Source organism: Telopea speciosissima, chromosome 6, assembly GCF_018873765.1.
Source record: "Telopea speciosissima isolate NSW1024214 ecotype Mountain lineage chromosome 6, Tspe_v1, whole genome shotgun sequence".
NCBI lineage: Eukaryota > Viridiplantae > Streptophyta > Magnoliopsida > Proteales > Proteaceae > Telopea > Telopea speciosissima.
In genome coordinates this window covers 9,677,348-9,749,436 of record NC_057921.1, presented here as the reverse complement: position 1 = coordinate 9,749,436, position 72,089 = coordinate 9,677,348, and positions in this window count along the sequence as shown.

Sequence of the window (72,089 nt, the reverse complement as noted above, 5' to 3'; positions counted from 1 at the left end):
TTCAAGAAACTCCAACCGTCTGTGTTTTCCAAGATAACTTCCGAGGCAATGTAGCCGGAACGGTGGATTAGTGCCCTAGAGAAGGCATTCGAAGTACTTGAGTGCACGGACGCACAAAAGCTGATATGTGCGGGTTATCAGTTACAGAATGAAGACGAAGCTTGGTGGAAGGCTACTAGGCCCAATTTGGAAGCCACTCACTTGAATCCCACGTGGGAGCACTTTGAAGAAGTTTTCTTCAAGAACTACTTCCTAGAGAGTTTTAGGGACAGGAAAGAAGCTGATCTCACCACACTGGTGCAAGGGACCAAGTCAGTGTTGGATTACCAACAGCGGTTTGAAGACTTGTTCCATTTGGCTCCAGAGCACCTGAAAGGGGAAGTTAGTAAGGCAAAGAAGTTTGAGACAGGACTCAAGACTGAGATTGGATCAGTATTGTCAATCATGGACATCCGAGACTATGCTCAGATGGTCGACAAGGCAAAGACGATGGAAGATAGATTTAAGGAGAAAGAGAAAGAGGAGGCTACGACGTCGCCCGGGTTGAATAAAAGGCCAAATAATTTTCAAACTTTTAGGTGGCCAAATAAAGCATATCGAGGAACAAGTTCAAGCTCTAATCCGACTCCATATCGTAGGCCAAACATGGATCAGAACCCCTTTCGCCCCACTTTCAATCGACCTGCTCAACCAGCTACGAGTCAAGCAACAACAGCAGATTCTCCAGCCCGACCAGCAACAAGTCAAGTGAGCCAAGCCTCAACACCTGTTGTTCCACCCTATAAGTGTTACCTGTGCAACAAGGAAAGGCACATGGCTAAGGAATGTAGATCACGGGGGTATGGCAACAACTCTCCGAATTAGCCCTACGCTAGACCTTTTCAGCCACGGGACAATCAGACGTGAGGAAAGGTGTTCGCGATGATGAATGAAGAAGCTGAGGCAAACCCCAATATATTGACAGGTAAGATTGCTGAACACTACTAAATTATAGGGAATAATTGGTTTACCTCATGTAACCTAAATTATATACAAACCCTAGGTACCCTGAGTGTCTCAACCATACCTGCACGAGTATTATTCGACTCGGGCGCATCCCACTCTTTTGTTTCTACCACTTTTGCGAGTAGGATGAAAGATCAATCGAGAGACATCGGGCACGAGTTAGTAGTCAACATATCGACGGGTGGTGTCTTTAGTTTGATGGATGTATACGACCCTTGCCAGATTAAGATTTGTGGGAAGAATCTAACCGCACGGTTGATAAAGTTTCATATGAAGGATTTTGATGTAATACTAGGCATGGATTGGTTGTCCACCTATGGTGCAAACGTCATGTGTGCGGAGAAGAAGATAGTGCTTAAATTGGAAGATGGGTCAGTATTCACCTATCAAAGTGAACCAAGAAGGAATCCCAGGAAGATAACCTTATCTGCCCTCCAGGTGTGAAAGTTGCTAGACAAAGGATGCCAAGGCTTTTTGGCCACTGTGATAGCCACAGAGGCGATGATAAAACCCTTGGAGGAACTTGATGTTGTCAGAGAATTTCTTGATGTTTTCCCTGAAGATCTGACACAGGTACCCCCTGATCGCGACATCGAGTTTGCGATTGATCTAGTTTCTAATGCAGCAACAGTATCCAAGGCACCTTATCGGATGGTGCCAATCGAACTGAAGGAATTATAGGTTCAACTTCAAGACCTATTGAAGAAGGGATTTATACGGCCTAGTGTATCACCCTGGGCAGCACCCGTACTGTTCATGAAAAAAGAAGGATGGTAGCATGCGACTGTGTATCGACTATCGTGAGTTAAATAAGTTAACCATTAAGAATCGATATCTGTTGCCACGCATCGATGACCTATTTGATCAACAACAAGGAGCAAGAGTTTTCTCCAAAATCGATTTTAGGTCGAGATACCATCAATTGAAGATCAAGAGCGGTGATATTCACAAAACAGTTCTGAACTCGATACGGACACTAAGAATTCCTGGTTTTGTTGTTCGGATTAACCAATGCCCTAGCAGCATTCATGGACATGATGAACAGGGTATTCCATGATGTGTTGGATAAATTCGTCATTGTGTTTATTAATGACATTTTGGTGTACTCCAAGAGTGAAGAAGAACACGCTCGATACCTTACTTTTGTGTTGCAGCGGTTGCGGGAACACCAACTTTATGCCAAGTTTAGTAAATGTGAATTTTGGCTTCATCAAATTGGATTCTTGGGACACATCATCACCGAGAATGGCATCAAAGTAGACCCGGGAAAGGTGAAAGTAGTTCTCGAGTGGGAGACTCCGATTAGTGCCACTGAGATCCGAAGTTTCTTAGGATTGGCCGGATATTACCGACTGTTTATTGAAAATTTCTCACGAATTTCGACACCCATGACAAAACTTACAAAGAAGGGAGCCAAATTTGAATGGAATGAAGCATGCGAGAAAAGTTTTCAGGAATTGAGAAACCGATTGGTAACAACTCCAGTCTTGACCATTTCGGATGCCACCAGAGGAATAGTGGTATACACTGACGCATCCAGGACAGGATTGGGAGGCATCCTAATGCAGAAGGGTAAAGTAGTCGCCTATGCCTCCAGACAATTGAAGGAACACGAAAAGAACTACCCCACTCATGATTTAGAATTGGCAGTGGTAGTCTTCGCGTTAAAGATATGGTGGGATTACCTATATGGTGAGAAGAGTGAAATCTTTGGCGGTCACAAAAATTTGAAGTATTTCTTCACCCAGAAGGAGCTGAATATGAGATAGAGGCAGTGGTTAGAACTGGTGAAAGATTATGACTGTGAAATCCAGTACCACCTTGGTAAGGCCAACGTTGTTGCTGATGCGTTAAGCAGAAAATCTCAGATAGCATCTCTCGCTTCCTTGGTTATAAGCGGACAGTTATATGAAGATTCTCAGAAGCTTGATCTAGAACTCGTGATCGAAGGAACAACTATACAATTAGCAGCTATGGATCTACAGCCGTCAATACGAGAAGAGGTAATTGCGAATCAACCATTGGACCCTGAGCTGGCCAAGATTATTTGGAAAGTGCTACAAGGAGTCCATAAGGACCCAGATTTTTCATTGGCTCAAGATGGCGCACTGAAGTTATGAGATAGATTGTGCGTGTTTGATGATTATGATGTCCAAGACCGAATCCTTAAAGAGGCACACAACTCACCCTATACAATTCACCCCGGATGTACGAAGTTGTACAAGGATTTGAAGAAGTATTACTGGTGGATAGGAATGAAAGAGACCATAGCAATATACGTGTCCAAGTGTCTCACTTGTCAACAGATAAAAGCAGAGAGACACCGACCATATGGATTATTACAGCCACTTCCTATACCTGAATGGAAGTGGGAAAGGATCACTATGGATTTTATGACAAATCTACCTAACACCCGGAAGGGCATGAACGCGATTTGGGAGATCATAGACGGATAGACAAAGGCAGCTCACTTTATAGCAATGAAGATAAGTTACTTAATGGAGAAGCTTGCCCAATTATATATAGAGAATATAGTCCGCTTACACGACATGCCTGTCAGTATTGTGTCTAACAGAGACCCTCGATTTACCTCAAGGTTTCGGAGAAGTTTGCAGAAGGCATTAGGATCTCAACTGAACCTTAGTATAGCTTTCCATCCGTAGATGGACGGACAGTCAGAAAGAACTATTCAGACTCTGGAGGATATGCTCCGAGCCTGTGTGTTGGAAATGAACAATAGTTGGGATGCTCACATACCTCTGGTGGAATTTGCATACAATAATAGTTATCACTCCACCATTGGCATGGCACCATTCGAAGCACTCTATGGCCAAAAATGCCAGACTCCGTTATATTGGGATGAAGTTGGCGAACGAAATTATCTCAGGCCATGACACAAGCAACTTGTGACAAGGTGGATGCCATAAGGGAGAAGATCAAGACAGCCCAGTCAAGACAGAAAAGTTATGCGGATAATCAAAGACATTGAATTTGAAGTCGGGGACAAAGTATTCCTCCGAGTGTCTCCTATAAAGGGAATGCTACGTTTCAATAAGAAAGGCAAGTTGAGCCCAAGATTCATCGGTCCTTATGAAATTCTTAATAAGGTGGGACCCGTAGCATACCGACTGGCATTACCACCATCTTTGTTGGGTGTCCACGATGTTTTCCATGTGTCGATGCTAAGAAAGTACATCAACAATCCGACACATGTACTATCAACTGAACCTGAACAATTAGACATGAATATGGCCTACGAAGAATACCCCAAGAAGATATTGGACAGAAAGGAGCACAATCTCCATAACCGCACGATCGCCTTTGTACAAGTTCAATGGGGAAATAACCCGATTGAAGAAGCTTCATGGGAATGTGAGGAAGAAATGAAGGAAAAGTATCCTCAACTCTTTGAAGTGTAAGGTAAGAAAATTTTGAGGATGAAATTTTAGTAAGGTGGGGAGAAATGTCAAACCCTACCCCTGACTGACTGGAATCTTGACTAAAGGACAGGAACTCCAGACATGGTCTCCAAGAACACTGTGGAGTATCACTCCAGTAATTGAAATTGATGAAGAAACCCTGTGTGGATCCTCCTACATACCTGTCAGAAGATGGATCACTGACCCTTGCAGCTGCACAGCTCATAGCATAATGTACTGCCTGGACTCCAGGTAATCTCTCTCGTCTTCACAACTGTGGGACCCACCTCTAGGAATATATGTAAAAGACCCTAAATGACATGTGGGGACAAGGCCCTGACCATGGGTCAAACTACTATGCAAGCCCACAGAGTTTCAGACTTGCTGAAATCTCTGGGCGATGCAGACATCACCCAAATACATCGCCCAAAGTGCAAAATAGCATAATTAATTGATTTTAAATTATGGGGACCACCCATATTGGACATGGGCACCCTCCATAGGCTGAGGGGGGTCTGAGGGACCACCTCATACCCCTGGACCACAGTGGACCCAACCAGTGTGCTTAGAATGGATGAGAATGCAGTCAAAAATGCATTTTTAAAAGGGGCCTTAACAGCCAAATAGGCCTTAGTATGAGCTGGGCCTATAAATAGGTGTACCATAGGCTCATTTAGAGCTCTTCGTACTATTCAAACCATGGGAGAGAAAAGAAGAAAGAAAAGAGAGAAAAGAGAGGAAGAAGAAGAAGAAGAAGAAGAAAGAGAAGAAGGAAGAAGGGGAGGCAGCCTTGCATCCAAGGACAAATTTTGAGCCTTCTCAGACCTGTGCAGGTATAAATAACACTGCTCACACCTGTTGCTACCACTGATTCATATGTTTTGTTAAGTTTTCTGCTCTCTGGTAGCCCCGAACAGCTGAGAATTGTCAAATATTGTACCAGATCTGCCATGCAAGTATGATGCATGGAAGATCTGGAAATTTTATAAGATTTTACAGGGCTATTTTGCTAATCTTGGGACCGAAACCTGGCTGTGCATGGCTGCACTGCCCAGTTGCACTGAGAACAGGTTGTTTGGAGCCCTGAATGCAAGCCCTGGCTTTATGGGACCAAACCCTATGTGAGGGCAGACTTGAATCAATGTATTTCACCTATAATCAGCCTTGCATATGGCTGAAACCAAGTCTGGGATGTTGGAAAAATTGTGGTTACTATTTACTGGACTGTCTGGGTAGCCTCTGGCAGCCAAGTGGTGGATCCAGTTGAAAATCCACTTGGACCAGAGTGAAGATCACCCCAGGGGGTACCTAATACCTTAACATGCATGGGGAGAAGGTTTGCTCACTGCCCATGGCAAGCAACCTAGGAAACTCAGCCAGATTTTGTTTCTGAAATCTCTGGGCGATGTACTGGGCAATGGAGACAACGCCCAGAGACATTGCCCAGTGAATGGAAACTGACAGATTTGCTGACCTGCCTTGGGAGACCTCACCCATTGGCCATGTAACTGTATGGGAAGGTGGAAAGTGACCTAAATACCCTTTCTCATGTCTGTTTATAGGAATAAATGCTTGGGAACCCAAGTGGGTCCGCAGGGCATGGAAACCCTACCTATGATTGGTCCTACAGTACTGCCAAGTTGGGGACAGCACTATAAGCCTAATGTGACCTAGGGTCAGGTACTAATACTATAAATGACCATTTTACCCCTAGGCCACCATCTCTGGATGATGCACCGGGACATAGGCCTAAGGCCCAGTGCAAGGCCCAGAGAACTCCAAGTGAAGACAAATTACACACCGAGTCAACCTAATGAGCTTAGATCAACCCTAGGACCTCCAAAAACAGTTGGAATATTAAAATGACAATTTTTGATTTATATCAAGGATTTGATCCCGCGCTCGAGGCCTACAGCTAGACTGCGGCCGGAACTGAATTTGCAACTGAGTTCTTAGAACCAGACCCAGGTGAGTGAAGTATTATCATATATGCATGTGTAACTATAATGCTATGCCGGCAATTAAATTCTTGAATTATAAATGCTGTGTTATTTAATTCTGTTCAATTACTCAAATTACTACACAATGATTGTCTTTTGATCAACACTGTGATTCTTATCTGATGATTGTGAATGTTAGACTAGATGCCGTAGTCGGCTTGGAAATGAGGCCGGTGGTAGCCCGTAGTAGGGGATAAAGTTGACATCGCCTGACTCATACGATGCCATGTAGACATGGGGCTAGAGTTTCATCACCCGTGCTACGCGCCCTTGCCAACAGGGGTTCAGGTGTTGGACAACTGTGAGGACTACCGTAAAACCTTAGAGGCGTTTACGCCGGGAAGCCTCAGCACAGCTGGGATGCCCCAGGGTAAATTTGTTAGGAAGCCTCGGGCTAAAAGCTTGGGAAGCACCGAAAGGTGAATTTTTTGTGGAATGCCACATATGATAATTATGCACCGGTTTGGGTGATTTGATATTGAGTCGGTTACCTTATAGGAGTTAATCTAGAGGATCGGTCGGGCTGACCTGGGTAGGGAGATGCTGGAGCCGATTGATCTTCTCCGACAACTCAATGGGTGTATCGCAGGAAGGGGTAACCAAGCCAGCACCAGGGATACATGTATTGGAAATTGTAGTAGCACTAACCTGACTTAGTTGTATTATTAGGTGGCTAATAATTAAACTAGACTTGCATATCATGTAGGATCATGTGGATTATGGTTGCATGTGCATTCATGATGATATGTTTCGCTCACGAGCTCAGTGGGGCTCACACTTTGTTATATTTGTATTTCTTTAGATGATTCTGCAGGTGGATGCCGCTGTGGCATGGAGGCTCATTTCGAGGAGGAGAGCCCTGGTTATTATGATGATATTGGTGTGGACCCCGACGGAGGTCGTGCCGATGATGCGTGCATTCTCAGTGGTCATTGATGAGGACCGTTGAAGAGAGCACTTGATGCTTTTTGTCTTGGGGACTTACTTTTGTTTTTGTTAGGATTTTATCCCCGTCTTGCCTGTGGTGCAGTTTTAGTTTCCTTTTCTTTTTGGGGTTGAGTTATCTCACCCTGTGTATATATATATGTATGTATTTCTTTCTTTTAGCTTTTGTCAGCTTTGTTTCTCTTTGTGGGTTGTATCTGGGTGGGAATGTTTCAGAACACTTTGTATATGTATATATCACCTTCATTCCCGTATCGCTACGCTTTCTCTTTGTTTATTATAATTGTAGTTTATCTGCAGCACTCTGATCTTGCTTATGGTAAAGTGATGAATGTGGGACCATGAATGTAATAACTGCTTCTTGATCCGTGGGATTTGGCGGATTTTCGTTACGCAATTCGGGTCACCTACCTAATCCTCCCAGGGGGTGGTTTGGGGTGTGACACCATGGCCTTCTGAAAACTACTCCAGAACCTCGAAGTAAATCTGGGATCGCTATCGGAGATGATGCTTACATGGACTCTGTGCAAATGAACCACATTGTCAATGAACAAGCGGGCCAGCTTGTGCATCGGGTATGTAACCTTCATGGGAATGAAGTGAGCTATCTTCGTCAACCGGTCTATAATGACACATATAGCATCAACACCCCTAGGTGTGCGGCTCAACCCAGTGACGAAGTCCATGGTAATATGCTCCCATTTCCACTCCAGAATTGGCAAAGACTGTAGTAGGCCATGAGGTCCCTGCCTATCTGCTTTCACCTATTGGCAAGTTAGACACCTTGCCACGTGTTTCGCCAGATCCTTCTTCATTCCACTCCACCAATAGTGCACTTTTAGGTCTTTGTACATCTTCGTACTATCGGGATGGATCGAACATGAGAATACCATCCTCGGTCAGCGTAAAGTCAAACTTTCGTTGTGTGTTCTCTTGAATAGCTTCAATGATCTCCTGTACAATTTCATTGAAAGATTGAGCCATTTTGATCCTTCGCATAAGGGAAGGTTGCATTGTTAGGGCTGCCAGAGATGTAGTAGTATCCCCAATTAGTAACTCCAAGTCCAACCTTCTGATTTCTTCAATAAGCTCCTCACTAATAATCAACGATGCAAGTGACGAAGACTGCGACTTCTGACTCAATGCGTCTACCACAATGTTGGCTTTACCAGGATGGTAATGGATAGAGCAATCATAATCTTTCATCAATTCCAACCATCCCCTCTGCCTCATATTGAGCTCCTTCTGTGTGAAGAAGTACTTGAGACTCTTATGGTCATTATATGTCTCGCTCTTTTCTCCATAGAGGTAATGCCGCCAGATTTTCATAGCAAAGACTACAGCTGCTAGCTCCAGATCGTGAGTTGGGTAGTTCTTTTCATAATCCTTCAACTGTCGAGAAGCATATTGTTACACCCACGCCCAAAATATACCCCTACATCTGGGGGCAACTTAGACCTTGCCCACAGGGTAATGCCTAGGTGGCAATGGTCAACATTAATGACCTTGAACTTAAAATATTATTATATCTACCCCCTTGAAGTCCTGGAAATGTGGGTCAAAGCCCCGCAATTTTTCTTGAAGTTTGATCCCTGATAGCAACACCGGAGTCATGACCAGACTCACTCGAACTGAATCCGCTCGAGCATCTGCCCGTGCTTTTACTTGCCCTTTTGGATTATTTTCCTATGGGACTTACGTCCCCGTGTCCCGAATACCATAATTAAAACCTCATACCATATGGACCCTCACCCTTACCATTGATTGGTTAAGTGGGCCATGAAAGTGGGCCCACAAAGCCTAACTTAAAGGAATGAAGGGTTTCATACCCTAAACCTAAACCAAACAGACCCTGATTAACTAAATGGACCTAAGGGTCTATGACTTGGACCAAACATGCCCTAAGACCCAACTAAAATCCATTTAGACCCAAAAGACTAATTGTGTTTGGGGGGAAACCTAACCAAGGAGAAGAGATAAGAGAAGAAGGAGAAGGAGGAAGGAAGAAGAAGAAGTAGAAGTAGGAGAGGAATCAGAGGGGAAGGGAAGAGGATGGAAGCCATGCCAAGATGGCTAGCTGCCCCACATCTCCTTCTCTTGCTGACCGAACAAAGGGAGAAGAAGAAGGTGAAGGAGAAGAGATGGAAAGGAAGGGAGGAGGTCAAGTAGGCTCACCTACCCTTGTCCTTGCTGCCTCCATTGAAGGTAAGACCTCAAACCCTTGGCATTTCTCTTTCCATTTTCATATTGATAGAATTCCTTGAGCTTGAGCTAACCTAGGGTTCCATTTGGGACTCAAGGTGGAGCTTGATCCTTGGTTGGGAGCCCTAATAATGTTGACCAAACCCCATTTAAGACCTATAGGTGCTGCAATTACAGCCATTGTTGGTGAACCCTTGGTGTGAACCTTTAGACCCAACCCTTTGACCAAATTGAGACCAAACCCTTGATGGATCTTGGATCCATGAGGTGAGCCTAGGTTCTAGTGACCCTAGGGAGGCTTAGATACCCTTCTATGACCCTGAGAGCTTGGGGTGCTCAAAGCTTTCAAGCTGGAAAAGAAGCCCTTTGAAATCTCGAAAGAGAATGTCGATGGACGTACAACCGGATCCACCAATCGTGGTACCGTCCGTGAGTCCGCCCAGTGTAACCCTTGTGAATTGGCCTGGACGGATGAAGGAACAGATTCAAGTCTGTTGCATCCGCCCGAGGGCAGTTCACTCTCAGGCTTGTCTCAGGGATCGATCGGATGCAGGGGCGGACTAAGGAAGCACATCCGCCTATGGGTCCGCTCGCTCTCGGGTGTGTCTCAGAACTTGAACGGATGCACGACTGGATCCAAGTGAGAAGTTCCATCTGTGGGTCCGCTCGCTCTATTTTTACCTTTTTTCCTGAACGGAGTCAGGGACGGACTCACCTCTGCTGAAACCGTCCGTAAGTCCGCTCGTGCTGTCTGGGTTGAACCTTGATTTTAACCTTGGGGGCCTAGCATGGGACCCTCCTATACATGTTTTAATGATTTATTTTGTATGTCTAGGCTGGTACACCGGTGAGATTCATGTCAACCATGCCGGATGACACCCGATGTTTGGTGAGTGGGTTCTGGGTGACTTGGTTGGGTTTGAATATATATATTTTGTAATCTTAAGCATGCTATTATATAATTGTAAGCAATGTGTGCATTTCATTGTTATTCAATTTTGAACTGTTATGAATGTGATAGTATTCTCACCATTGTATCGGGCTACGATGCCGGTGTATCGGTACCAGAACCCCAATTTATTTACTTATAAAATCTGATATATGCCATCCTGATCTGTATGTGCTATGTCGTGCTGGTACCCGGGTACTAGATGGAATGGGACGTTTATACACTCGAAATACCACTCGGGATGATAGGACTTGCATATAGTATATCTGCGGTTAGGATGCTTGTTCCCTTATGCTACGACCCTTGCCAACAGGGGTTTATTTGTTAGATAGTCTGAGTACTTGATGTCTGTGGAGGCCGGAGAGACCAGGTCAGGGGTAGTGATGGCTATCGGGGTCTGCCACTGGGTGGTCATGATGGCTTCTACCGACGTAGGTCCCCTCGTGATAATTGAGGTTTCACTGGGGTGATAGGATAAGTGACCCTCAGTGTCTCCCGAGCTATCACAGTAGCATACACTTGACCGATAGAATTATGTGCTAGGTGGAAAATGAATCTAACATTAGCATGCATCATTCTACTTGATATTGATTGTATGATGTATGTGCACTCCCCTTTGCTCCCTCACTAGCTGATGTAGCTAACTCCATTGTGCAACCCCTTTTTAGTTGATATGCAGGAGGTACTACTCTTGATGAGCACTATTAGATGCGAATCAAGTGAAGCAGGAGGCTGTAGCTTAGATGTAGATGTACACCTAAGAGTGGTGCCCTTGGGTCAATTATTTATTATTTAATTTCTGTATTCATTCCACAATCATGTATAAACTGCATGTTTACTTATAAGGAGAGATTGAATGGTTACAATTATGAACAATATACTATATATTATCATTAGAGAACCAATGCTCTATAATTTCACATAATTTAATTAAATTTTCGCTTCTGCTAACTCTGTAATTGGAACGCTTTATTCCATTTTGGTACGTTCCTTTCTACTATCATAATGTGATGATAGGGTGGACTGTGGCTCGGGACACTGTATCTGTGATCCTAGTAGGTATTGGGATGATGTGTCTCAGTCACCCCCTATTGTGGCAAGATATCTTACATCGGGATGGGGACGTGACAAAGTGGTATCAGAGCAATGATGCTCTGCACCGACCACAGTCCGGCGTAACCTCTTGATTTACTCTCCACAAATTAGGTTCTAAATTAAAAATCCCAAGAACATAAATGGTTGTATATGGACCTAGGAGAAGACTGATTGGAATGAAAACAAGAACCTAGATGATAATAGGCAACATGGAAATTAGTACTTGACACGTAGGCTGTTGAATATATCTATGTAATTGTTTGTTGGGTGTTAACTAGGTAAAGGTTAGTTAAGTATATATGATTATCCCTGATACATAATGAATCAAACATAACCAACCCACAATTATCAACCATGATCCAAAAGAGGGAGTTAAACAAAGTAAATATCTATATATATATTAAAAGCTAAATACAAATTTAACCATAATTGTCCCAATTCCTGCTTGGGCATGACTGTGCCCTTTCCAATTCAAAAACATAAGATTTCACCCATTTCAGTTCAAAACACCTGATTCTAAACATCCAAGATCAAAATATATAAGCCCACCATAATCAAAAGTTCTCGAAAGTTCCCAAACTGCTGATCAAAAGGAAAGAAAAGAGAAAGTGTAAGGAAAACTAAAAGAAAAGCATAATAACAGAGTTCCACAAATATCCATCATAGGACTAAGAGACCAAAAGAACTGATTAAAACAACTTCAAATTTGCTGGAAGAAAGAACTGGGCTAGCCATCTGCACCACTGCTACCACCGCGACCTAGGAAAGCATTAATATCATCCACTCCTCGCTCTATACCCTCTAAACGTCGAGCCTAGTCGGAGAGTTACTTCTTGACATCATCAAAGCCATCCGCCATCCTCAGGTTCATTCTCCTGATAGCCATCAAGATATCACTACCTCCCCCTAGTGCACCTGAAGCTCCTACTGCAGATGGTCCAAAACCCATGAACTCGAGGTCATCATCACTATCATCCTCATCATCCCTGGCCCTTCTGCCATCTCCATACTTGACCTGCTCCCCTGCACTATCATAATCATAATACAGATTCATTTTCTGCAGTGCATTGAACCCAATAGGTCCCTCAGTGATTGACTTCCTGGGCTCACGGTCCAAATCAATCCCAAAGAATAAGAAAATTCTAGTGAGCAGCCGACCATTGGGTAAGATATTGTTGTGGGCAGGATTCATTACTGCTCGAGCCATATGCTGCATGACTATGTGAGGCAAACAAATATGTTGGCCAGTGTACAAAGAATGAGCTAGAACTGTAGACATCAAGGGAGGCAGTGTGTTGTGTGCCTTAGAAGGAGCCAGATTGATCTTGGCAATGAAGATGAGAACTCACTGAGAAGGAGGGAACTTGGAAAGATCAACATTCTCCTCGAACTTGTCATTTGTGAGAACCTTGAATAACTTCCTACTCTCATCTGGGTACAGGCATTTGTCTAGGTGACTGCCTGGAGGATAGTATACCCTCCCACCTTCTGAAGAAACACCGAGAAGAATCCCCAACTCCACTGCAGTGAAACTAATGACAACTCCCTTCACAAAGGAAGTTAGCTTGTACTCATCATCCTCCTCCTCAACCAGTACTAGGTTAGAGTAAAATTCCCTGACCAAGGTGGGATAGTAGAACTCTAGCTGGACCAACATGCCATTCCAATTCAATCGATCAAATCTGGCACCTACCTTGTATGCCAAAAGTTCCTCCACTGTCACGTCTCTCTCTACTAGAATCTTTCTGTTGTAGAAGTACTCTCTAAAGATCCCCTCAGTCTTTTTTTATGTGAACCGATTCACATTATAGGCAGTGGGGATGGAAGGCAAAATAGATAGGTCCCTCTTTCTCTTGGGAGTCATGGCAAGTTACCTACACACAAGGCACCATCCAAAGAAGGACAACAAATGTGAGCCAAATTGGGATAGTGAGTCATGATTGGCAAATGAAATTATAGAAGTGAAATACCTAAATGATGTGGAAATTACTATATGAAAGGAGTGATAAATGAGAAATAGAACATGGACACCACTGGGAATATGTATAAGGTGAAGGAAAAGAGACAAGATCAGTTCACACATGAAGTCTACATGAGATCCCTAGTGCTTGAATGTGAAAAATGAGACCAATATAAATGATATAGGAGCCCTTGGCCACCATACATCCCAGTCAATACCCCAACAAGAGACAAGAACTAATTTATTTAAGGAAGAGGGGATAAATACCAAGAATTTTGCAAATAATTCCATAAATAGGAGATGCATTTGAGGATCCATCAAGGGAATCAATTAATTGAAGAATAGAGGATAGATTCCAAGAATTTTGTCAACCAGCACATAAACAAGAGAATATGGTTGAAGATAAGACAATGAGATAATTTTTATGAGATTCTATGGCATACAAAGAATTAAACTTGAACTTGAAGAGTTTTCCCAAAATAGTGAGATTTGAGGAATCACCCAACCAAAGACCTAGAAAATAATTTATAAAATTCAACTAGGCATGACAAACATAGCAACAATCTCTAAAATGCTTGTAAAGACTTTTAAGATTAGTAAAAGATGCAATAATCAAGCAAGGATCCAACCATATAGTGCCATTGATCAATTAGGGCTTGATTCAACCCAAAAACCTTAGCCTAAACCGATTTTGGCATGAACTTGGTATACATGACCATGGAAGTGCAAACAAAAATCAAACATGATCACAAACATGGGATATCCATATCAGATCCAACGAGAAAAGGAAGTAAAGGAATATGAAGAGACATAAGCCACAACTTCACAAATGAAGAGAAGAAACAATAAAAGAGAAAAGAGAAGAGAAATCTTACCTTTAGAGTGTGAGAGTTGATCTTAAGGTTTGAGATTGCAAGAAAATCCACTCAAAGAAGTGCTAGGAAGCCCAAACGAAAAACCCTGTACAGCCTTTCTCCCCTACGGTCGTGTCCCTTTCCTTGGAGCCAAAATGAGTTTTAAAACTCGTGGCTCTATTTTGTTAAAATTCCACGAATGGACGAACGAACGGATCCACTTATCATGATTCTGCTCGTTAATCCGCTCCGCACAAAACTTGAAATTCGCCATTTTAAAACTATGCGGATCAATGAACGGATCCACATCTATGAGTCCATCCGTAGATCTGCTCGATTCAAATCCTCTCTGCCATTTGACCTTCTGAGAACGGACAAACGAACGGATTCGTGTTCCGCATCCGCCCGTTAGTCTGCTCTCCCTATCTTCGCAGTGGAGCCACGAATGGACCTAGAGTACTGATACCGCTCGAGAGTCCGCTCGAATTCTTTTAGGATTATGAGCCCATATTTTTGAGACCTTTTGACCACATCCCTATATGATGATTTTGTGCCTATACCCTAGATTGGACACCCATCTTGCTTGGCCCATGCCTAGTTATTGCTTGCCTTGAATGTGAACTATGGTGTCTACATTCTTAGGCCTATATCAGCCGGGCCAGCCAATAACAAATGGTAGACATCAGTGTACGCTGTGACTCCCCTCCTACGTGAAAGAAGGAGAGTTACCTTTGAGGATGAAGATCCTTAGACCCTGTTAATGAGCGAACCGGAAGTGAGTATAGGACCAAACCTATGTGGTGTAGAAACCCTTATACGGGTACATAGGATCCCACTCTTAGCCAGGCCAAAGAAGGAAAACACTAGGCTGGTTTGGAATAACTTAGCTCGGGAAATCAATCGAGACCACGTGTACTTGGAAGTCAAATATAACACCTCAAGCTAGAGATGACTCTATTTGTACTTTATTTGGTTCATCCAAACCTTATTTAGACTCATAGAGGGAGTCCTACACCATGACTAGACTTCCGAAAAGATTTAGCAAACCGTACCTAAGGACTCCTTGTTCCTATGGATTGACCTAGATTACATATATGTTCATAGGGATATGAATGTAATTATTGGACCTATGCCTAAGTATTGGTGTGATAATATATATATATATCTTAGGACCCTAGACTTGTGTGACTAGAGTGATTCTCTGGCACTATACAAGTATGACCCTGCCTTGACCTTACTAGGTTAGTTAGTTTGAGCCCAGACCCTTGGTCATGTTGATCATGGGATTATGGTTAATAAATTTAATAATGACCAGGTAGGTTAGTTAATGGAACCTGCTAAAATGAATTGACTTGGACTAAAACTATTAGGAGGTTGTTGGTTCTCGAAAGAGGACTGATACGGACTGTCGTTGTGGGATAACGGTATAGTAGGTTTAAAGGTTGTGAAAGCTGAAACTGAAGGATGTAACAAGACCTTCTCCAAAGACAGATATGAATGGAGTAATGGGTCCCCAAATGCGTTCCCTCCGTACTGGGAGTGAATAATAGAGATTCCATCAATATTCCAAATCATTCTAAAGTTGGGATAGGTAATGAGATAACCAGATGTGAAAGCATTTAGAATGTGAACCCTATGCTGGGGATTGGACAGGTTAAGTCCTATGACCCAAGAATGACCAGATTAGTGAAGGCCAGAATGGTATCATCTCATCTAGAAGACCTAGGGAACTTTCTATTCCTGGTGGCTTAGTTTAGTGTCTAAGGCCTTATGTTACCTCTGGAATGTTGTAACCACTGACCCTTAACCCAATGGAGCCTAGGGTTATTGTGAACCACACCCTCTGTGGTAATGAGACCCTATGAGGAAAGAAAATTGTAGAACTTGACCTGTTGTGTCAAATAGGCACTGCTTTGTCCGGACCCGACATTTGACTTAGTCTAAGTAGTGGGTAATTGGGGGTATTGTTATTCAACATTCCTCACCCTTGAGACCCTAGCTGCCTCAAATTTCGAGGATGAAATTTTTAATAAGGTTGGGGGGATGTTACACCCGAGCCCAAAATATACCCCTATATCCTGGGACAACTTAGACCTTGCCCATAGGGTAATGCCTAGGTGGCAATGGTCAACATTAATGACCTTGAACTTAAAATATTATTATATCTACCCCCTTGAAGTCCTAGAAGTATGGGTCAAAGCCCCGTAATTTTTCTTGAAGTTTGGGCCCTGACAGCAGCACCGGGGTCACGAACGGACTCACTCGAACTAAACCCGCTCGAGGATCCGCCCGTGCTGTTACCTGCCCTTTTGGATTATTTTCCTATGGGACCCACGTCCCTGTGTCCCGGATACCATAGTTAGATCCTCGGACCATATGGACCCTCACCCTTACCATTGATTGGTTAAGTGGGCCATGAAAGTGGGCCCACAAAGCCTAACTTAAAGGAATGATGGGTTTCATACCCTAAACCTAAACCAAATAGACCCTAATTAACTAAATGGACCTAAGGGTCTATGACTTGGACCAAACATGCTCAAAGACCCAACTAAAACCCATTTAGACCCAAAAGACTAATTGTGTTTGGGGGGAAACCTAACCAAACAAGACCTAAGGTCCCTTCTACCCTTTAAAGGATAAGAGAATCCTTATTCTCTTATCTCTTCCCCTCCCAATAAAACCGTGGAGGAGAAGAGACAAGAGAAGAAGGAGAAGGAGGAAGAAAGAAGAAGAAGTAGAAGTAGGAGAGAAATGAGAGGGGAAGGGAAGAAGATGGAAGCCATGCCAAGATGGCTGGCTACCCCACATCTCCTTCTCTTGTTGACCGGACAAAGGGAGAAGAAGAAGGTGAAGGAGAAGAGATGGAAAGGAAGGGAGGAGGTTAAGAAGGCTCACATAGCCTTGTCCTTGATGCCTCCATTGAAGGTAAGACCTTAAACCCTTGGCATTTCTCTTTCCATTTTCATTTTGATAGAATTCCTTGAGCTTGAGCTAACCTAGGGTTCCATTTGGGACTTAAGGTGGAGCTCGATCCTTGGTTGGGAGTCCTAATAATGCTGACCAAACCCCATCTAAGACCTATAAGTGCTGTAATTGCAGCCATTGTTGGTGAACCCTTGGTGTGAACCTGTAGACCCAACCCTTGGACCAAATTGAGACCAAACCCTTGTTGGATCTTGGATCCATGAGGTGAGCCTAGGTTCTAGTGACCCTAGGGAGGCTTAGACACCATTCCATGACCCTGAGAGCTTGGGGTGCTCCAAGCTTCAAGCTGGAGAAGAAACCCTTTAAAATCTTGAAAGAGATTGCCGACGGACGCATGACCAGATCCACTAATCGTGGTACCGTCCGCGAGTCCGCCCAGTGTAAGCCCTGTGAATTGGCTTGGACGGATGAAGGAACGGACTCGAGTCTGTTGCATCCACCCAAGGGCAGTTCACTCTCAAGCTTGTCTTAGGGATCGACTGGACTAAGGAAGCACATCCACCCGTGGATCCGCTCGCTCTCAGGTGTGTCTCAGAACTTGAACGGATGCACGATCAAATCCAAGTGAGAAGTTCTATCCGTGGGTCCGCTTGCTCTGTTTTTACCTTTTTTCCTTAATAGAGTCAGGGACGGACTCACCTCTGCTGAAACCGTCCATGAGTCTGCTCGTGCTGTCTGGGTTGAAACTTGATTTTAACCTTGGGGGCCTAGCATGGGACCCTCCTATACGTGTTTGAATGATTTCTTTTGTATCTCTAGGTTGGTGCACCGGTGAGATTCATGTCAACCACGCCGGATGACACCTGATGTTTGGTGAGTGGGTTCTGGATGACTTGGTTGGGTTTGAATATATATATTCAATTGTGAACTATTATGAATGTGATAGTATTCTCACCATTGTATTGGGCTAAGGTGTTGGGTGTGCCGGTACCGGAACCCCAATTTATTTACTTATGAAATCTAATATATGCCATCCTAATCTGTATGTGTCGTGCCATGCTGGTACCTGGGTACTAGATGGAATGGGATGTTGATGCACCTGGAATACCTCTTGGGATGATAGGATTTGCATATAGTATATCTGCGGTTAGGATGCTTGTTCCCTTATGCTACGACCCTTGCCGATAAGGGTTTATGTGTTGGATAGTCTGAGCACCTGATGTCTGTGGAGGTGGGAGAGGCCAAGTCAGGGGTAGTGATGGCTATCGAGGTTTACCATTGGGTGGTTATGATGGCTTCTACCGGCATAGGTCCCCTCATGATAATTGAGGTTTCACTGCGGTGATAAGATTGATATACAGGAGGTACTACTCTTGATGAGCACCATTAGATGTTAATCAAGTGGAGCCAGAGGCTGTAGCTTGGATGTAGATGTACACCCAAGAATGGTGCCCTTGGGGTAATTATTTATTATTTAATTTTTATATTCATTCCACAATCATGTATAAACTGTATGTTTACTTATAAGGAGAGATTGAATGGTTACAATTATGAATAGTGTACTATGTGTTATCATTAGAGAACCGATGCTCTATAATTTCACATAATTTAATTATATTTTTGATTCCGCTAACTGTGTAATTGGAACGCTTTATTCCATTTTAGTACATTCCTTTTTGTTATCATAATGTGATGACAGGGTGGAGTGTGGCTTGGGACACTGTATCTGTAATCCTAGTAGGTATTGGACTGATGTGTGTTGTCCCAGTCACCCCCTATTGTGGCAAGATATCTTACATCAAGATGGGGGCGTGACACATATGCCACCACCTTCCTGTCTTGCATTAATACACAACCCAAGCCCAATTTAGATGCGTCATTGTAAATCACCATCCCTCCAGTGCCCTTTGGAATGGTAAGCACTGGAGTGGAAGCCAACCTATGCTTCAACTCTTGGAAGCTCTTCTCACAATCATAGGTCCACTCAAACTTCACCCCCTTACGGGTCAGTCAAGTCATCAGAGCCAAAAGTCTCAAGAAGTTCTCGATGAACCTCCTGTAGTAGCCAGCCAGGCTCAAGAAGCTTTGGATGTTTGCAGCACTCTTCAGAACCTCCCAGTCCACCACTGCCTTCACCTTCCCAGGGTCAACCTCTATACCCTTGGCTGAGACGATGTGCCCTAAGAATGCCACTTGATGTCGCCAGAATTAACATTTTCTGAACTTGGTGTACAACTATTTCTCCCTCAATTGCTGCAGTACCAACAGAAGGTGATTGGCATACTCCACTTAGTTCTTCGAATATATCAAGATGTCGTCGATGAAGACAATAACTAAGAATTCCCGATTCATGGAATACCCGATTCATCAACTCCATGAATGCATCTGGCACATTGGTCAATCCAAAGGACATGACTAAGAATTCGTAGTGACCGTAGCGATATCTAAAGGCTGTCTTGCTAATGTCACCCTCTCTAATTTTCAATTGGTGGTAGCCCAATCTGAGATCGATCTTCGAAAATACCTTAGCACCCTGTAACTAATCGAATAAGCCATCGATCTTGAGTAAAGGGTACCGATTCTTAATTGTCAGCTTATTGAGCTCACGGTAGTCGATGCACATCCTCATGCTACCGTCCTTCTTCACAAACAAGACTAGTGCTCCCCAGGGAGATACATTGGGTCTTATAAACCCCTTCTTCAATAGGTCCTAGAGCTGCTCTTATAACTCCTTCAATTTGATGCCTTTGACATAGGGGCCGCACTAGGAATCAAGTCAATCACGAATTTGGACTCACGATCCGGTGGCAACCGTGTCAACTCTTTCAGAAAGACATCTGGGAATTCCCTAACCACATTAATTTCTTCAAGTGGTCGGACCTTCGTCTCAACATCCAACACCGATGCTAGATAGCATTGACACCCTTCACCCTTTGCTCATCAGCTTCTGGACCTGTAGCATGGAGATGATAAGTTTCTTGGGTTTCTTTCTCTCGCATCCCTTGAATTCAAACTATACACCCCTCTTTGGTTTAAATAGTATCTTCCTCTCAGCGCATATTAGGTTAGCTCCATGCTTGGATAACCAATCCATGCCCAGAATCACATCAAAGTCTCTCATATTTAACTCTATTAACTATACTATCATCCCTCTTTCGTTTGCTCGCACTTAATAAGGTTCATATATTAAATCAAGCTCTCCTACGCCGCCCGTGGGTGTACTAACTATCAAGCCTTGAGTCATTTTCCTGAGTTCGATGGTTATCTTCCTAGCAAATGAGGGTGATATAAACGAGTGCGAAGCTTCAGAATCAAATAATGCATAGGCAGGCTATGAACATACGAAAACCACTCCTGACATGCATCAACACATACCAATTATACTAACAAAATTCTCACATGAATGCATTAGTTTTTGGGTTAGGTATAATACCTGTGATGACACTAGGATCTGCTTGAGCCTCCTCATTGGTAATTGAATAAACACGGCTCTGTGGTTGGTTACCTGGTGGAGGAGGAAGAGGGCGACCGGCTAGCCGCGGTTGAGGTGCTCTGGGAGGTAAGGTAGCTGGAGGACCTCCCTGCCTAGAGTGTGGGCACTCCTTAGCCATTCTTCAGACAATGTTCTATCCCTTGACCACCCTCCAAAATAAGACTGACCTTCCTTACAGACGGATGCTTATGACCATCTTCGAGCACTTTCATCTGAATTTTGAGGGTGAGGACAAATCAGTTTTTGCCAAGGGCCCTTTTGATCATTGTTGCATTGGTCGGATGAGTGTTAAGGCTGATACCTACAGTAATGGGGATTCCATTCCTCCAGTGCGCGGTTATGGCACTGGGGTCCCTTATCGCCATGGTGCTTATGGGGCTTCCTCTTCTGCTGTCCCACCACCACCTACTGGAAGAGACACCGACAGGCTCCTAGCTACTATTGGACAGTTAGGTGTCAACATGAACCAAGGGTTTTTCGACACACGAGGATAGTTTGCCATATACGATAGCCGCTTCAAAAGGATGGAGAAGGACATTCATGATATCAATACCCATTTGGACAATGAGGGCAATGATGAGGAGGATGACGGGGACAACAATGATGCGATGGAAGGCTAGGCACCACAACATCGTTTACCATCTTTCTTTTATATAAGTACTTTTGTTATCCTAGTGTTGCTTTGTCCCCTGGTCTGTATAAGAACTTGAAGTGTATTTAATGCTGAAATTTTGGGTTTGGATTATCCTTTCCTTTTTTTGTAATTGCCCCGTAGGGTGGCCAATGTATTTATCAGTTGGAATTATTAATAAAACTTTATTGTCTCGTCACCATGTATTGTCCTCCTATTATGTACTATTGTTATCGGCTTTCACACCTAGCCAATCCCCTACCTAAGTTTGTACACACATCAGTTTATTATCTTTGAAGCTTTTATTTTAGAATCCTAATTGTGTAAAGTAAATTGGTATTCCGCAAGACTATGATTCAAAATGCTGAGCATCCCGCTTTGATACCATGCTGTCATGCCCCCATCCTAATTAAGGATAAAATAATACATTATTGAGGGGTATGACTGGGACAACACATGGCATCTCATAAAACCTCCAGAATCTTGATGCAGTGGCTTTAAATCACAATTAAAACTAATAAAATTATCACAATAATATCAGAGTGCGGAGAAAGGAAATGTTACATTCCCAATAAAAGTCAAAGTTTGCTCAAGAGTATAAATAGCAGTTACATCATGTTCAATCAACTAAGTGATACAAATATAAAGTTATAACCGTTCGACTGGACTGACCATGACGGAACTACTCAAAATATAATTGTATAACAGTAAATGTTTATATAATGGTATGGAACCCAAAATATCAAAAAGGGATACAATCCCAATAATCACGGTGCCCCAAAGGCACAGTCATCACAAGTAGATCCGTCTTCGTGATCCTCAGTCACGAACTCGAAATCCTCGACACCAATACTGTCGTACTCTGAGGAATGAACCTCGAGGTTCGCTAGGTATCCATCATCTGCATCAACAGCTAAAATTGTTTACACAAGGGGGTAAGCTCCACTGATCCCAGTGAGGGGATGGGGATGCACATACAACAATCCACATAGTCCATGATGCATGAAATTATTAATTTATTTTTCCACCTAACACATAGTCTAAGTCAGTGGATATATGCTACTACAACAACTCAAGAAACATTGCAGGTCACTTATCTTATCACCATGATGCAACCTCAATTATTACCTTGGGGCCCGCATCGATAGAAGTCCCAGACCACCCAGAGGTAGACCCCGATGACCAATGGTCGCCCTACCCTAGCATTCTCACCTCCTCAAGCAATATAGGGGCCCTGGTCATCCAACACCTAAACCTCTGTTGGCAAGGGTCGTAGCATAGGGAACAAAAGTCCTAACCACAGATATACTACATGAGATCCTATTGTGTCGAGAGGTAATCTGGGTGTATCAACATCCCATTCCATCTAACCCCCGGTTACCAGCATAACACAGCGCATACAGGTCAAAATGATGCATAATAACCATTTCATTCCATGGGGCTCCGGTACCGACATATCCGGCACCATAGCCCGACAAGTTCAATAAACATAATTTAATAACAAAATCATCTCAACAATAGAATCAAGTAATAAATATGCAAGGATGCAATATGCTTGATAAGTGGTGCAATTATATATGATAGTATAAATGTATATAAAAAAACCTAAGAATCAACCCAAACCCACTTACCGATTAGTTGATCTCTTGAAGTTCATGCCTGTGGTTTAGTTCCAGTATGAATTACGCCATACGCTTACTAGTGCCTAGGGAGGTGTACAAGAGTGTTGGAAGTGTTAGGTAAGGTCCCAAGTGGGGCTACATAGGTTGCCCAAAGCAACAATCTAAAAGACTAGGGTGGGATTAATGAGCGGGGCCAACAACATTCTTGAACCAATCCATGAGTCCGATCAAACCAGCAAGGCCAATCGTCCAAAAGGGAGGGCCGGATTCACAAGTGGGGCCAACAACATTCGTGCACCCGTCCATGAGTCCAACCAAGGTTAAGCTCGGGTTCTTGAGGGCTTCACCCCAAAAACTCAAACCACATGTATTCTTAAACCATAGGAGTTTAGGGAGAGTGTCTTACGGTCCATTAGGGCCCAAACATCATAGCCAAATTACGGTAATTGGGGATTTCAAGAGGAGTTGAATCTATAACCAAAACTGGGTTTGGATGGCTAGAACCTTTCAAACCTACAACGGGTTTAATGGAGTCTCTTAGGGTTCACATAACAACATTAACCCATACTTGAGCTACAATAAGAGCTCATGATTAACCTTAGGTTCTAAATGGAACCCTAGGTCAAACCCAATTCAAGAAGGGTTCCAATCCAACCTAGGTATAGATGTGAGAGAGAGAGAGAGAGAGAGAGATCTTACCTAGATCAACAGTGGGGTGTAAGTGGTACCCCCCCCCCCAATGGTAAGCCTCCACCTCCTCTCCTTCTTTCTCTCCTTCCTTGCTTCTTTTCTCTCCACAATTGGTTGGTAGAGAAATAAATGAGCCAATAAATGGCTCTCAAGCTCCATTTATAGCAAGTGGGGACTTAGGGCTTCATTGGTTTAGGTCTTAACCTTAAAATCACATTTTAACTCAAGTTGGGCCTTGTGGGCCCACCTATATGGTCCAATTAGGTAAGGGATAGATGGGGTGGGGTCCACCATACCCGGGGATACATCTGTGATGTACGAGGTACAGGGGTATGTGGGTCCCACACAAAACTAACATAAAAGGGTTGGATAGCAGGGTCGGATTCATGAGTGGGTCCAACAGCATTCTTGAACCCGTCCATGAGTCCGACCAAGGTTATATGCCCCACATCATTTCTATTGGGTCCGGGCCTTGGCCCATACCACGGAGGCCTTAATTGGGATGTGTGCAAGTGATTATTAGGGTAAGAACCCTACCTCGTTGTTGGTCTCGATCTACGTCGAGGCTTAACTCCCGGATTTCAAATAGTAGTCTCTTCTCGATGCACACTTCACAGAGACACCACTTATTGATGGTGCAGTGTACAGGTTGCTCCTAGCGAGCCTCTTCACTATCAGGGCTGGTACAAGGAGGGTAATCATAGAAGTCACCATCCACGAATCTTCCCCTGTCCCGATTGATGAATCTATCTTCCACCACAAGACCTGTATACTGGCCAATGATCTTGCGAGTTGGTTTGATGGTCATTGCGTACAGCTCACCAGCATACATGGCAGCTTCACCTATGTGGCAAGAAGATAATAATAATAAAATATTAATATTCTGGGTGCGGGCATAACAGCCAAGGCCCAAAGTCACAGGTGTTGACCGTTGGCAGCGTCGCAACATATACCAATGGAAAATCAATTTAGCCCAAAAATTTAAGGTATACTTTGGGCACGGGTGTAATAGAAATTGTTACTACATGTACCTGGAGGTGGATGAGGAAATTGTAAAGCTGGATTGCTCCTTGTTGCTTTAAAGACTCAGCAATCATTCGTACTACCTTCCCATCCAGAATACACAAATGTGAATCACATGTCAAAAGAACATATATACATCACATTTTGTGTAGTGATCCCTTTCTGATTTCTATATCGAATTTGATCTTCTTGTGGGACTGTCGTTTGAATGTTAGTACCATCTATGACACCAATGCAATTCTAATGCAGGAGCAGAATGAAAAAGTAAAAAAAATAACATATAAATATAATCTAACTTTGGGATTTGAAAAAATATAAACTAACCAAGTTTACATTAAAGTACGGATAGTATTTGGGTTTATGAGTAATCTCATCGGATAATTGATTGAAATTTGGCGATCCCTTATGAGTAATCTCATCGGATAATTGATTGAAATTTGGCGATCTGATCCTCTCCTTTACCAACTTTCGCATTGCATTCAATACTATTTTAAAAATGCGGCTAATTGTTTCTCTTGAGTGTTGGAACCTATTTTGTACATCCCTATTTCTTGCACCTTTTTTAGCTATGAAAAGGAACAATGCAACTTGTTCATCAACACATATATAATGTGTGTCCTCCAACCAACCCCTATAAATCATTAGGGAACATAGGTTTTGAAATACATGGCGCTCCTTCCTAAATTCTTCATAACATCGGATTGGGTGCCCATTCAAGATCTCATTGATCATCACAGAACCTTGATATATACTATTTTTACAAGGTTCCCTAGTATGAGGCAACATACTCATCAATGAAACTGCACTTAGAAGTATGAAATCTTCATCACTTGATGAATCATCTAATATGTTTGAAGATATTAACATAACTACAACAAAAAAAACTTAACTAATTGAGAGATATGAACATCAATGTCTAAATATAAACTGATTCTAAATTACAATACAAACATAAAATACATTAATGTCATGAAATACTACAAACAAAGTAAATATTTGAACTTAAACAATCCCAACACTTAAGCATAAAATCAAAGTAGGTTCAAAGAGTAGAAAATTAAACATCCTCTGCAAATAAATAGACACTAATTTAAGCTATCAAGAAGCCAAGCCCTTTTTTTAGGTTACATTGTAATAAGATCTCTCTCCATACTGGATCAACACACATACAATCAACAACCTTGAAATACTTCTCCTTAGGAACATCTAGCATGGTGTCCAGTACAGCTTAACAGACACTTCCACTAAAGTTAGATGAAGCACGAGCACCTCGAACTAGAGATATGGCAGAAGTACTGGTCACCTTCTCTATTTTTCAAGAAACATATTTACCAAGAGTGTTCAAGGTATTTGAAACTTCTCCAATCAGATTCCTTTTCCTACGGGCTGGTGGTGTTCTATCATGGACTCTTTTGGTCAAGTTGTGGTTTTCCTGTTCCTCAACATTCTCTATATCATCAAAGACTCTCTCAGTAGGGGTAGTATGAGTAGGTGTGCATATATCTATATTATCTTCATTACCCTTCGTCATGTCGATAATAGAATTGTTGTTGTAGGATCCCAAACCCCTCGTTCATATGAGTCTCCAAAGATGATACATAACTCTAGCCAGTAGGATAATTCATTTTTCTTAAATTTAGACCATGTTAGATTTAACTGAAAATATAATAACAATATATTAGATAGAGAATCCAAATTATAATTAATTAATAATGTAGAATATATTTGCTGACCTAATTTAGTCCTATATGTGTACCTGTATTGCTCTATCCCAAACTGAGTCATCATCAACTGTGGTTGTCCTTGTCATAGAATTCCAATCAAAACCCGTTGTATCAAGTAGTTTCTTGAAGTTGTTGTATACTTTCCTCAACTTGTAAATCTTATTACACAATTGTTCCTTCGAAATTGGACAACCTAGATAATTCTCCCTACAGATTGTAATGTCATTCCAACCAGTTTTGTTTAATGTACTAGCTATCTTATTCCCACTTTTCATATTATCAATCATGAATTCAATGAAAATTTTCAACTCATTTTCTGTCCACTTGATACTATCAGTGCTATTACTAGCCATGGGAGCTGAAAATATAAAAAATACATTCATAATTTTGACGATACAGAGAAATAAATAATACAGTACTCAAAATAACAAATAACAATCCCCAAAAGGATTCACACCCAATTATATGTAAGAATAAAAGAGGCAAGCAAAATAAAAATAGACCTGTAAAAGAAAGGGATTAAGAAGCTAAAAGCTTATGAACAGTAATCCATTTTCACTAGATGTCTATGAATCTTATTTAAACTGAACCAACTCTACTCAACTAATCTACATAGAAAGGCATCCCACAAAGAAAAACAAAATAAAGTAGAAAGGGTTAGTAGTGCCTTATTGGTGCTCGGAAATATAAAAATTATCTCCAGAAAATATAAAGCAAAATAGAGTAAGCATAAGAAATAGTTAGATTTGCAAGAATCTCATTTACCCATAGAGCTTGACTTGCCTTGGACTCTCCACTTATCCAAGATTACCTGTCAAACAGATAAATGTAAAATTTATGATGGACATTGTGCCTTGCTCAGTACTAATAACCAGGAAATGTAAATTCGAGGGTGGGTTAGGGGGGGGGGGGAGGGAGATAGAAAAGAAGAATTAACAATTAATGAAATAACCATATGAAAATGCAAAATAATGTTTCCTCATAATATCTTAGAAGATGTGTCAATGCAGTTTGAAGAAATAATGCAAACATGATAACATGTGCAGGCATGGTAACCCCATGTCAATATATAATTCTTACTGGCACTGTGACAGTGCCAGAAGAGTTCAATTAAGCATTAAAATCATGTAAACAAGAACTATTGGTGTAGTCCAGAGAAAGAGAGGTGCAACAGATGTGGCTTATTCATGTTCATATCAAATCAATAAACTGATGGCTAATGAACCAAAGCTCATATCAAGCCCAAGTCCTGATCGAATGGTTAATTGGGTTAGAGGTATAGTAACCCAAAGTTTGATGGTAATCCAAGGGTTGGAACGATGGTTGTAATAGGAGGAATAAAAATAGAAAGGATACATATTTAGCAACAACCATAACTAACTACCTGCAAGTCATATCAACCCCAAATTAGAACCATAGGTGGGGATTGATGGCTTGATACATCCCTCAAAATTTCACATCAAACTGACTGGTGGATTGGAAAAGATAGGATTATAGGCATGAAATAATTAAGGACAGAAATATTAACTTACTAACTTATAGCAGAACCAACCATTAGATGAGGCTGAAGTTAAGGTCAATGCAAGGTCTCCAATAGAGAACGAAACCTTCAAAACACAATTAACCACCAGATTATATCATCAGTTACAAACTTAAAAAAGAACGTCCATTATCATTTCTACAGAAGTTATACCAATCACTTTTGATGTTTGTCAAGTTGTAAAGTAAAACCCAAATTGCATGCAACCACCATTTATTTAATTAACTATATACACATTACTCTTCAGTCCTAAATGTGTCCACAACATCATGATAAAGAAAAGACCCACAATATTAGTTTAATTAAATTATCTATTCATATATACTCTTGATTTTCCCCTAATCTTACCTTAAGGTAAAACCAATATTGTCACACCCCAAACCCACCCCCTAGGAGGATTCGATGGTTAACCCGAATACCCGAAGTATTAGAAGACCTCCAGGATCCAAATGCAGTATTTACACATCACAAACATAACACAATATCAAGATAACAAGTGTTACATTGATCAAGTGTAAGGAAAGTAAAGTACTACAAGTTTTATATACATATTATTAGCTTTAAGTTCACTACTCCAAGATATTTACAGTGGAAACTCTTCCATCAAAGAGAATAGTATTTAAAAAAAAACAAAAAAATAAAAAGATAACACTACATCATCAATCCTTGTTCTCCAAGGAAACCCTACTCACTCGCATGATAGGATCACAGTCCTCTGGGTTTGCACAAACATGTGCACTATAGTCCTCAGCCTCCACCTCAAAGTAATCCTTCCTGCTACCATCGCATCCACCTGCAAGATAATCTGAAAGAAAATATTCCACAGGGGTGAGCTCTACCTAGCCCAGCAAGTAAAGGATAAACCGCACACAAGCACATTTACACACAAAGTAAAAATTCTATATGAATGGATTCAATTTTAATCTTAATTCCACCTAACAAACAATGCCTAAGTCTCTAAGTCTGTGCTACGCCAACAACTCGAAAAACATTCACGGTTCCTTCATACTTCCCCGAGACGTAACCTCAATTATTGTATGGAGCCCACACTGGTCGTTAGTATTTTGTTTTTTTTTATTTTTTTTTTACCTTCTCATGGGTAGACTCTGATAATCATAGCCTGAACCCCATCCCGGTGTACCACTACACTCCTCAGTGAGAGGGAGCTATGATCACCCAACACCTGAACCCTTATTGGTAGGGGTTGTAGCACCAGGGAATAACATTCCTAACCATATGCCGACTAAATGGTATAGTATGAGATGTATAGTGTTCCCGCATCCCATAGTACGGCTCATCATACCACTCATTTTCAAACCGACTACGGCATCTATTCTAACACAAAGATTCATACTTCAAACTATCACATCAACATCACTCCATATTTTCATAACCATAAACCATAACCATCAGCCAAAAGATCATTTTCGAATAAAGACAACATTCATTCATATACATGATTCCTAACAAACATTTTAAATGAAATAAACATTCCAAAAATATATCATAGTCTATCCTCACTTACCTTGTTATGCTTGTGTTTGCGAAGTCGAATTGGTTCTTGAGCCAGTTCCCGTTAGGTTCGATGGCTAAAGTGCTTGGTCCTATGATTAATAAGCCATACATACATGTTAAAAGGTTTCTAAGTATAGGTGGAGTCCTAGGTTTACCTTAGGGTTAGGTTGGATTAAGTTTAAGACTTAAACATGAGTTTGACAGCAACTCAGGTCAATGAAGTAGTCGACCAGAACATTAGCCTGAGTGATATAGTAAGTATTTTGACTGAGAATGCCATCACTGGTTGATGAAGTAATCGATCGGGTCAGTAACCGGAGATTTTGCAGTAAGAAAATCAAGGTCGAAACAGGGGTTTTGAAAAGGGTTTTTGGTTGGATTTCATCAATTGGTTATGGATTTGATGATTACTTGACTAAACCATGAATTGAAACCATGATTTGGTCAATTGACATGAAGAATTGATGAATTGAAGATGGGTACAGCCATGTATACATAGAAATCGATTTTTATTATGTCAATTCAAGCATGCATAGGTTTGGATGATCAAATCTCAAATTAAGGTAGAATCTATGCATAATTCTAAGTCTAATAGAGATTTTACTAAGGTAACAACATGGGATTAAGCATGCATGAAAGAAATAAGCCAATTTCAAGTATGGAAGAAGAATAATTAACCAATTGCTTAACTTGAAACAGAATCTGTGTTAAGTAATAGAATTTGAAAGAAATTTGGTTTCAATTGCATCAATTGAAAACATGTAGAAGGTTAGATGATCAAATTCATCATCCAAAAAAGAATTTTAGTTGGATTTCTACACAAGTGAAAAGGTTACAGATGTAGAGTTAGGATTAGTCTAGGGATTACCTTCTAGGGATGAAGTTAGATGTAGGTATTCAAGGTTTTCCCCTTTCTTCTTCTTCTTTCCTTCTCCTCTTCTTTTCTTTCTCTCTTTTCTTCCAACATATTGAATAGTGATGGGGTTAGGAATTAGGTTTTAGATGGGTTTATATAGTGGTGGGCCTTAAGGTGTGCTGGACTAAGGCTTTATTGGCCAAAAATAGATTTTTAAGCCGATTTATGTACGAGGGACGATAAGTGGGTCCCACATATCAGAAATTATCGGGGAACGATATTACAGGGTAATTGGGACGCGGTGGCAAGATCCCCAACTCAAGACACTGGGCCCCATACTCCCGGGACAGAGATTTACTATGACAACAACACTGGTCGATGAAGTAATCGACCAAGCCATCAACCAGTGTGTGTTGTCTTTGTTGTTCTTGTGTTGGAATACCCGAGTGTCAGTATCTACGTGTATTAACTCACTCTCATCATGATTTATTGTTTAAAATATTAAACCTATGGTTATGGCTTGCCAGTCAGTGGTATTTACCATGATCCGAACATCTGGTGGTGAACTTTGTAGTTACACAAGGGAAGTATCCATGGATATAGTTTCAGGTTCCAAACCTACAATCAGAATCTGGTTAGGGTTCGGGTTTAGGACTTAGAACTAAAGTTCAAATTGGCCTAAGTTTTTGGGCACGGGTGTAACAAATATCATCCCAAATAGATATTAGAAATAGATTCCCATCAGCTAATATCATCAATTCCAAGCTTTCAAACTAACCATCATCAGTTCCACGAAAAATATAACATTTGCTTCTGATGTTTCTCAAACAGTTGTAAGAATATAAGAAACCACAAATTTCACACTACCACCATTTATTTAATTACCCATTATCCGCCTACATATTCTTCTTAACATCATCATCATCACAATGTACCATATTTTCATAAATTAATACTACACACATTGCTGATCTTTAGCACAAAAAAAACAACAAGGACCATTTCAAAAAAAAAATAGAGACCCATAAGATACTTTTGATGAATAAAACTAAGAGAGAAAGAGAGAGGAATAGAGAATGGCCTTAGACAGAATGGAGGTGCAGAACCTTACCTTCGGCTGTACTCAAGCTCTATTTAGGTTAGGTTTGTGAGCGATAAGACTTTGGCTAATATATGGTTTCTGTAAAAGCAAAAAGAGAAGTTTTTTAGAGGAATTTGATGAGCGAATACCTAAACCACAAGAAGAAAAAGGATAAAAAAAGGAAGAAGCAGAGGAAGAAGAAGACGAAGATGAGGAAGCATGAGTAAACCGAGAGGGATTTTACCTGTGGAGCTTCGATCGGCCTATGAGAGGTAAGAAGATGTGAAATGGAGCTTGGATCAGTCTTGAAGATGAAGTCTATTTTTACACCCCACTCCCTAAGACTAGCCAGTGTAACTAGGATACTCCCCAGTACCCTACACCAATACTAGGATCTACACTTGCAGTACCATGATCACTGACCCCACATAATAATATGATCAGAGTAACAGTAGAAGTATAATAGCATAAATATAATATCAGAGTGTAGAAGCTAATAAGATGATATCATATAGGTAAGTTGTGTGAGAGATAGAGAGTTTGAATTGGAATGAATCTCACCTTACCCACTTTGTTGGGTAGTGATGATATTTATAAACTTGAATTCAAAGTGTTGTTACATTCGTATCTGTTACAATGGGATAAACCCAATTAGTTACAATAGCTAGTTTTAGATAAGTGTTGACTAATTCAAATAAAATTGAATATTTGAAATACCAACGGATCCTTATCCTTAACATCCCCCCTCAAGTGGAAGTTGGTCTTTGAACGATCTTCAACTTGTTACAAATCATTTCAAAGCGAGAACGTGATAAGGATTTGGTGAAAATATTGGCTAGCTGATCGTGAGTGGAGATGAATTTGACTTTAAGCAAGCCTAGTGCAACCAAGTGATGAACGAAGTGAAAATCCACCTCTATGTGTTTGGTGCATGCATGGATCAATGGATTCACTGTGAGAAAAGTAGCTCCTAAGTTATCACACCAAAATACCAGAGGCTTTGCTTATGGCACACCAAGTTCTTGTAAGAGAGATTTAATCTAGACCAGCTCTGTTGTCGCATTAGCAAGCGCTCTATATTCAGATTCTGTTGAAGATCAAGCGATTGTATTTTATTTACGAGCAGACCATGATATTAGGTTGTTGCCAAGAAATATTGCAAACCCACCTGTAGACCGTCTGTCATCAGGGCATCCAGCCCAATCAGCATCGCTAAAGGCATTGAGGGTGGGAGATGTAGAGCTGGTGAGAAGAAGGCCATGTGAAACGGTTTCTTTAAGATACCGTAGTATGTGTTTGACTGCTTGCTAATGTTCATCAATTGGGGTTTGGAGATATTGGCATACTTTGTTAACAAAATATGATATGTCTGGCCTTGTTAATGTGGCGTACTGGAGGGCTCCCACTGTACTACGATATGTTGTTGCATCAACCAATGGCTTCCCTTGAGCTTGTGATAGCTGGGTATTGATAGCCATAGGTGTATGGACTGGTTTGACACCATCCATGCCAGTCTTTTTGAGAAGATCTGTAATATATTTTTGTTGAGAGAGCACAATACCTTTAGAACATTGAAGCACCTCCACGCTAAGGAAATAATGCAATTTTCCCAAATCACGAATGGCAAACTCCTGCTATAGAGAAGTAATGGTATGATGGAGTAGTGTGGGTTAGAGCCAGTGATAACTATGTCATCTACGTACACCAACAGATAAACACAATGAGAGGCCTGCTTAAGAATAAATAATGAGGTGTCGGTTTTGGATCCTTCAAACCCCAAAGTAAGTAGATAGGCACTCAATCTTTGAAACCAAGCCCTTGGTGCTTGCTTCAAACCATACAACGCCTTATGTAACAGGCATAGATACTGTGGTTTAGTGGGATCAATAAATCCTTGAGGCTGTTTCATATAAACTTCCTCCTTGAGTGTTCCATGTAAGAAAGCATTACTTACATCCAATTCACGCATCTCCCAGTTGTTTGCTGTCGCCAAGGATAACACAGTTCAAACTGTAGTAGGCTTTACCACAGGACTAAATGTCTCTGTGTAATCAATACCTTCCTGCTGGTTGTAGCCTTTGGCCACTAATCGGGCCTTATAGCGCTCAATCGTACCATCTACTTTTCTTTTTATTCGAAACACCCACTTAGATCCAATTACATTCTGATGGGACTGTGGTGGAACTAAACTCCAAGTTCCATTTTTTAACAGTGCATTGAACTCCGTTTCCATAGCTGTCTGCCACTTATCATGTTTGTTAGCCTCAGTGAAACAAGTAGGTTCAACCTCAATGGGCCCTTCTGTTAAGTGGGCAGATGGCAAAGGATAACGTGTTTATGGCCTTGGATTGGATCTTAGTTGCATCAGGTGAGTCCTTATGAGAGGCGCTGTAAGTAAATGACTCTAGGCTTGTGAAGATATTGAATCAGGAGGCAAGGAAGGTTGTGGATCTATAATAACCCCTGCAACATTATTCATAGCATCTGATCCTTGTTCGTTAGTAGATGGGGTAGGGATCACATCAGCATTGGCAATAAGTGGTGAATAATTGTTGGTAGGGGAGAGTGGAGATGATGAAGGTATAGTATGTGAAATCATACCAGATGAAGTGCCTGTTGTTTCTTGGACCTGTAACGGACGTGTATCAAAGGTGGATATTGATAACCATGGTTGAGGTGGGAGTGAATGTGGTTCTGTGCTTTGAATATGAGTGGCAAAAGGAAAGTGATCCTCAATAAACTGAGCATGGCGAGCAATGTACATGCGGTTTGTTTTTAGATCCAAACATCTGTAGCCATGATGCAGAGGACTGTATCCCATAAAAACACACAAAGTAGAGCGGAGAGAGAACTTATGAGAATTATAGGGGCGCAAGAGAGGGTAGATAGCACAACCAAAAATTTTGAAGAAAGAATAGTTGGGTGTAAGATTATACAAGACTTGTATAGGAGATTTATTTTTGTGAAGAACAGTGGGTAAACGATTTATGAGATAAATTGCAGTTTCAAAAGCAAACGACCAATATTTTAGTGGGATGGAAGCATGAGCAAGAAGTGTTAAACCTGTGTCTACCACATGTCTAATTTTACGCTCTGCAGTCCCATTTTGCTCATGCGTGTGAGGACATGCAACTCTATGAATAATACCACATTTGTTAAGAAAGGTATTCAATTTTTGAAATTCCCCACCCCAATCTGATTGGAATTATTTTATTGGTCTTGAAAATTATTTCTCCACCATTCGTTTAAATTGTTGAAAAATAGAAGGAACAAGAGAACGATTTTGAAGTGGATAATACCAAGTAAATTTGGAGAAATCATCAATGAAAAGAACAAAATATTGAAAACCATTGACTGAGGAAACTGGAGCTGGACCCCATACATCGCTAAAAATTAAATCAAGTGGTGCAAAACTAATGCGACCAGTGACAGGTAATGATGCTTTATGGGATTTGCCAAGAAAACAAGATGCACATTTATTTATTTTATTGGAAGAACAAGATTAGACTTGGGAATGAATCAATGCATGTACTGTGCGTGGTTGATGATGTCCCAACCTAGCATGCCACGCATTGGCAGAATTTTGAACATCAGAGTGGGCGGTGTTGGCTGAAGGTGATGGAGGCTCGAAGCTCGGCAATTGATACAGCCCATCCTTAAGAGATCCTTGAAGCAGAGGCGTTTTTGTCACCTGGCCCTTCACAATGAAATGAAAAGGGTGAAATTCAAAGAAATAGTTATTATCCTTTGTGAAATGATGAACAAAAAGTAAGTTTTTGGTGATTTTAGGGACATGGAGTATGTTGGTGAAATGAAATAAATTATTAGATGGAGAATGGATATGAGAAGAGCCAATATTGCTAATGTTTAATCCAACCCCATTACCTATGCGCAAGGAATCATTACCATTATATGGTGTAGAGATTTGTAGGTTACTGATATCCTGTGTGACATGATGGATTGCTGCTGTGTCTGGGAACCAATCGCTCATGGACGGAGGAGTAGGTAATATGCCAGCCATATTAGCAGATGGTGATGGATTTGTTGGAGATGGATTGGTGTAGCGGAAATAACATTTGCTAGTAGTATGGTTGAACTTGCTGTAGAACTGGAAGCGATCTCTTCTATTTCTTTGTCGCTGTCCTTGTGCTCGGTTGGAATAATTAGTAATGCTAGAGTTTGTAGGAGATGCATTTGAAGTGAGTGCTGATGTTGTGGCAGCAGTGGGTGGTGGTACATGAGTAAGATTTGCTTCAATGGGTACCTGAGCACTCTTCAACCGTAGTTCATGACTCAAGAGTAATCGATGAAGATCATGAAAAGTGAGAGGTTCAGTCTTTGTAGAAAGAGCAGCGACAATATTGCTAAAATCAGGTCCAATGTTTTTGAAGACAATAGCATTTAATTCCTCATTGGAGAGAGGACGATTGGCTGCAGCAAGTTGATCGGATATATATTTGACTTCGCGAAGATAAGCAGAAGCAGACTTATCACCTTTGGTGAGGTTTTGCAGCTGCATATGGAGTTGGAGAACACTGGTATGTGAGAGAGATCCAATCGCAGATTGGAGAGCACTCCAGACTTCTGCAGATGTGTCGAGCCCGATGGCATATGGCAATACTTCTGGTGAGAGTGATGAAATTATCCAGTTGAGTACCAGCTGATCTTTCCGAATCCAATCAGAGTAAGCAGGATTTGGAATTTCTTCAGTAGATTCAGCAGTAGTATGATGCATGGGTGGGCATTTAATTGTGCCATCGATGTAACCCATTAAGTCTTGGCATCAAAGAAGAGGAAACAATTGTGTTTTCCACAGAAGAAAATTATCACAGGTAAGTTTCAAGGTTAAGTGATGCTGAAACACAAGTGTTGAGGAAGAAGAAGACATTGTTGAGGAAGAACAGTTGCTGCAGTAGATGAATGCTAAGATAGAGTCGTTGAAGAAGGCAGCAGATTACCAGGAATCGATAAGGTCGACTGATACCATGTGAGAGATAGAGAGTTTGAATTGGAATGAATCTCACCTTACCCACTTTATTGGGTAGTGATGATATTTATAAACTTGAATTCAAAGTGTTGTTACATTCGTATCTGTTACAATGGGATAAACCCAATTAGTTACAACAACTAGTTTTAGATAAGTGTTGACTAATTCAAATAAAATTGAATATTTGAAATACCAACGGATCCTTATCCTTAACAAGTTGAAGCTTATTCTAACATCGCAAAGTTCGTTCAAACCATTCTAAGTAAATACAATTATAAAACCATCAAAAAGGATATAAAGGTAATTAATTACAACCCGGAAATCAAAATAATGTTCAAAGTTCAATGGGCCTCAAGCCCCGATCTCTACTATTCATAGTGAATAAGCATCTCAACATGTTTAGCGTAGCACATGCCTGAATGGCATTCATAAGATAAATATGAGAAACACGCCGAAATTGAGGTCGAGTACCTAATCCACTCACAATCGTCGTACTATAAATAATTTCGGGTTTCTGCGCACGTATACCTTTCACTGTAGATAGGAATTACCCTAAACAATCGAGTTATAGGTGCACATTAGCAGGGAGAAAGTTCAGGTTACACTCTCAAAACATCATAAAATAAGTCCTTGCGGACTATCCCTACCGTCTGTGGACTCCATCGTCCGCAAGCTTGCAGTTTGTGCGAGAAGAGCATAAAATCCTATAAGGATTCCATTCTTGATGTAGGATTGCAGATGATGTTTGCACAGTCCACAACCATTGACCACACAGGCTAAATTTGTTGTATTTCAGCAAATGCCTGGACTGAGGGTGCCCTACAAGTATGGGGGCCTTCTAGGGTTGCTAATGGTCATAGGTTCATGACTCAATTTTGGTTCAAACATTGAATTGGGTTTCCAACCAAAAAATCCCCAATTCTAAGGTGTTTCCATGGTGGATTCATGGTGATCAAGCTAAGGGGTTTGGATCTTGTAAATCAGGGCTAGCAATTGATGCTTCCAGCATTCAATTGAAGGATTAGGCCAAGAGGAACAAAAATCCCTAAGGTATGAGATCTATTTGGAAATATACAACTCAAAACCTAATGGAATTCAATGGAAATGGATAGGAAGAGATAGCTTACAGCTAGAGATGGGCTAGCACAGCAAAGGGAATGATCTTGAGCTTGGAAGAAACTCAATCTCCTACTTCTCCACGAAATCCTTGAGTGGTTTGAGCTCCCAATGCACAAAAATGGTGGAGAACCTCAAGGGAGGTGAAGAAATGGGAATGGGACAGCAAGGTGAGTCTCCTTCTTTCTTCCTTCTGTCCTTGCTTTTCACGTTCTCTCTCTTCTCTAGGGTTGGGAAATGAGTGAAATGAAGGGAGATTAAGGTTTTTACCAATTATAGGATGGGAGCACTAAGGGCTCTTTGGATGGAATAGTGGTTTGAGTCCTAAAAGTGTTTAAAACATATCTAGGTCCAAATGGGTTGTAGTCTAGGTGTATGGATGACTAGGATAGGTCATTTAGGTCTAAGTCCACCTAAGAATACGAATGGTCAAGTTTTAGGTCGAACTATGAAGTGTCCAAAGTCAAAGATTTCAGTTTGGGGCATTTTAAGCCTTTGCGGGTTGTGCATGCGGATAATGTTCTGCATCGTCCGCAGGGTCATTCTGTATGATCCGCAAGGACCAAATCTTGTTGAGTTTGGCTCCAAATGCAATGGGGTTTTCTCCAGGGTGTTTGTACATGCAAGGGGTATTGGGTGGGGTCAAGAATGGGGTATAGACATTGTATAAATATCACGGAAGGTAGGTACATGCTAGCTTAGGATGCTTACCTTCAATCATCCTAAAATGGAGATTTCGAGTATTTCCCTCGGAGTCCTTCACATCCTTGATAGGTGCATGGAGGGAAGTCATGTACTTTTCACTCATCGATGAACCTTCCCCGATTCCTATCAAGGAATCGCTCTTCCACAGGTTCACCCGTCGATCGATCAATCATTTCATGTGTTGGCTTAATTGTAATGGCCCAGAGGTCACGGGTATACGCTGCCTCCGCATCTACACACAAGTTCAATTTGGTATAGGTTTGGACACAACTATAACAAATGATCCATGTAGCCGACCCCATTTAGTTGGGATAAGGCTAATTTGTTGACGTTGTGATGTAGGCTCAACTAGCTCAACTACATGATGTAGCTTTGCAAAAACTGCAGTTATCCCCGGCTATCACTAGATGAATTTATGCCAACTTGCCATTTCACCAAGTATCTAAATATTTTGTGACATATGATCAATGCATGAACATTTAAGTTGCACAATGTAAATTTCAGTTCCTTTCACTACCTCATCATTCTCATGGCAAGATAGCACAAACCATGGTTATCTCTGGTTTTCATTTGAGGCAATAATGCCAACTTTTTTTTTGTCTATGATCAATGCATAAATACTTGATATTATATAAGGTTCTCTCCCTCTCTCTCTCTATGTCATGTGTACACTAACTAATTCCTTAAGGCCATGTTTGTCTAGCGGAATAGTCTGCAAGGGATGGAAAAGTTGTGATAAAATACTGACATGGAATTGCAACAATCCCACCCAAGCTGTTTGTTTGCAAGAGGGCGGGAATGTTGAGATAATGGAGGAAACATAATCATTACCATTGTTTGCTGACATGACATTGCAAAGCCCATAAATTTCCCACTCCTTGGCTTTACAAAGTCTCACGAAATACGTGGGATTTTGCAACTTTCCCATTGAATGTTACAGTAATCCCACAACTCTTCCACCCCATAAATCCCTCTAAACAAACGGGCTAAGACTGCATTCCCATTGTGGCACCAAAAGAAGCAAAATGTATTGAAATCAATCATTCAGACTTATCACATATAAAATAGTCAGAATATTTTGCTCTAAACTTTACTCTAAAAAAATATATATATTACTCTATACAACAAATAACATCAAAGCAAGTAAGCAACTCAACAAGACACCTTCTCCACAATAAAATAAGTTGGAATCTGGATGATGGTAGTTATTGTGTTCAATGTTTAGAGATAACATCATTAGTAAAACTAAATCGCTAATAAGTTGGTCAAACAATTATCGACCAAAAGAGTAACGCGAAAGGTTAAATATAGGCACTTAGAGGGTGTCTCGAGAAGGAGAGGTTTTTTTGTTTCTTTTGTTTTTTTTTATCAATAATAGGTAGAAGGAGAAGTTGGTGACCCAGAGGACCTATTACCCTATAAGGGTGGGTTTGGTGAAGGCCTGAATAATGGGTTATACTTCTTCATGTCTCAGACGTTCGGACAAGATGGTCATCACAAGGGTAAGGTGTCACATGCTGCTACGGCACGCCAAGGAACAAACCTCCATGACCTCTGGGTGTGTACTAGTACCCTGGGGCATGCAACACCTAAACCTAACCAAAGGTAAAAGGATTTTAAAATGCCAAATAGCTTTATACAGTAGGGTGTGTCATTGTATTTTATTGGTTTTTTAAGAGTAATATCCCTATAGAGATTAGGTGTAGGGTGGTCTTGACCGCAAAATTTCATATGGTTTGATTGTTGACCTGTTTCAATGCAAGTATGAGGGTTAATGCTCAAGTACGACTTACCCATTACCCAACCAACCCCCTATTTATTAAAAAGTTAAAGACATTAAAAGAAAATTTTGAGAAAAGAGACATTGCGAAAGAGGAAGAGATGAAAGGCCGAGGATCTGCAACTATAACAAATTAGAATAGGACTATAGGTCCAATCAGTTGAGTGGAAAAGACATTATATTTTAGGGTTTGATTTGGTAGAAGTGAAGTGAATGAAAATAATCAAAGAAAAGCAAGTATTCATTAGACTTCCATTAAACTCTCAATCAAAGAATCCCCCCTCCCTTTTTTAATATCACTTTAATTTACTTATTATTCTTTAGTTTTCACTTTAAAAAAAATTTGTTAGGAATATTGATTTATGGACTAAGTTTTCCTCGATCCACAGAGGATGATTCACCCACCATCTTAAGGTTCATAAATTCCTCCTAGGATTTCAGTATGTTCCAAAATACCCTTCCAGTACCCATTACCACCATTTTCCGTCCCTCTATGAATGGGATCTCATTCACCGTGGTTGGAGGAAAACTCGATCCTTGATTTATTTTAGAAACATTCTTTAATCTCTTTTGACTAATTTTAATGCATGCAATTAATAGAAACAAGAATGACGAGGGATGATACATATTGTTTTATTCATTTGTATCTCTCATTCTTTCTGGCGCAAAATATTACCTAGCTTTTAATAGACAATCATTATTCTTCTTTCAATTTTGGTAGATGAAATGTACCAAAGGATTCCAATTTCTTTGGATTTAATCTGTTAAAAAAAAAAATTCAAATTGTGGGTATTTAATAGCACTTGCTTTCAATGATTTTTTAGTGAATCCTCCATATAGGGCCCGTTATGGGACACTTGCATTTTTAAGGAAGCTAGATGTACCTCTCACTGATTGAAGGTATAAGATGACTTTTGTTTGTTAGGGATCATGCAAGAACATTCCCATTTGTGGTCCATAAACATGCATGCCACTCTTGTGTTATAAAATTTTTGTTATCATTCATGATACCTTAGATAATATATCCTATTATGCCAAGAAAAATAAAGAAAGTTTTAGGTAGATAGTTCATTTGATTAAAGTGATGAATGTTTTCAATCTTTTCATTCAACATCATATGGGTGTCTTGTAACATATGATTAGTGCATGAATCATGACCCTAATTAATTATACTAATGACTACCAAATACAATTTGTTATACATGGATCCAAATCAGGATTTGGATTCCCCATGATCTCATTATTTATGTGGATCTATAATACTTAATGAAAAATAAATATACATTGGGGGGTTTTTATCTATTAGAATATATTCTAGGAAGTCTAAGAGAAGAAATGGTATGAGAAGTCTTTGCTTTACTTGGGGATATAAAATTATTCTCTTAAGGATCATTTATGAGGGAAATATTTCTTAGATTTAACCAGGAGGCTGGCTGTATGGGCAGCTAGCATATATTACTACTAGGCATCCTTTTCAAGAATAAGGTGTAAAAATAGTCCCAATGTATCATAATCAACAAAAGACAATTAAAATTGACTCACATTAACTAAGCCTAGTAAACACAAACTACCTGGGTTCTCCTGTTGATCGATTATGCCTTAAAAAATTCTATTCAAAATAGATCTAAGATCAATCCTCATGCAGTATTAGGGCATCAAACCATCTAATTGAGAAGATAAGAGTTACATGTACCACAAGTGTAGTAAGTCAGAGAATATAACTCTTGCCTAATCTAGAAGTAATAGGGAACACCAACATTTGTCGTAGCAACTCTTGTACGTACGAACAACGAAGAAGACAATCTCCTCCACACTCTTGGGGTTCAAAAACCTTAAGTCACAACTCAGAGAGAGAGAGAGAGAGAGAGAGAGATAACCCATTAAGCCCTACTTGCTTGGAGTCTTATTCTCCGCTTCTTTATCTATCATTTATTTTGATTGTAGTTGCTAAAATCCATACATGCTCAAATTAGTAAAAGGTAGGATCTTATTGGGTAAACCTCTTAAGTTTCCTTAAATCATAATATCTTTAAAGGAGGGCGATCGCAGTGAGGCTGTGTGGCCCCTACAATAGTGTGTGGGCCAATGAAAGCACTCACAGGGCATCTAACAGGGGTGGGGTTTTCATTTCATGGGGCATGGGTGTTGGTCAAACAACGTTTCAAGGATCAAACTATGGTTCTCTAGGGAAACCAATTAACTAAAAATTAGGGTTTTGCACACCCTGGGTTATCCCATGGTGTCCCATGGGTGCCCCATTTTAATTTTAGGGTTTCCCATGGTTGCCCATGGGAACCCTGGTGAATCCTTATCAGTGTTTCTCCTTCCCTCATGTGTCCCATACAATTTTAGAACATATTAGGGACAGAGAAAAATACATCTCTAGTCATCACATGGCAAGAGGGATCAATCCCATACTCGAATGCGCAGCGGAAATAAATCGATTTGAGTTTTTTTCGCATCCCATAAATATTAATAATCAATAAACTGAAGGAATTAATAAAGAACTGCTAACCTGGTGAGCCTCAAGTGTTGCTCATCCAATAGACAATGGTTCTTCCTCCAGTGAGCGCTCCAAGCAAACAGATCTGAACCTCCAATGGTGCTACCAAGGTTCTTCAAGCCAAATGCAGATGCTTTCAAATTCTCCAGCACAGATCTAGGGTTTCAAAAACCCTAACTCTCAATTGCAGTAGAGAGAAAAATAGAAGAAGAAGAAGAGAGATCACAAGAGGGAGAGAGTGACCAAAACTCAGGAGAGAGGGGACCAGGCTGAAACGTGGTGCACTGCCCCCCTCCTGTGTTTTCTGATCATTTTATAGATCTAGGGTTTTAATTAAACCCTGGATGGATTACTTTAATCCCAGTGAGAGTCTGTCTCTCTCTCTCTCAGTTTGGCAGTTCTGTTTAAACTCAAAGTGCTTCTAAAAGGGGAAGAAACAGAATCTAATAGGGAAAGTATTAATTAGCTATTTTATTTAACTATTAATGGATAATTACAATTAGCACCAATTCCATTAATTAAATAAAGAGCCAATTAAATTAGAAAATTCCAAATAACTCCCTATATGATAACTATTATCATATACAACCCCCCACTAATCAACACCATCATTATGGAATCTAGGGCACGTACACATGTACTGCCAAACCCCAATCCATAGTATAAGTCCATATACGAGCGTCTGTGCATCTGATCAGGTCCCGTAAAACTCGATAAAATATTTTGTTCAAATAATTATAAATAATGTATCATTTTAAGTAAAATAGATTTTTGCAAAACCATTTCCAAAATGGCACTGGATCCAGATTCTGATTCGACCATGCACAAACAGTCTCTATCCTGGTGTTCCCCAATCGGGCAGTGGTGATCGTGTTGGATAACTCCTTTACTCACAAAGTGTTCATGCATTCCCAGAACACTGGCTTTGACTCACTTGAGTCTCAGTCATTGATGAACCAAAGAATGCGATCACACTTTGCAGTGATAGGATTCCCTCAGGTACAGGGTGTCGGTGACACATGTCTATCCCTTCCTACATCTGGCAGTAATACACAAGGGAATCGACAAAGTAGATTCTTCACCAATGCACACATTAAACATGTGAGCACTCGCATTCGTACCCTGACATCACATGTCTAGGCATACCCAATGCGACGACCATATGATAAGGGTGCCCAACCCAAACCCTAGTCGTGACTACCATTTTAAGTATAACTTACGGACACATAATGCTCAAAAAGTTCATATCGCATGTGACAATATTAAACTAAAATGTATAAATGTTCAATACAAAGGTGAACCGGGTTGAACCAGATCGAACTGGGTTTGATGGACACACACTTGTCCAACAATCTCCCACTTGTACATCAAAGCCAATTCCCTATACATTTTAAACCCATGCCCTCTAGGTGTTTCTCAAAGACTCCTGGTGACAAACCCTTTGTCATGGCATCAGACACATTTTTAGTTGTGTCCACTTTGGAGATACTCACGTTGCCCTACTGGATAATATCTCTAATGAGGTGATACTTCCGCTGCACGTGTTTGTTCCTCTGATGAGCCCTAGGCTCCTTAACTTGTACAATGGCCCCTCTATTGTCACATAATAGGGGAATAGGGCCCTTGACAAGGTTAAGGACTACCTCCAAATCTGATAAGAATTTCCTCAGTCAAACACCTTCTTTTGCTACATCACAAGCTGCAAGGTATTCTGCTTCGGTAGTAGAATCGGCTGTAGACTTTTGTTTCGCACTCCGCCATACAATGGCACCCCCACCCATTAGATATACCATCCCGGACGTGGATTTTCTGTCATCCTTGTCAGTTTAGAAATCCGAATCTGTGTACCCCAATACTGACAACTGATCAAATCCAAAAACCAAGAAATATTCCTTAGTCCTTCTCAGGTACTTAAAGATATTCTTGACAGCACTCCAATGGTCGCGTCCAGGGTTAGATTGATAACGACTTACCATACCTACTGCATAGCAAATGCCTGGCCTCGTACACAACGTAGCGTACATAAGACTCCCTACTGCTGAGGCATAGGGAATCCTCTTCATCTCTTCAATGTCTGTCTGAGACTGAGGACATTGAGATCTGGAAAGATTGACTCCATGTCTTAAGGGAACACTTTCCCTCTTGGAGTTCTCCATGCTAAATCTAGCCAGGACTTTGTCTATATAGGTAGCTTGTGACAAGCCTAGCATCCTTTTCTGGCGATCTCTTACGAGTTTGATCCCAAGGATATAGCTAGCTTCACTAAGGTCTTTCATCGAAAATGTTGTGAATAACTACTGTTTTACTGATGAAAGAAAATCTACATCGTTACCAATCAGCAATATGTCATCTAAGTACAAAATAAGAAAACATACTGCCCTCCCACTGATCTTCTTGTAAACGCATGGTTCATCCATGTTATGATCAAAACCAAACTATTTTATTGATTGATCAAACCTAATGTTCCAGCTCCTGGAAGCCTGCTTCAGCCCATAAATGGACCTTTACAATTTGCACACCTTTCTTTCTTCCTCTAAGGAAGAGAACCGCTCTGGCTGTTCCATGTAGATTTTCTCTTGAAGGAATCCATTCAGAAATGCAGTATGCACATCCATTTGCCAGATTTCATAATCAAAGTGTGCAGCGATAACCAATAAAATCCTGATGGATTTCATCATCTCCACTGGTGAAATGGTTTCCTCATAGTCTATACCCTATTTCTGGGTATAGCCCTTTGCTACCAGTCTCACTTTGAATCTTTCGACCTTTCCATTTGCGCCCTTCTTCCTCTTGAAGATCCATTTATATACACTTGGCTTGACGCCAAGTGGTGGATCGACTAGAGTCCAGACCTTATTGGAATGCATCGAATCAATTTCAGAGTGCATTGCCTCCAGCCACCTATTGGCATCAACATCCTTTAGAGCCTCAGAGTATGTCATCGGATCATCATCCGATTCAACCGATACCATGTGGAACTCTTCCACAGTTTTCTCTTCGGTTAGAAGAGTAAGCCTGGTGGGTGGTCTAATAGTCTTCCCACTACGTCGAGGTTCTTCAGGTGTTGGTATTTCAACGGGTATACCAATTGGTCTCACTTCAGGAAGTGACATTTCTAAGCTATCTAATAGCTCTTTAATGACTACTGGTTCGGACCTCTGGGTCATCATTTCTTCCTCCAGAAATGTGACATGTTTACTTACAATGACCTTCTGGTCAACTGAGTCATAGAAATAATAGCCTATCATGCCTTTGGGATAGCCTATGAAATGGCTTCTTGAAGTCCTGGATTTCAACTTGTCTGTTTGTTGCTTTCGTACATGTGCTATGCAACCCCATACCCTAAGGTGTTGAATACTGGGCTTACGCCATTTTCACAACTCAAAGGGTGTCTTGGCTACAGACTTGGATGGAACCCTATTTAAGATGTAAATTATCGTTTCTAAAGCATACCCCCAGAAAGAGAGAGGCAGCTCACTATAAGTGAGTATCGTCCGGACCATATCCAATAGGGTCCTATTACGTCGTTCGGATACACAATTTTGATGTGGTGTGCCTAGATTAGTTAGCTGACTAACTATCCCTTGGGATATGAGATGATCTTTAAACTCATCCAATAGATACTGCCCTCCACGATCTAATCGTAAGGACTTGATGCGTTTATCGAACTGTCTTTCGACCTCGGCTTGGAATTCTTAGAATTTATCAAAGGCTTCTGATTTCCTATGCATCAAGTATATGTAACCATATCTAGAGTAATCATCGGTGAATGTGATAAAGTACTCATACCCATATCTCGCTTGTATGTTTATGGGTCCACACACGTCAGGGTGTATTAACTCAAACAGATCTGTGGCTCTAGTACCTTTATTGCTAAAGGGTTTCTTGGTCATTTTGCCCTGAAGGCATGACTCACAGGTTGGGAATGGTTCCACCCTCAGACTCTCTAAGGTTCCATCCCTCACCAATCTACTGATTCAGTTAACATTAATGTGACCTAATCTTAGATGCCATAGATATGTTTAGTTCACTGGAACTGCTTTCCGTTTCAAATCAACATTTGAAACAACATTCGTTCTAATAGGGCAATCTAGAAAATACAAACCACTTTGAATATATCCGGATGCCACAAAGGAATTATTAAAATGAATAATAAACTTAGAATTAAAGAAAAAACTATATCCGTCCAAAACAAGTTTTGAAACTTAAATTATCTTCCTCTTGAAAGAGGGTACAAAATAGCAATCCTTTAAAACTAAACAAGCAGAATTAAAATTTAAAATAAAAGTTTCCACAGCCATCGCCATGGTCTCAGCTCCAGTGCCCATCCGAAGACACACCTCATTTCTTTTCAGGTTCCTTATCTCCTTGAACAGCTGCAAATCATTGTAAATGTGAACAGTGTAACCACTATCCACCAACCAATAATTGGTCGATTCAAAAGATAATTTAGACCTATAAAGAACATGAACATCACATGTACCTTCTTTAGTAGCCTTTGTTTCATCCGGCTTCTTGTCTTTCATATTAGCTAGGTAAGCACGATGGTTTCTTTTCCAGTGACCCTCCTTCTTGCAATAGAAGTACTTGCCTTTGCCTTTATTGCTAGACTTCCCACCCTTAGGTTTCAGGGTCTTACCCTTACTTCCCTTTTTCTTCTTCTTCCCACTTGAGGAAGGCTTTGCCTCAGGTGCATTGACCTCAGCCTTGTCCTTTTTCAAGGACGCTTCAGCCTCTACCAGTGCATTAACAAGCTCAGTGAGTTCCATCTCTTTATCGGACATCTTGTAGGACATCTTAAAGGGTGCATAGGCAGAAGTGAGTGACGCTAAGATCACATCGGTCTTGTATCGCAAGCTGAAATCAGTCCCCATGGATTCCAATTTTTCAAACAGATTAATCATTTTCATTACATGATCCATCACTGGAGTCCCCTGGGACATCTTGGTGTTGTGGATTTGACTCACCACATCAGAATGGGCGTGTGTCAACTGCCTGTTGAACAATTCAGCAAGCTTATCCATCTTACCCCAACAGTGCGTATATCCTTGACCGAGTCTAGAACTGACTTTTCTAATGATCCTAGGATATAAAGTGACGCCTTGGAATCCCTCATGAGGAACTCTTGCATCTCTTCATTTGCCTCAAAATCGTTCGGGTCGGGTTGAGGAGGAACTTGTTCATTAAGAACTGTGTATAGTCCTTTAGCAGTCAGGAGTAATTTAATGCTCCGGTACCAATCGACATAGTTTGTACCGTTAAGTTTGTATTCACTAATGAGTGCTAACAGGTTAGAATTAACGGCAGTCGTTGTATAATTATCTACACATGCACAAGTGAATATCCACATGCTAATTAATAATCATTGAAAATAATAAATTGAGTACACACACATCAATGGTCTTTCATTATTTGGGTTTCCCTCATAACCCAAAAGATGAATTGGATACCTACAACCCTTACATGCATAACTCGGGAGTCATTATACACACCATGGTAGTATGGACTAGGCTGTCCGCCTCATGGGCTTCCAATATTTTTGGCCACCTAGGTGCCATGTCCAAATCCTGTCGGCTGACATACACCCAAGTCATGTACTTACCTATTGTATTAGTTAGAATCATGGAATCATGAAAAATGGTCTACTGTCGCAGTGCCCTCTCACTATCCATACCCTAACATATCTAGATAGAGGTAAATATAGATAAGTATGTGACAGTGGTCCTGGCAATATCCTGTCGATGTATGCGGGGCATATCACACAATCTCTATATTTATCTTCAATAGGAGGCCATGGTCATGTCTACCAATTAAGACTAGTCCATATCATACATGTATTATGATTAAAGAGGGATTAAGCAACTCTCACATACATGGATAGATTTAAACAACATAATTAATCAACATTAATTAAAAGTGACTATAGGATGACGGCATTTTTATCAGAAGTAATTAAAGAACCCTCCCAATAAAAATAAAACTAATAACTTTGGGTGCATTTATCATGCCATGGATGCCACGCCTCGATCATTTCCTTCGCCCGATCACGTCTTCAAAGTAGGTGATTTGCATCTCCATAAGCTTTGAGCGCCACATGTGGATCACCATCAACATGCCTTAGGAGTCCTAACTCCTCTAAAATTACAATGAAAACCTAGAAAAAATTCTATACACTTTCCTTTCCATAATAATAAAGAAACCCCGCATGGAGAAACCAACCCACCATTTGGGCTGCCCATGGGGTGGAGTACATTTGTTTATAAAAAAGATAGGGGGAGAGAGAGAAAGAGAGAGAAGCATCACATCCACCCATAATCCCATGTATCACATACATAAACAATCCATCCATTTATTAGAATGCCATTCCCATAATCACATCATAATATAATTTCATGTATAGGCATTAAAGCACGTAAACAAAAATAAAACATGGATTCCTTCAATTATTGAACCACCACAGCACATGTGATAGCATGTATCTAAGCCCATGAAATTAAAATCACAATTTTAATTACAAGTGGGTGGAGGGAAGAATCCCTTCATCCATCTTCTTCCTCCAAAAACAAAACAAATGAATAAAAAAATCTGTTTTGAAAAATCTAGTTTTTTTTTTTTTTTTTTTAATGTTAAACTGGAGGGAAAACAAGGGGGTGCATGCAGCCCACATGCGCAGGCTGCAGGCACTCCCTACGCAACCTTTAGGCCCAAGGCCCACGGGCAGCAGCCCATGGCTGCAGGCCCCGCTGCCCGCAGGTAGCAGCCCATGAAGGCATGCGCACAAGGTCAAGGTACGGGGGGAGGGCGTGCGTAGAGGCTTGGCAGCGTGCGCTCCCCCCCCTCCCCCGCATAAAAACATGATTAAAAAAAATTTTAAATTAAAAATTAGTAATCACAGCTTAATTAGATATACATGCTTCAATAATTGGAATCAACAAACAAATAATAAATCCATCATCACATGGGAAGGTTGTTACACTAACAACCTTGTAACTACCCATGTGCACATGGGAAGATTGTTACAACAACCATAATTTTAACCACCCATGTGCAACTTGCATCCCACTCATGACAATCATATTAATCCATTAATTATTCAATATTCATAGGTGGGAAAGGTGGCTCTGATACCATACTATTGGTCAAAGAACGTTCCAAGGATCAAACCATGGTTCCCTAGGGAAACCAATTAACTGAAAATTAGGGTTTTGCACACCCTGGGTTATCCCATGGTGTCCCATGGGTGCCCCATTTTAATTTTAGGGTTTCCCATGGTTTCCCATGGGAACCCTGGTGCATCCCTATCAGTGTTTCTCCTTCCCTCATGTGTCCCATGCAATTTTAGAAAATATTAGGGACAGAGAAAAATACATCTCTAGTCATCACATGGCAAGAGGGATCCATCCCATACTCGAATGCGCAGCGAAAATAATACGATTCGAGTTTCTTTCGCATCCCATAAATATTAATAATCAATAAACTGAAGGAATTAATAAAGAACTACTAACCTGGTGAGCCTCAAGTGTTGCTCCTCTAATAGACAGTGGTTCTTCCTCCAGTGAGTGCTCCAAGCAAACAGATCTGAACCTCCAATAGTGCTACCAAGGTTCTTCAAGCTAAACGCAGATGCTCTCAAATTCTCCAGCACAGATCTAGGGTTTCACAAACCCTAACTCTCAATTGCAGTAGAGAGAAAAATAGAAGAAGAAGAAGAGAGATCACAAGAGGGAGAGAGTGACCAAAACTCAGGAGAGAGGGGGCCAGGCTGAAACATGGAACACTGCCCCCCTCCTGCGTTTTCTGATCCTTTTATAGATATAGGGTTTTAATTAAACCATGGATGGATTACTTTAATCCCAGTGAGAGTCTGTCTCTCTCTCTCTCAGTTTGGCAGTTCTGTTTAAACTCAAAGTGCTTCTAAAAGGGGAAGAAGCAGAATCTAATAGGGAAAGTATTAATTAGCTATTCTATTTAATTATTAATGGATAATTACAATTAGCACCAATTCCATTAATTAAATAAAGAGCCAATTAAATTAGAAAATTCTAAATAACTCCCTATATGATAACTATTATCATATACAACCCCCCACTAATCAACACCATCATTATGGAATCTAGGGCACGTACACATGTACTGCCAAACCCCAATCCATAGTATAAGTCCATATACGAGCGTCTGTGCATCTGATCAGGTCCCACAAAACTCGATAAAATACTTTGTTCAAATAATTATAAATAATGTATCATTTTATGTAAAATAGATTTTTGTAAAACCATTTCCAAAATCGCACTGGATCCAGATTCTGATCCGACCATGCACAGATAGTCTCTATCTTGGTGTTCCTCAATCGGGCAGTGGTGACCGTGTTGGATAACTCCTTTACTCACAAAGTGTTCACGCATTCCCAGAACGCCGGCTTTGACTTGCTTGAGTCTCAGTCATTGATGAACCAAAGAATGCGATCACACTTTACAGTGACAAGGTTCCCTCAGGTACAGGGTGTCGGTGGCACATGTCTATCCCTTCCTACATCTGGTAGTAATACATGAGGGAATCGACAAAGTAGATTCGTTGCTAATGCACACATCAAACATGTAAGCACTCACATTCGTACCCTGATATCACATGTCTAGGCATGCCCAATGCGGCGACCATATGATAAGGGTAACCAGCCCAAACCCTAGTCGCGACTACCATTTTAAGTATAACTTATGGACACATAATGCTCAAAAAGTTCATATCGCATGTGACAATATTAAACTAAAATGTATAAATGTTCAATACAAAGGTGAATCGGGTTGAACCGGACTGAACTGGGTTTGATGGACACACACTTGTCCAACAATGGGGAGGTCATTTCGCCCTTCATCTATTTAGGCACAGGCACCATACAGCCTGGTAGCCTTCTTTTCTCCTATCTTTAATTCTCAATCAAAAATATTTACATTCAAGGATACTGCTAAATAGAAGTTGTAATACATACATCCCCAAAGAAAGAAGTTTATTACAAACAAGTCATTCCTTAGTAATATTACATAATGGGCCGATGGGCATGGAAATAATTATTGTCACCACCCTAGTCCATCAGAATGTCTCATGCAAAGAGTCTAAACAATCAATTAGACACCAAGGATTGTTTTCAAAACATTTAGAAAATAATTGTTTAGTACATAATAATATTTAAATCCTTTTATCGAAAAATTATAAAGCATAATACTAGTATAAAAATTTCATGCAATCAGCAACATTCTCTCTCTCTCTCTCTCTTATATTCGCCTTGTGCGGGAAATGGATTCCTTATTGAACATCTCTTTGGTTAACAAGAAAACATTATGAACCCAACACACTAATCTATAATCAGAGAGAAGCATCACCCATCAGTACACAAAGGGCCCATAATGTAACGACCCCAAACCACCGGACCTAGCTAGGACCGTGTATTGTGAAACCATTGTCCTTATCGGCATCAAAATCTAAGTTGTGCATCACACAAAAATGAAATGGTTTAAACACTTTAACTCACAGTACCTCAATAAATAACACAACATAAGTCGGGTTAATATATACACTCATTCCATTCTATCCAAAAACTGTGATATTACAAAAGAGATCCGGATTTGATGGAAACTATTAAAAGCATACAAGTTTAAAATACATTCACATTTGTCTAGTGTACTTCAAAAAATATCATTTATACACAAGTTCATATTGAACACTAACATATCATTTGTTTCCAAGATCAATAATTCATGAGCTGCAGATGGATGCTCAACAAAGGGCTCGGTTTTGTACTTGTTGATCTTTGTTTCTGTTGTTTGCATTTCAGTCCCTTCTATTGATGGCATTGTCGAAGGTGGGAGGGTCTGCTTTTGCTTTTCCTATTTGAGTTCCACAACGGGTGGCTTGTTTGATTTGTAATTTATTCATTCTGTTAATACAAATCATCTTCTAGCGGAAAAAAAATACTGATCACTACAAATAGAATAACTAGTTATTGTCTACTTCAATAACTCCTTTGCCTTTATTTGTAGGGCTGTGATATTTTACAAAAAGATAAACAATGTGGTGTGAAGCTAAGAGTCTAGTGATTGTAACATAGATAACCATACTAATGGGGATCTATGAGGATCCAAATATATCTGGAGTGTCAAACCCTGCTCCTGACTGGTTGGACTTTTGATTGAAGGGCAGGAACCCCTGTCCAGGCAACCAGGATCACTGTGGAGCATCACTCCACTCAATGAGATCAATGAGAATACTTTGAACAGGTTTCCCTATATACCTGTCAGAAGATGGATAGCAGACCCCTGCAACTGTGCTGCAGCTGTGCAGCACACAGCTTGATATATGGTTTGGATCCCAGGTAATCTCTCTCCTCTTTATAATGGTGGGACCCACCTCTAAAAAAGTGTGTAAAATCACCTATGTGGCATGTGGGGACAAAGCCCTGACCAAGGGTCAAACCCCTGTGTAAGCCCCATTGAATTTCAGCTTGTTGGAATTCTCTGGGCGATGGCACTGGGCGATGCAGCAAGGCCTAGTGACATCGCCCAGTGGCTGTTTCTGTATATTTTATTGGTTTTTATTTGTGGGGACCACCCAATATGGACATGGGTACCCTCCACTGATAGAGGGAAGTCTGAGGGACCACCTCATACCCTTGGTTCACTGTGGACCCCACCAGTGTGCCCAGAATCAGTCAGAATCAGTTTAAAAATTGATTTTTAAAAGGGGCCTTCACAGGTAAACATGCCTCAGTGAAGGGGGGGTCTATAAATAGGAGAGGTCTGAGCTCATTTAGAGCCCTTGGCATATCTGAAATTCATGGGAGAGAAGAGAGGAAAGAAAGGAGAAAAGAAGGAGAGAAAGAAGAGAGGAAGAAGAAGAAGGAAGGGGAAAGAAGGATGAGGAGCTGCTGCCACCCCCAACCAAGGCTGGTTCAAGCCTCCATCAGACCTGCTCAGGTATAAAAAAATACCTATGCACCTTTGCTGTCCCCATCTCTCCGCTGTATTTTATATGATTCTGCTCCCTAGGCAGCCCTAAACAACTAGGGTTTGCCCAGATCTGCTCCAGATCTGCCATGCAAGCCTTAAGCATGGAAGATCTGTAATGTTTGAGCAAAAATATAATTCTGTTGTGCTGTTCCTTGGGCCGAAATCTGGCTGTGCACAGCTGCACTGCCTAGAATCCCTCTTGGTTGACTGATTGAAGCCCTGGATGCAAGCCATGGCTGCAGAGATCAAACCCTAGGTGGTTGCAGCCTTGAACCACTGTCTTACATCCATTTCCAGCCCTGCATGTGGCTAGAATCGAATTCCAAGTTTAGAGAAAACCCTATGATACTATTCATTGGGCTATCTGGGCAGCCTCTGGTAGCCTGATGGTGGACCTGATGGATGATCCATTTGGATCAAGAGGTAGGCCACCCCAGGGGCTACCTGATCCCCCAAACATGCAGAGGATCAGGTTTGGGCATAACCTGAAAAGCCCAGCCTTGGAATCTCAGCCCATTGTCGATTTGCAGCCTCAGGGCGATGCACTGGGCGATGCAAACATTGCCTAGAGCCAACGCCTAGTGAATGAAAAGTTGCTGTATTAATGATCTAACTTGGGGAACCTCACCCAATGGCCTTTGGACACTGTGAGAGGTTGGGAAATGACCAAAAAGCCCTTCCCCACATCTGTTTATGATCAAGAAATGCTTTGGAACCCAAGTGGGCCCCGCAAGTAAAAGAAACCTTGTTGTGCTTGGTCCTACAGCACAGACAAGCTGTGGACAGCACCGTGGACTGGATCTGACCTAGGGTCAGGTACAACAATTGAAATGACTATTTTACCCTTTGTGTCACTGACACTGGTTGAGGCACAGGGACAAGAGCCTAAGGCCCAGTGCAAGCCCTATGATCCCAAATGAGTACCGACCAAGTATCGGGTCAACCCAGTAAGATTAGGTTAACCCTAGGAGTACCAGTGATAGACTGAAACCCTAATATAAAAACTTTTGATTTACATCTAGGAATTGATCCCGTGCTCGAGGACAACAATCAGACTGCTGTTGAAACTAAGTTTGCTAACGAGTATCTAGAACCCAACTCAGGTGAGTGAATAACATTATCATATGTGCATGTGTAATTATGAGGCTATGCCGGCTATTTAATTTAACATGTAACTGCTGTGTTATTTAAATTCTATAAAATTGTGCAAACATGTTACACATTGATTGTCTATTGATCAACACTATGAAAATATCTGATGAATGTGATTGTTAGACTAGATGCCATAGTCGGCTTGGAAATGAGGCCTATGGTAGCCCGTAGAATGGGATGCGGTTGACACCACCCGACTCATACGATGCCATATAGACATGGGGCTAGAGTTTCGTCACCCATGCTACGCACCCTTGCCAACAAGGGTTAAGGTGTTGAATGCCTGTGGGGGCGACCATCAGAAAATGAGAAAAGAGAAAAAGGAATGAATAGAACACCGGAATGGTGCATGAAATGAAAAGAACATTGGAATGGTGAATATGGGCTACGAGCCAGAAAAGAAATGGGTTGTCCCACGGGTTAATCACAGAGGGCTGGTTAGGCTGACCTTGGTGACTGATGGGGGAGCTGACTGGTCCTCTCCGACAACTCAATGGGTCTATCGCGGGAAGGGGTTAGAAGCCCGCACAGGGGATACATGTATTGGGGATTATAGTAGCACTAACCTAACTTAGTTGTATTGTTAGGTGGCCAATAAATAATCTAGACTTGCACATCATGTAGGATCATATGAACTGTGAATTGTGATTGCATGTGCATGCATGATTGATGTTATTTTCTCACGAGCTTGGTGGGGCTCACACTCTATTGGACAATGTTTTTCTTAGATGATTTTGTAGATCGATGCCAGTGTGGCATGGAGGCTTATCTCGAGGAGGAGAATCCTGGTTGTTACGATGATGTTGGTATGGACCCCGACGGAGGTCATACCTATCCTGCATACTTTCTCGGTGGTCATTGATGAAGACCGTTGAGGAGTGCTTCTGATGTTTTGTTGTGGGAACTCCTTTTTGTTTTGCCAGGAGTTTTTCGTTTGGTTTCTTTGTTTGTGGGTGGAGGAAAATGTACAAACTATCTTATGTATATATTATCACCATTTCCCCGTATCGCTATACTTCCTTTTATTATTGAATTGTAGTTTATTTCTGCTACACTCTGATCTTGCCTATGGTAAAGTGATGGTTGTGGTTCCGTGAATGTAAGCACTGCTTCTAGATCCATGGGATTTGGCGGATTGCCGTTATGCAATTCGGGTCACCTACCCAATCCTCCTAGGGGGTGGTTTGGGGTGTGACATGGAGGAATGTGAATCGTCACCTTGGCCGGTCATCAAGGGGTCGAGGAAGACTATTCTCCACCTTGGCTAGTCACCTTAATGCTAGGGAAGGTCACACCCTAATCTTTGTGTACCTCATCCAAAACCTATACACCTACTAGAAAGAGTTGGTAGTCACAGAGTATTTTCTATGCTTTTCTATACTTTATTTTTCTTGAGCCACTAATGATCCTTTACTTTTTTTGCTAGCCTTCATTTCTAGTCCTCACTATCTACCTCAACTCTAGGGTGAGTTGGATATCGATGGAATCCTTCTTGTCCTCTCCCAGCTGGTGAAGTGGACATTAGGGGACCCCATTATCCCTCTCATTTCATTTGTTGAACTAGATATTGATGAAACCTTCAGTTTCAGTTCTTTTCTGTTCTTTACTGTGCTTTATTGTGCTTTACTCTTTAATGTTCTCTTAGTTAGTCATTCCTCAGCTTACTTTATACAATTCACAAGATAACATTTCATTTGCTAAAATCATAATACAATCTTAGAGGAAATGATAAAAGTACTATTACTATGAAAACATGCAAGGATATGATAAAATTCCCCTCATCTGTCTATATCTCTATAGGACTATCTCTACTGTCTACAAATAGTGATAGTTTAGTACACTGTCACTTTCAGGGCAAACTGAATCCCTACATATCATTTCATTCACATTAGGCTTCTCATTAATATTCTTGGAATAGTGGGTAATGTCCCCCACCATCCATACTTAACTCAATTTGCCTCTATAACCATACTTGGGCATCTAGGCACCATTGGCCGATCCCTAGGTTGAACTAGTAGTCCAGAATAGGAAAACTCAACCCTATAAAAATAAGGTTTTTACTACCTTTCCCCAATACTTTATGGGATTTCATCCCCTCTCTTTGTAAATCACTTTAATGCTTTAACAATGCTATTAGAGAACTTTTTAATAGATTAAATCACAATAAAACACTCAAAGGATCAAAACCATAATTGGAGAGATTTTATTTAGTTCTTGTTGTTCCCCATCAATCCAAGATCCTCTACTAACAACCAAGGCTTGAATCTTGAAGCTTTTGATCCATTTCTTTCTCTTTCTTTTCCTCTCTTTCTGCTATGATTTCCTAGTGTTAAAACACTTGAAAAAGAGTTGATTCAGCTCTAATATAAGGTTTTTAGGCCCAACCGGTCAATTGGTCCAAGCATCCGGTCAGTAGGTTGAACATCGACCTATTAACATGGTAAATTTGTTAATAACGCTCATAGAATCTTCGACCAGTTGTCAGAATCGACCATCGACCTGACAGGTTCTCAACCAGCTAAAGTTAGTTGAGCTACTATAACCAACCAATTTGACCTGTTCATGGACCGGTCGACCAATTCCTACTCACTCAAAACCCTTGATCGATCTCTGCTTACTAAATCGTTCGTATCTTGGTCAATACACATCTAATCGCTTTGATTCTTTTCCTCTTGGGAGGTAACTCAATTACCCTTATTTTTTACGTTCTGGGATTCCCAAATTCTAACTCGATTGTCCTCTAAATAACTATGGTAATGGGTACACATGGAATTTGACTATCTCATCCACGTACACTAGGCAAGCCTGTCTTATGGTTAGTCCATCATGATGGGTGGTAAATGTGACAACTTTGTCAAATTGTCAACTATAACCCATATTGCCTCATGCCCTCTGATAGTCCTGGGCAATGCTATGACAAAGTCTAATAAGCCCTAATAAGCTTTGATGCTCTACCTTCACCTGCTGGTAGGTCAGGCATCTCTATATATACTCTATAACATCTCTCTTCATGTTGTTCCACCAATAGACCTCTCTACGGTCACAGTATTTCTTGGTTCCACCTGGGTGCACTGCATAGAGTGAGTAGTATGCTTCCCTAAGGATAATCTGCTTTAGCTCTGTACTATTTTACACACACAACCTACCCCAAAACTTCAAGGTCCTAGTGATCAATGATGGATCATTAGTCTACTCTGACTTGATCCTATTAAGATAAGTATAGTAGTTGACTTGTCATAGTAGTAACACATGTAATGCCAATACTACCCCAATGATGTGGTATCACAGAATGTGACTTTGAGACCAAGTCTCCTCATGTCCTCTAGCAACTCTGGTTGAGTGGTCAACAGTGGTGCTGAAATCCCTTTAGACTTCCTAGTCATCGCATCTTCTACCACCTTTGCTTTGCATGTATCAACAAGCATGTGTTACTACTATGAAAAGTTAACTACTCTACTTATCTTAATAAGACAGGAAAGATATACATATGCCTTCCTAGGTGGTAGCTAATGGTGCAATCAGAATCTTTCATCAACTCCAGCCAGCTTCTCCATCTCATGTTCAACTCCTTTTGTGTGAAGATATACTTCAGGCTCTTATGGTTAGTGAAAATATTGCACTACTCCCCATAGAGATAGTGCCTCCAGACCTCCAAAGCAAAAACAACTATTGCAAGCTCCGGATCATGTGTGGAATAGTTTTGCTCATAAGACTTCAACTGTCGGGAGGCGTAAACCACCACCTTCCCATGCTATATAAGAATGCTAACAAGCCCCTTCTTCGATGTGTCACTGTAGATCACTAACCCCTCTGAACCTGAAGGCAAGGTAAGAATTGGTGTTGTAGTCAATCTTTGCTTCAACTCTCTGAAGCTCTCTTCACACTCTACGATCCATTCAAATCAACATATTTCCTTTTCAGTCACAAGGGTAGGACAATACTGGAAAACCCCTCTATGAACCTCTAGTAGTATCCGGCTAACCCCAAGAAATTTTGGATCTTTGTAACACTAGTCAGCCTACTCCAGTTAATCATAGCCTCTATCTTGCGGGTTCCACTAATATGCCATCTTCTAAAATCACATTGCCCAAAAAGTGTACCTGGTCCAGCCAAAACTCACACTTGCTAAGCTTGGCCAACAACTGGTGCTCACTTAACCTCTAAAGCATTGTGGGTACCGCTACCTCTGAAGTGGGGTTCTCCGTCATGCAAGCTGGTTTGAAGCTTTTGGGGTCCCTTGGCAATAGGGAGCTTGGGATCATGATATACATATTAAAAATCGAGTCGCCACCTAGGATTCAGGCCTAGGACCCAATGGGTGGTAGCCCCATCCATGGTAAGTAGAGAGGGCTACACATGATTCCTTATGGTCAGATCAGAGAGTCTAGGTAAGTGGTCAGGTTACAAGAGTGGGAAGGTATTGCCACCCCATCTCGCCTGGTTAAACTGGTCTTTCTTGTAAATGCTTGATTATGAACATTCTCCCTTAATTATATGTCCTATCCCAACATGCAAGGCTAATTTATGATGTGTCAAACATAGGAAAGGACAAGTGAATATGCTATTCTTATAAGTTAAAACTACTATATATATATATATATATATACACACACTAAATGAGTTGCTTTAATGGTCTACATTATGCTAAAATAAAGGGAAAAGTAGAAATGTATTCCTACACTTAAGATCGATGAATTAAAGAAAATGAAAGAAATGTGAGATTCGAGATGTCTCTCGGCTCAGGTAGAGACAGACGATTTGGTTGCCTCTCTCTTGTTGAACAGAGTAACAGTTATGTAAGACTGTTTGGGTTACTCGGACTTTGGGCAGAGTAACAACGTCAAAGGTGGTTTTGGGAGCCTACTGCTCAATCCGTAGATAGAATAATGGCCTTGTGCAAAAATTAAAGGGATCCTATGAAATAGGGTATGAGTATGAAAGAGGAATAATGGGGGTAAAAGCTGGATCCGGATGGCTCGAGTTATAGACAGAGTAACAAGAGCTCAGTTTTTGGGTAAGGAATTGGACAAAGCTTCGGACCAGGCTCGAAAAGGGCTCTTAGACTCACAAATGGGAGAAAAATCCTATAGAGGCGTGCTTCCTAAGGTGGAGGAGCTATTCTTCAAATGGGATGGGGTCCTCTATTTATAGGGAACCCTGACTCTCTGCGGTGCCACGGAAAGCATATTGTGATTTCCATTCTTGTGTGGCTCTCTATCTCCCACAGGGGTCATTTTTGGGGTTGGGTCTTCTGGTTATCTTTCGAGATTTTTGGAATGTCTAACTGCAAGCAAGTTACCGGATTTGTCTATGTCCAATTGTCGTCATCACCAGGGAGGGATGCAATTTTCAACATCTACAAGCATCGCTTCTAGATGTGCCTCATGTCCTTCTACACTCTTGGAATAAACCAAGATGTCATCAATAAAGAGAATAACAAACCGGTCTAAGAATTCATGGAATATCGGATTTATCAAGTCCATAAATGTTGTTGGGGCATTCGTCAACCCAAACGACATAACTAGGAACTCGTAATGTCCATAGCGGGTCCTGAATGCAGTCTTTGAGATATCCTCTCACCTGAACTTCAGTTGATGGTATCCCGACCTAAGTTTAATCTTGGAAAAGACCCTAGCACCTTGTAGCTAGTCAAATTGGGCAGCTATCCTTGGCAGTGGATACTTGTTCTTGATTGTGACCTTATTCAACTCTCTATAGTTAATACACAATCTCATCAACCCATCTTTCTTCTTTACAAACAACACAGGTGCTCCCCAAGGGGATGAGCTAGGCCTAACAAGCCCCTTACTCAGGAGCTCCTGTAACTGCTCCTTCAACTCTCTCAACTCGACTGGTGCCATTCTACAAGGTGCCTTGGAGATAGGCATTGTACGTGGCATAAGCTCTATCGAGAACTATGTCTCCCTATTAGGTGGTAATACCACTAGGTCATTAGGGAATAATCTAGAAAGTCCCTGGCAACCGCTATATCGACTAGTGTTGGTCCCTTCACCCTCTCATCCACTATGTTGGATTAATAGCCCTGGCATCTCTGGTAAATCAATCTCTTGACCTGTATGGTTGATTTCAATGGTAAAGGTGATGGATCTAAACCCTCTCTTACATAAGTGAACTCATCTTCTTCTCTAGATCTGAAGACAACCTCCTTCTCAAAAAAATGGACACTGGCATGATAGGCAGCCAACCAATCCATGCCTAGTATCACATCAAAGTCCCTCATGTTCAGGAGTACTAAATCTGTTGCTAACAATCTGTTCTCTGCGTAGAAGAGAAATCTTTTACACACTATATCCGTCAATAGTAATCAAATAGATGGAGTGGCTATGCACAATTGATGACCCATAAGCTTAGGGGTAACTCTGACTCGTGTTGCAAATGACTGGGACAGAAATGAATGTCTAGACCCCAAGTCGAATAACGTATACACTGGCTGCCCTGAAATACTTAACATATCTTTTGTATTCTATAATACCTTAGCAATAATTTTACTCTACTATTCATGCATCAAATACTGTCATTCTTTAAATCAATTAATAAACATATGCAGATTCAACTTTAACTTCTTTTTTTTTTGATAGGTAAGTATGATTGTATAAAAGAAGGGAGAAAAAAAAGGGGAAGAATATACAGAAAAAGGCAGCCCCTACCCTCCACCCTTAGATAGGCCTAAGGAGGAGAGGAGAGCCCCTAACCAACCCAAAGACATGCCCTCAGTAATACAACCCAAAAATAGAAGAAGCTAAACAACGTCAGCTAGGTCTAAAATAAATTTTCTGATCCACATCGCCTTGGATCAACTCCACCAACTCTCTTAGGAAGTCCGAAGGGTAAAGGACTGATTCCCCATCTCCAACATCAAGGGCTGCAGCAAAGTCAGTGGGCTGATTCAACTCTCTCCACACATGCTGGATTTCTTTATGTTGCAATTGCTCAAGGAGAGTAATAGTCCAACATTTCAGAACATGCACACTCCACGGGCCTATGATTTTACCATTTAGGATATCCACGGCCAATTTAGAGTCGGACCTAATGGAAACATTGAGGAGCACTTTTTTGAGGCACAAAGAGACCCCTCTAAAGATGGCCATAAGCTCCATACTAAGAACCGAAGTATCCCCCCCTTTCCAGCATAGGCCAAGATTGGATCACCCATGGCATTCTGAATGAGGCCTCCATAGGACGCCTTATCCACCAACAGAGAGCCATCACAATGAACAGCCACCATATGGGGGTGGTTTGAACCAGTTGCAGGCCTTGGGGCAAGGGATAGACCACACCACCCTAATCCCCCAACTATCAACAAGGAACTAGTTTCTAGGGCTGCAAGAAACCAAAATAGGGACTGCTGCACATTTAGTTACCACTTCAAATTTAATGGCCCCAAGGATTTGCTCAACAGATCTGACCTTATTTTGAAAAACCCTTTGATTTCTTTCTCACTAGGTATGGTGCACCATAGCACAAAAAGCCAACTTGGGGATGACATCAAGCTTGTCATTAGCACCGACAACATATTTGAGCCAAGCAATCACATCTTTGAGCATAGTAGGCCCTCCACTATTTTGAGAACATAAGGCAACAACTTTCCCCCAAATGGACTTTGAGAAATTGCACTCAAAGAACAGATGGTCATGGCTCTCAAATCTTGCCCAACATAAAATACAATTTCACCCAACTTGAATGTTCATTTTATTTAATTGATCTTTGGTAGGGAGGGCCCTCATAAAGCACCTCCAAGTAGTAAGAGACTGCCTTGGAAAATTTTCAGCAAACCAAATGAGGTTACTCCACTCTACCTTCTCAGAAATCCTCCTAATGCTTTCCCAAGCTGATTTAGTAGAGAAAAGGCCATTCAAGGTGTTTTTCCAAATAATAAGATCATCCCTCTCCTTTGGTAAAATGGGGACATTTGGGAGATCCCCCCAAACAGTAATCAAATCAAAGGATCCAAATGATCTAGGGTGCCAAGTGCCATCTCTAATAATGTCTGAAAGCAAAGTGAGACGGTTGGCGCCAGCGTCATAACGAATATGCTCTCCAAATCTTTTAATTAAGACCCCTTGAGGATGCCATTTGTCAAGCCATAGTCTAGTAAACCGGCCATTTCCAACAATATGGTGTATGAAAGGTTCAACCAGATCTCTATATTTTAGCATCTTTTGCCAAACCCAAGAGCAATTTTGAGGGGCTTTGACAGTCCATATAGAGTCATCTTTTAAATATCTAGCATTGACCCATCTAACCCAAAGACTATCTTTTTTTGAAGCAATCCACCATATTTGTTTAAGGATACCTGCTAGGTTCATATCATGAATTCTTCTGATTCCTAGGCCCCCTTCCTCCTTTGGTTTGCAAACATTATCCCAAGAGATGTAGTATACCTTGCACTCCAAAGTCGGCCTGGTCCAAAGAAAATTTGAGAAGTAGGATTCCAGCTTCTTTATGACTCGTCCTGGAAGAGCAAAAATACCCGACCAGTAGATATAGATCCTTGAAGGATAGAGCTAAGGAGTTGCAGCCGGCCTGCAAAGGATAAGGAACGAGCCTTCCATCCTTCGAGCTTTCTCCTCACCAAATCCAGAATTGAAGAGCAATCTGCCAAAGAAAGTTTCTTAGAAATGAGGGGAACACCAAGGTACCGGATAGGTAACTTAGTATCCACAAAATTTGTTAATTCCAAGAGTTGCAGCCTGGCTGCTTGGGTAAGGCCCCCTAAAATAATAGAGGACTTAGCTCTGTTAAGTTTCAGCCCAGAATAGGTGTGAAACTCATCCAAAGCCCCCAAACAAGCCAAAATAGAATCAACAGTAGCTTTAACAAAGATCATCAAATCATCTACAAAGATGAGATGGGAGAGGTGTGAACTCTTGCATCTTGGTAGGAGGCTGATCCACCCTTCAACCTCCAACTTCCTCATCACAGCAGAGAACCCTTCCATAGCAATAGTGAACAGGTAGGGAGACAGAAGATCCCCTTGGTGAATCCCTCTCTTACCTTTAAAATATCCTGTAGGACTCACATTTAAAAGAAAGGAGAAGCAAGGAGCATCACCACAGGCCTTCACCCAACCAATAAATCTTCTAGGGAATCCCATCCTGTCAATCCCCTATCCCAAGCTTAGACCATAAGCATAGTCAAGAGGGTGATTAGGATGACACGCGTCACCCCAATTCCTACCAGGATCAACAACATAATGTCCCAAGCCATAGTCAACAACCAAGGACCCACCCAAATAATTACATTTGCGAAAAAAAAAATAAATATTCCATTCATTGTCAGAGTTAATATGAGTGGAAGCAATATTTACAGAAAGCAGTTACAGTATATTCAGCTGACTAAGTGATACAGTAATAGTTTAGTGCTGACCACCAACTGATCATGACATAACTACTCAAAATAATAGTAAGTAATTACAAAAAGTGTTCATGATGGGCACAAAGCCCCAAAAGAATCAAAAGGTGGGGACAATCCCCAACAACATCAGTGCCCATAAGCACAATCATCACAGGGGCAACCATCGCCGTGTTCATCAGACACAAACTTAGGCTCCTCTGCACCAATACTATCATACTCCGTCGGCTGAGCCTCTAAACCAGCCAAGTAACCACCATCTGCATCAAAATCTAAAAAGTTATGTACAAAGGGGGTTAGGTCCACTGAGCCAGTAAGGGGAAAGGGGAGTGCATAAACACACAATCAAACATAGTCCATGTTGCATGTAATGTTAAATATATTTTTCACCTAACAAACAGTCTAAGTCATGGTATATGCTACTGTGATAACTCGGGAGATACTGAGGGTCACTTATCTTATCGCCCCAGTGAAACCTCAATTATCACAAGGGAGCCTACGCTAGTAGAAGCCATCAGACCACCCAGTGGCAGACCCCGATAGCCATCACTACCCCTGACCTGGCCTCTCCCACCTCCACAGGCAATAGGTGCTCAGACTATCCACCACATAAACCCCTATTGGCAAGGGTCATAGCATAAGGGAGCATAACTCCTAGCCACAGATATACTACATGCAAGTCCTCTCGTCTTGAGAGGTATTCCGGGTGCATCAACGTCCAATTCCATCTAGTACCCGGGTACTAGCACGATACGGCGCATACAAACCAGGATGGCAAACAATGAATATAATAAGAATTTTTGGGGTTTCGGCACAGACATACCCGGCACCGTAACTCGATATAAAGAAGTAATGTAAACATATCCACATTTCATCAATTCGTATCCCACATGGTTTTATATGCAAGGATGCAATCATGGCAACAATGAATACAAGCATAGCAATCATCATGTGATCTATATAGTTATATTTTATATATATATCAAGCCCAAAAATCACCCGAAGCCCACTCACAGTTTGCTTTCTTGTAGTTCGATGTATTTGGTAAGGTTTGCCTTAGCGCAAGCACTCCCGTACAGATTCCAAAGTTTGAGGATGCGTGAGAACAGTGTTAGAAGTGTATAGGTGGGTACCATGAAGGGCCCCAACAACTTACTTGAAGTTTGGGTTAAGACAGTAAGGGCGGATGCAGGAACGAAGGTAGCCAGGTGAGTCCGATCGTGGATCCGTCCAGACCAAACCCTAAAAATATATGGAACGAACTCACGGGCGGATGTGGAACATGAATCCACTTGTGCATCCGTCCAAACCCTGAGACATTCCCGAGAGTGAACTGAGCTACGGGCGGATTCACCCAGTGAGTCCGCTCATGACACCACCCAAGTTAAATAACTAGGTTATACCGCACAGACTAACGGGCGAAAACACGACAGTGGATCCGCTCGTGGATCTGTCGACATTCTTTTGAAATCTATGAAGATCCCCACCTCCAGCCCTTCATCCATGGAACCATAGAGGTCCTAGAGTTGGAGAGGTGAGTCCAGACTTTTGTTGGAGGTCCAGAACACATAGTCCATTAAAGAACTTAGAGGATTCAAGGGATTGGATCCATCTCCAAGGTTTTTTCCCAAACTTAAACTAGGTCTTAAATGCTTGAACAGGGACTTAGGTTATCAAAGCCATGAAGACATTAAGGGAAAGGGATAAGAATCTCAAATGGAGCATTCATTAGGGATTATTGGGTTCCCAAGAGCAACCCCAAGCTTGGAATATATCCCAAGGGGATCCCCAAACTCAAAAATGGAAAAGAGAGGGAGATAGGTGAGGACATTCACCTCTAGGATGGATTAATGGATGGCTTCCACCTCCACAGCTCCCTTCAAGGTTTCCTCCACCAAAGCCTTCAATGCTCCAAGTCTCCAACGTTTTAGGTAGGTAGGAGAAGTAAGCAAGCCTTAAAGGCTAAGCTTTGTTCTTATAACAAATCCCCACTTAGGGCCTGTTTGGATTGGGCTCTTAGAGTCAAAACTCATTTAAAAGCCTACTTAGGCAAATGGGTCCACCTATATGGCACACCCACAAGCCAAGGAGACCAAGGTTGGGGCCAACCTTGTCTAGGTGCCTAGATAGGATGCCTGGGACACGAGGTGTGGGTCCCACACGAGGAAAACACATAAAAGCCTTAAATAGCATGGGTGGACTAACAAACGGTAGCAGTCCTTATAAGTCCGTTCGTGAGTCCGTTGCTGCTGTAAAGGGTAGAACCTTAAGGAAATTGATTGGGCTTTGGCCCATACTTCAAGGCCAATAAGGGGAAGGTATTCTAACATTCAAAAGGGAAGTATCTTACCCCCTCGACCATCATGACATGTCTTTCGTGATCCCGAAGAGTTTCCCGATAGCGATGCTAAGCTCATCGCCAAAAGAGGTGTCTAGGTGTGGGGACATAGGGAACGCCTTTCGGATTTCTTCACTCCGGGGACTCTTGCTAGGAGGATGGTCGATGAAATCACCATCGATAAATCTTCCCCACTGTCGATTAAGGAACCTCTCCTCCACAGGCAGGCCCGTGAACTGGTCAACTATCTTGTGGCTAGGTCTGACGACAAGTGAAAATAACTCACCAGCGTACACGGTAGTAGAATCTGCACGTCATAAGAGAGAGAAATTATAATTAGTAGTAAATCCGGGCGCGGATGTAATATCCTCCCCACCTTACAAGGGAAGGGTACTTTGCTCGCATCTCCACCTTAGCTTTCCAAGAGGCTTCTTCTTCCGGGTGGTTACACCACTTCAGTTTCACATAGTGAATGGGTCTATTGCAGAGATTCACCACCTTGCTGTCCAAGATCTTCTCAAGTTGTTCTTTATAGGACATATCTGCTGCCAGCTCTGGTGGTTCTTGAGATAGAACATGACTAGGGTCATGCACCTACTTTTGCAACATAGACACGTGGAAGACATCGTGTACGCCATCCAAAGATGGTGGAAGCACTAACCGATAAGCCACGGTCCGATCTTCGTAAGAATTTTATAAGGCCCAATATATCTTGGGCTTAGCTTGCCCTTCTTACTGAACCGCATCACGCCCTTGGTAGGCGACACCTTGAGGAATACCTTGTCACCAATAAGGAACTCTAGGTCTTTCCGCCTTTGGTCTGCATAGCCCTTTTGCCTAGACTGGGCAGCCTTGATTTGCTCGCGGATCAAGTCCACCATCTCACAGGTTGCTTGGATCAATTCTGGCCCAAGGATACGCCGCTCACCTACTTCGTCCCAGTACAATGGAGTACGATACTTCTTCTCGTACTGAGCTTCAAATGGAACCATTCCGATAGTAGCTTGATAACTGTTGTTGTAGGCGAATTTGATAAGCGAGATATGCTCATCACAATTGCCCTGCATATCAATGGTGCAGGCTCAGAGCATATCTTCCATGTCTATATTATCCTCTCCGACTATCTGTCAGTCTGTGGATGGAAGGCAGTACTAAAACTCAATAGGGTACCCATAGCTCTCTGGAATCCGCCCCAAAACTTGGATGTGAACCTGGGATCCTGATCCGAGATAATGCTAACTGGAACTCCATGCAGGCGAACCACGTTATCAATGTACAAGCGGGCCAACTTATCCATAGAATAGGTGACCTTGATTGGGATGAAATGAGCTGTCTTTGTCAACCTATCCATAATAACCCATAGAGCATCAACACCTCTAGGTGTACGAGGTAGTCCAGAGACAAAGTCCATGGTGACATGTTCCCACTTCCATTCTGGCATGGGCAATGACTGTATAAGGCTATGGGGCCGTTGTCTATCTGCCTTCACCTATTGGTGGGTGAGACACCTGGCCACAAATTCAGCTACATCCCTTTTCATTCCACTCCACCAGTAGTGTCCTTTTAGGTCCTTGTACATTTTAGTACTACCTGGGTGAATTGAATAGGGAGAATCATATGCCTCTGACAACACTTCCTTCCTCAGCTGATCGTCTTTAGGAACACATAGCTGATCTCTAAACATAAGAACACCGCTATCTATCAATGAAAAATCTAGATCTCGTTGTGTGTCACCCTGGATAGCTTCAATTATCTCTTGAAAGCACTCATCTGAAGCCTGAGCTGACTGAATCCTTTCCACTATGGTTGATTGCACAGATAAGGCTACTAGAGATAGAGTAATACCCTCTACCAACAATTCCAAATCCATCTTTCTAGCTTCTTTAGCAAGTTCCTTACTGACAGCCAAGGATGCGATGGATAAGGTCTGTGATTTTCGGCTAAGAGCATCTGCCACGACGTTTGCCTTACCTGGGTGGTAATGGATGGTGCAATCATAGTCCTTTATGAGTTCCAGCCAACGCCTCTATCTCATGTTGAGTTCCTTCTGAGTAAAGAAATATTTGAGGCTTTTATGGTCACTGTAGATCTCACTCGCCTCTCCATACAGATAGTGTCTCCAGATCTTCAGGGCAAAGACCACAGCCGCCAACTCTAAGTCATGAGTTGGGTAATTCCTCTCATAATCCTTCAACTGACAAGAAGCATAGGCTACCACTTTTTCATCCTGCACCAAAACACAGCCGAGGCCCATCTTTGAAGCATCACAATAAACTACCATCCCTCCGATACCATTTGGAATGGTAAGTATTGGAGCCGAAATCAACTGTTGCTTCAATTCTTGAAAGTTCTTCTCGCAGTAGTTTGACCACTCAAACTTCACTCCCTTTTGGGTCAGTCGAGTCATAGGAGCAGAGATCTTTGAAAAATTATCGATAAATCTCCTATAATAGCCGACTAGACTGAGGAAACTATAAATATCTGCTATATTCTTGGGTGTCTCCCAGTCAACTAGTAATTGTACCTTGCTGGGTTTAACTTTAATACCCTTCGCAGAAACCAAATGACCTAGGAAAGCCACTTTTTGTAACCAGAAATCACACTTGCTGAACTTAGCATACAACTGCTTTTCTCTCAAGCGCTACAGTACAAAGCGAAGGTAGTTAGCATGTTCTTCTTCACTCTTGGATTAGACCAGGATGTCATCAATAAATACGATAACGTACTTATCCAGCATGTCGTGAAACACCTCGTTCATTAATTCCATAAAAGCTGTTGGGGTATTGGTCAGCCTAAAGGACATAACCAAAAACTCGTAGTGTCCATATCACGATCTAAACGCTATCTTGCTGATGTCACTACTTCTGATCTTCAACTGATGATACCTCGAGCGGAGATCAATCTTGGAGAATACCCTTACGCCTTAGGTCAAACAAATCATCGATCCTAGGTAGTGGGTACCAATTCTTGATCGTAAGCTTGTTGAGTTCACAGTAGTCAATACACATACACATACTACCGTCCTTCTTTACAAACAAAACAGGTGCACCCCACAGGGAAACACTTGGCCTGATGAAGCCCTTCTTCAATAGATCATTAAGCTGTTCTTGAAGTTCTTTCAACTCCAATGGGGCCATTCTGTATGGTGCCTTAGACACTGGAGCAGCATCGGGCACCAGGTCAATCATAAATTCTGTCTCCCGATTCGGTGGTAACCGTGTGAGGTCTTCCGGAAAGACATCAGGAAAATCTCTTACTGCACTTATCTCTTCCATAGGTGTAACCTTGGCTTCAGTATCCAACACGGAGGCCAAGTAACACTAGCAACCTTGTGCTAAGAGCTTCTGAACTTGGAGAGCCAAAATGATTGTCTTTCTAGGCTTTTTACTTTTGTTGCCCTTGAACACGAATTCATTGGCTTCTTCTGACTTGAAGAGTATCTTCCTCTCTGCGTAGATTAGGCTTGATCCGTGAGTGAACAACCAATCCATTCCTAGAATGATATCAAAATCTCTCATATCTAGGATTATCAAACTGGCCTCAAGTTCGTGGTCGCTTACTCGAACAGGGCAAGAGTTGAAGGCTTAGTCAAGCTCGACTTTGCTTCCAGTTGGTGTACAAACTATTAGCTTTTGTTCCATACTGGCCGGCTCAATAGGTAATTTCTCAGCAAAGGAAGGTGATATAAAAGAGTGTGACACTCCCGAGTCAAATAACACATATGCAGGTAAGGAGCACACAGAAATCATGCCTGATAAATACCGAATAGCCAAACATGATAAACTCAACATAAAGAATTTTACTGAGGTGGTTGAGTACAATACCTATGATGACACCAGGGTCAGACTGGGCTTCTTCATGAGTGACAGAATAAACTCACCCCTGAGTCTTGCTTGCTGGAGGAGAAACAAGTGGCCGAACAACAATCTTTGCTTGGGGCGCCTTGGAAGTCACAACTGGCCATGAACCTGGCTATCGAGGTTGTGGACAATCCTTGACCATGTGGTCAGACTCCTTACAATTGTAACAAATAAGAGTCTGGGTCCCATAATAAGGAGCAGATGTAGCTTTAGGCACCTAGGCCATATCAGGTCTACGGAACTGAACTGGACTACATTTGTGTAAGCCCCTCTTCTCTGGAACTTGTTAGGTCCCCTAGAGTCATGAGATGGCATTGGCCTCTTGCCCGCTTGTATGGCCCTGTAATTCTTCCTCTGCCGATCTTCTATCAACTTGGCGACTTCAACCACTTCTGCATAGGTGGGGTACTTGTGTAGTACCACAGAAGTACTTAAGCTGGCCCTAAGCCCCCTTTCAAACCTTCTTGCTTTCACGTCCTCAGTCTTCAAGTGTGTCAGAGCAAAGTAAAAATACTCCTCAAAGATCTGTTGATATTCAAGGATCGACTTGGACCCCTGACTGAGGCTCATGAATTCAATTTCTTTCTTCTCTCAAAAATTTCTTAGAAAGTAATTTTTGAGAAAGGCTTCTTTAAATTGAGCCCAAGTTGCATTTGGGTACTTGGCCTAGAAATGTTCCTTTGAGGAACGCCACCATGCATCAGCGTCACCTCAAAGTTGGAAAGTGGCACATCGAATCTTCTCAAGGTCACTACACGATAGTACCTCAAAGATCCTCTCGAGATCCCGTATCCAGGTAGCTGGGAACATAGAGTCATGGATTAACTTATAAAAAGTAGGTGGACGGTGCTTTTGGAATTTATCAAAAAGTTTGGAGGCATCAGCCCATTTCGGCACCACATTCTGGACTGGTAAGGCAGCCAAAGCAGGAGGAAGTGGATTTTGGATTACTTGTACTGCAGGAACTTCATTTACAGCTGGCCCAGGAGGAGGAATGTTAGGAGTAGTGTTAGCTATGGGATTTGGGACTTCGTGCACCAGAGGTGGCACTCTTGGTCCTTCCCGACCAACATTCTGAAGCTAGGCAGTCACATTCTGCATAAAAGTGCACTACTCATTCTGGGATTCTCGGTGTTCCCTTTGCATGTCGCGCAGAATGCTCCCTAAGAGTGTGACAACATCCGCATTAGTGCTCATTGGGGGCGGTGTAGGCAAACCTTCCTCAGAAACATCACCGGCGTCATCCCTAGGAGGGGAACGATTCCGGTTGCAAGTATTGACCATGATTTAGCACCTGATATAAATAAGATGCCTCACATGTTAGCACAAGGACAAGGGAAATAAATGCAAGGTAAGGGACCATAGGGGAAGCAAGCACAAAATTGTACACAAGGTGTGTGTACCAACACACAAGAGAAACTAGGGCCCTAAGAGTGAGGCTAAGCCAAAAATATAGGCCAATAGCCCTTTAGAACACGGGCGGACTCACGGACGGATATAATATTCTGAGTCCGTTCGTGACTCCGTCGTAAAATTAGACTGGACAGACTAACGGACGGATGTGGAACGTGAGTCCGTTCGTTCCTCTGTTCTCAGGGTGTTCATTTTGGCCCAAAAGACCAAGCCAAACGGAACTACAGACGGATCCTTGGATCATGGTTCCATTCGTTCGTCCACGCAGTTCAACAAATGAAAGGTCAGGGTTTTTATACTCAATGGATTCATGGGCAAAATCACGATAGTGAGTCCG